This window comes from Citrus clementina, unplaced genomic scaffold (assembly GCF_000493195.1).
Source record: "Citrus clementina cultivar Clemenules unplaced genomic scaffold, Citrus_clementina_v1.0 scaffold_2, whole genome shotgun sequence".
NCBI classification, from domain to species: Eukaryota; Viridiplantae; Streptophyta; class Magnoliopsida; order Sapindales; family Rutaceae; genus Citrus; species Citrus x clementina.
In genome coordinates, this window is record NW_006262688.1 from 9,503,431 (window position 1) to 9,555,642 (window position 52,212).

Here is a 52,212-nt window from a genome sequence, read left to right on the forward strand (position 1 = left end):
AAAATTTCTGAACACAATTGCCACTCAACTAAACCCTTTTTTACCCCCTTGTGACTGTCTGAAACCAAAATTTTTCTTTTTTACATATCTCATCACGAAGAAGTGTTTCAATTTAAGATTTTGAATTTGTTAAAATCTGAAAAAGTTATTAAACCGTGCGGTTTAATATGGTAATGACCACGAAACCTATTAAACCACATAATTTAATAACATATTAATTGTATTATACTATTAAAACAAACGGTTTAATAATTTTTTCAGACTTCAATAAAATCTTAACATTCTTGAACTAGATCAGCACAATCCCATTACAATAATGAAAAAAATTGTTGTTTAATCCATTTGATCCATCAAGTTTCTTAGAACAAGAAATAAAAATGTTGAAATCCAATCTCGCCGACATGATGATGATATTGGTGCACAGTTATGTGCAACTACTATTGTCTACGTTGGATGGATATAAATTGTTATATATGCATCAGCATTCAGTGTGGGCATAGACCTTTTACTAGCTTTGCAAGTTAAAATAGATATGAAATCAAGAAAAATAAAGAGAAATATGCTGGCAAGTAGCAATCAAGGAACGTGTGCGCCGTGTGGTGTGTGAAATATATATATATATATATATAATGATTGTAACAAGAGAATAATTATTATTGCACTGACTTTGTAATGGAGATATATTAAAAAGTTTCTACACAGCGGCGGCCCTTTTTCAGCCATTTTACATGAAAAATATGATCAAGTTTGTGTAGCCACCAAGAAGCATATGTTTTTAAGCAACCATGATTTCTTTTTGACATGTCACTTTCCTCTACCAAGTGATTAAGAGGAAAAAAAAAACGAAAGACCTTTTCTCATTTATCCCTATATATATAAAAGAAAATTACCAACTAAATAATTATGTGGTAATTCACCTTCTTCCGAATTTAACACTTGGGTAAATAAGTTTAAATCTAACGTGTGTATTGATAGGGGAGTTTCTTCTTAATATTGATAAATAAATTCCATTACATTATGACAAAGTTAAGATTAGGAATTAAGACCATTTTTTTTTTATTGTTGTTATAATTATCAAATAGGTGTGATAGATTTTTTATTGTAATAATAAAAGCGACATGGTGTAATTGATCTATACTTTTTTGCCGCGAAGACTTTTGATTGTCTTGCTATTTGTTAATATCGGTTGAGTCATAAGTAATTGGCTGACATTTTTTTTTCTTTTAATTTTTGCTGTAATTGTAATATGATTTTTTTCTAAAAAAAACAGAAAGGAAGAAAAGAGTCAAAAGACAACTGGTTTTGAATCTTTTGATCTGTAACCTTTTTAGAGTACTTTTGGTAACAATTTCAAAAAGGATTCCCAAATCCCAAGCGCATATGCTTCTTCTTCTTCTTATTATTTTGTAGTTAATTCCTCGATTGGTTCGGTCGATTTTTAAATAATTATAATCGAGTTAAATCGGTCTATTTTTTTCATTTTTAATAATAAAATTTCTTTACACTTTTTTTTTTATTTTGTAGTTTTTTTTTAAAATTTCATATAAATCAGTCAGTTTTTTTTTTTTTTTCTAATTTTGTCAATCGAATCCAACTCAATCAATGGTTTTGTTCAATTTTTTTTTGGTGGATAATAATTTTTTTTTTTAACCCACCCCTATGTTTCAGAATTCAACAGAACTTGGATCTAAAATTTGACTCGAAGAGCAAGAAGCCAAGAAAAATAAAGAGGACAAGATGGCAAGGCAGAACGATATTCCGACATCCAATTAATGGAGATTTGATTGTGTGAAATAAAAGAATAGATTAGTGTCACTGCGGGTGCCAAATGATAACAATTAATTTCGCAAAGCTCATTATTATTCAATTTGAGGTATTGAGCAAGCTTTAGTATGACTAGGCCCCAATTTCAGTTGAATAAATAAATCAATTTAAATGCTTTTATTTTATTTTGAAAATTTTATTTCACCTCCTCACTAATAGCATAACCCTCAGATCTTACACAGGGTAACAAAAATACTATTATTCACATAATTGATGAAATATTATTACTCGGAATGGAAGCTAATTACACAGTTCCCATACCATAAAAATTGCGATGTACAAACAGCCGACAAATTTCTATTTGGAAAAATTGCTTACTCGCCGAAAGTAAAGTTGAAAAAGAATTTGAATGTGGAATAAAATTTAAAAAAAAAAAGAGGAACGTGGAAATAGCACAAGTTTATTGAAAATATTAAAATACCAATACAATTCACCCACCATAACCGACCCCTCCTCCCAAAAGTCTCCCACAAAATTGGGAAATAACAAAAAAAAAAAAAAGGAACAAATAAAAAGACAAAGATAATAACATATGTATCCCTAACTTCTTATAATTTCGCATTCAAGGACATAACTTCTCTGTTTGCATTAAATAATTATTTGTTTAAAATTAGCAACTCCTAGGAGTTTAAAGAGACGGTTCAAACATGTAGTTGTGTTTTCATCCTTATTTTGACAAGCCTTTCGATAAGTATAGTCGTCAGATACCTATTAAATATTTAGTAATATCAATTAACCTAAATACAATAGTAAAGAAATGAGTTACGTAGATATTATTGTGTAGGAAAATATATCATCGAGTTGACCAACAAGACATCATAAACAACATATTCTAAGGTTATTGTATTGTAATTTAATCTTATGTATAATATTGTACTAATTTATTTTTGTATCTTGAATTCTCATAAAATGAAATATTTATTTGTCTCATCGTAAATGTAGTAAATTCCGAATAATTAAATTAGTATGATTATTTTATAAACATAAACATGAACTCATCATGTTAATTTGTACATATTTTATTAAAAGAAATATCTTAATGTGGATTAAACCAAAGATAAGCTCTTACTATATATTCAATAAAATAGTAAATATTACAATCATTTATTGTAAAAACTCTAGATCCTTTTTTTAAGGCACAAATATCCAGTGGCAGATATAAAAAAATAATTTATAGATTAGATAATAGTAAAATTTTAAAATTAAGACTTTGAATATATATAAAATATTTGCTAATACATTTATAATTGTTCTCAATGCATTCTCATATTTTGAAAATACGATGCAATAAATTCATTATCAATATTATTAAATGTGTCATTTCTTACATAAACAACTAAGCTATTATTCATATATCCGGTTCCAAAGATGATTCTTCACAAATTTTGTTATATCTACTATTACTGTAAAAACTGAAAGAATTAATCTTATTTTTGGGAATGGAAAAATGTTTTGTATGATAGGTTATCATTATTTTTAATCGAAGCACATGTTTATATAATTCTTAAAGTTTAAATTTTATAAGTTCATAAATTTATCGAAAATATTTTAATAGATTTAATGAGAGCTAATTGGAAACCTAAAATCTTAAAAAAAAATTTAGCCAGCGTGGGCTATAGCACCCCAATGATCACATGCTTCATCCGCGACTGCAAATATCTTTTTCATGTTGAAATCTAGAAATGTGCCGTCTAAATCCATGGATTGAAACTTTCATGAGCAATACCATTAAAGTAAATACCCACGGCGGATAAATTTGATGTCCCCACAAAGGATGTTGATCCGCATTCATATTGGACTAATTTGTTATAAATATATATACTATACAATTATTTAAAAAATATAAATATTAAGGGGATCTCATGTTATTAACCAAAACAAGGAACATAGATCTCAGAGCCTCAGACAACAAGCCAGCAAAGTACAAGAAGAAACTTTTAGTTCCACTTTATCAGTTCACACAATCACACTCTCGTCTTCTTCTTCTTCTTCTTCTTCTTCTTCTTTCTCTCATTACTTTCCCTACAGCTTCACTTCGTCATCATCACCATCACATCCAAACACAAGCAAGCAGAGATAAAGCAGCAGCTACCCACTGACCCACATGCATTTCCCACATCAATGGCTCTTCCTGTTCATCATCACCATCATCATCATCATGTTTCGTCTCTGTTTATCTGATCCACGAATCTCAGAACCGACCATCTTTTGCAGCGCCAACAAATCAAAAACTTCAAACTTCGTCCCAGCTTTCGTCAAAGAAATGGAAATTCTCTCACAGCTCATCACCGCCAACACCCATTTCGCCACCTTCAATCTAAACAAAACGCCATACGTTCCTATCTACGCATTGGCTCAGTGCCACCTTGATCTCTCTCATACTGACTGCCTCCTCTGCTTCGCTGCCTCCCGCACCAAGCTCCCCCGCTGCCTCCCTTCCCTCTCCGCCACTATCTTTTTCGACGGCTGCTTCCTCCGTTACGACATCTACAGCTTCTACCAGGAGTCCGTTTCGCCTTCTCTTGACGACGTCAAGTGTAGTGCCGAGAACGCAACTGTTGAAAATGAAAACGAAAATGATGCTGTTGATGGGTTTGTTGAGAGTGTCGGGTATGCTGTCGGGAACGTGTCGAGAATTGCTGTTGAGAAAGGAGGAGGGTTTGGCGCTGTCAAAGTGATGGGTGTTTATGCATTGGCGCAGTGTTGGGAGAGCCTTGGAAGAGATGGATGTCGAGAGTGTTTGGATAAGGCTGGAATGAGAGTTAGAAGAAGTTGCAGGATGAGGAAAGAAGGCAGGGGCTTCAATGCTGGCTGCTATTTGAGATACTCAACCGACAAATTTTTCAATCATGATGATGAAACTGGAGATGATCGTGGTATTTATTTTTTTTATGTTTTATCAATTTTAATCAAAGTTTTTATCTTTATTGGTGTTTCTTGTATGTATTGGAGTTTCTTGTATGCAGGGGAATGAAGTTAGGGTCACTTAAATGAATCATTTCTGGATGTTCCAGTCAATTGTTCATTTACTTAGTGTCTCTGCAAAGTTTACTATGTGTATTTTGGTTGTTGGGCGCGATTGGTTCTGTTTATCTGTATCATCTTCTTGTTGATGATTCGATTATTTCATTATGTTTTATCAGGGTCTTCTCGACTAGGAGTCATGATAGCTATTGTTTTGTCAACAACTGCATTCCTCATGCTCTCTCTCTTTGCTGCTTATGCTGCCTATGCTAGATTGTCGAAGATGAAGGAAGGTACAGTTTTGAAAACCATTGCAATAAGTGTTAGCAATTATTGACTTTTTGCGTTCGCGTTCTCACGTATTAGTATTCTCTTGTGTCATCTAGACCGCAATAATCTTGGACTATATGCAACTTCTATTAAAAAATCTTGTCTGAGTTTCAAATATGAAACCTTGGAGAAGGCAACCAATTATTTCAATCCTTCAAAGAAACTAGGACAAGGAGGAGCTGGTTCTGTGTATATGGGGAGTCTTCCAAATGGGACAACTGTTGCTGTCAAGAGATTGATTTTCAATACGAGGCAATGGGTAGATGAGTTCTTTAATGAGGTAAATTTGATCAGCAGCATTGAACACAAGAACCTTGTCAAGCTTCTTGGTTGCAGCATTGAAGGCCCCGAGAGCCTCTTGGTTTATGAGTATGTTCCAAACAGGAGCCTCGATCAATTCATTTTCGGTAATTGTTTATTCCTTGCAGTATTTTAAATGCAATTCGCTTTCTGAATTTATCTTCATCAAACACTTGGATTTTTTTCTAAAGTAACATGTATCATGTACCCATCTACCAACTCACAGCATTCTTTAATTTCAATTCATATGCTTATCTATAATTTGCAATGTTGAGTGCTACTAAGTTACCGAGTTTAGTTATAATGTTAAACTATGAGTGGCTGAAGAACCTATGCAGTTATTATCTGATATTAGTATCTTCAATCCTTTATGATGACTAACAAATGTTTCTGTATGGGTTAAAAATATCATCTAATCCAAGATTTCTCAGATATCAATGAATGTGCGGCATGATAATTCTTCTGTTCTTTGCAGATAAGAACAAAACGAAACTTCTAAACTGGAATAAGCGGTTTAACATCATTCTTGGAACCGCCGAAGGGCTTGCATATCTTCATGGCGGTTCGGAGACCAGAATAATCCACAGGGACATTAAGACCAGCAACATTCTTCTCGATAAGGATTTTACTCCAAAGATTGCAGATTTTGGGCTTGCTCGGTGTTTTGCTGCTGACAGGACTCATGTTAGTACGGCAGTTGCTGGCACACTGTAAGAGAGGCTCTTATATCAGCAGTAATTGCATTTTTCCTTGTTGATTTTTACATTAGTCGGATCTCTCTTTAGACATTACATCAAAAGCTAATGTATACATAACATTGTATGATATCTTGTTGTAGAAGTATTCTCACTGCAACGCAGAACACAATATGATCTTCATATTTCATGGATTGATGTTGTCCTGCTTGGGAAGGATTTTTCTACAAGTCAAATAGCAAATTAATTCTTTTTTCGATTTTATATTTTTAACATTGCTTCATTTGGTGATGCAGTGGCTACATGGCTCCTGAGTACCTTGTTCGAGGACAGCTTACAGAGAAAGCAGATGTTTATAGCTTTGGAATACTGATTATAGAGATTGTATGTGGTAGAAGAAGCAATGCATTCTCACATGACTCTGCTTCCCCTCTACAAAGAGTAAGGCTAAATTTTCACCTATCACTTTTAAGTCATCGGAACCCCACGTCGCACAATACAGAAAAACTTTACTCTTGACTATTTTAATGTTGTTAATGCAAGATTTGTTCCATTTTCGCCCCAGGTGTGGACACTTTACAGATCAAATAAATTGGTTGAAGCTGTTGATCCTAACCTGAAAGATGATTTTCCCGCAGAGCAAGTATGTAATGTGCTTCAAATTGGTCTTTTGTGCACACAAGCCGCAGCTGCCTTAAGACCATCAATGGCACAAGCAATAATGTTGCTGACCAACAAAGTGTGTGAGATTCCAACCCCAAGTCAGCCTCCCTTTCTGAATTCAAGTGTGATGGAGCCAGGAAATTCATCAAGGTCTTGTAGCGCAAACAGTTTCATATCAAATGTAGCAAAAAGAATTGAGGTGTCTTACAGTTCTTCTGAGTCATCAAGTACTCATAGCTCAGACGCACATTCAAGGAGTAGAGAATTAACCCAGAAGTAGATTTTCAGACTGGAAATTTTATAACATCAAGAGATATCAAAATCAAAAGATTTTATTTGCAGCTATCTTCATGGTGGTCTTGCACAGGGAAGCGATCTAATTAATTGATAAATCAGCCTGAATAAAAGTGAATTTTTTTAACACTCAGCAGTGGCCTAAAAATGCAAGTATGATTTTTCACATTTAGCCGTGGTCTGAAGAACATAAATATATCTTTTCTTGTATTCGTTATTTCATAAATTAGAAGATTACACGTTTAACGGAATGCTTCCATTGTAGCCGGACTCTTCTCAGTAACACTTGCACAATGCAATTTTTATGTATGCGTCATAAATACGCTGTCATCCCACCCAACTAATCAAAAAGGCATTATTATTCTGATCTTATGAGGATTTTGTATTTGATCCAATTGACAATTGTACGAGCAGCAGTTAGTTTTCAGAAATAAATTGGGCTGTTTACAGGTAGTGGTTAACAAATAAATAGTTGATGTGTACTCGTCGACTCATACTATCCCTATATGCCGGGTCACGTGGCAATGACACACCCTTGACATTGTTCACCAAACAGTTTCTAGAATGCCAGATGGGATTTGCATGTGGCCGCAATAAATTCGGATCCATCTAATTTAGTTTTGGTCCCGCGATCAAAGAATTAGGCCCGACCTAATCCACTCTTCTGTAATTGATTGATTGGGGGCTCCATATCAACTATTATTATCATTCCAAAAGAAAAAGACAACACGACAAAAATGAAGGATACAATCTGGATTACCTTAGATCAATTATCTATAGCCAACTTACTCCCTTACTTTTAAACAAAATCCAGGCTAGCCCATTAAAAACATACAAAATCAAGGGAGAAAAATGAACAACGCGGCCAATTTTCTTTAATACTCTTGATAATATTTATGAAACTTAAATTGTCTAAACAGTCAACAACAAACCATCATATTACTCTTCAAATTGATAGAAACTTCGACCTGCCAGCATATTCTGCAGGCACATCAGGTAAACAACATATGTTCTTAAAGTAGCTCTTGCTGACTAACTAAAGATACATCATCCTACTCATCTTCGACCACAACACTAATTTCACCTTTCTCGAGCAGATCGTAAAATTCCCGCGTTCGGCGTTGGTTATTCCATTGGTGCATTTTCCACAATCCTCCAGCAAAGAGGCCGATAGATATCCCATAGACAATCTCTTTCACCACACTGGGACCCTGATAAGTAGCATGTGCAATCTTATGCGCAGCCATTTCCTTCTGCAATTTCCACACCATGTTTCAAATTCATTTCTCAATAACCAAGATAGATATAAGACAGTAAGTAATTAATTTCCAGTAACAACATTCTAACAAATTCACTTGACTCAAAGAACTTAACATGATGAAGAAATGCAAAAGAATATTTATGTCTACCACAACAGCAACATTATAAACATTAACGATTCTGTCTAACTCTGTAGAAAGTAACTAGCATATTAACTAGAGTCCATAGAAATTAAAAATCAAGAGATAGCCTTAATGCTAATTACTTCCACTCCATTTTTTACCAAGAGAGTGCTATATATTTGGGGGTTTTGAAACCCTGTGTGCAAGCCATCAAAGGGTTCCAAGGTAAAGGGCCAGAATAAGGCAGAGGTGATACGTATTTGGTACATTAATTAATTAAAGGCATATTAACCAACTAACTAAGTCATAAAAAGAACAAATTCTGAACCAAAACCAAGCCGTCATAACCTCTATCTTAGATCATTTGCTTAAATCATTTTAGTACAACGATGCACATATCACATCATCTGCAAAACCACTTCACTGTAAGTCAAAGAATATGATGAATGTGATTCAGGGAACAATTCACTTTCTACTGGGAGCTTTCTTGTCTACTTAGGAGTGGAAGCATGTAATCTCTTAGCTTCAGGTATACCTGGTGTTTTAGACAGATTTTAGGGTAGAAAAAGGTAAACATATCTAGAACAATGAATTTGTATTTGCAGGGAAAACGGGGTACTTCACTGGTTTGTTGTGTGCGGTGTATCTGAAATTCGGAAAGGTGAGAAGGGAAGAGAGAGTGGTAACAATGGTGAAAGGTTTAAACCAAGAGAGATGTCCTTCAAAACGAGCTTCACGCTTGCAAAACAGTGAAATATAGGTTAGAGGTGAAGCCAAGGTACCCCGACGCTCAAGTTAGCAAACTCAAACTTTTTATGGCAAAGAGAGCTTGCCAGTCCTCTGTAAATCAAAGTTTGAGGTTAAAGAAAACTTATTTTTGTAGAGTGTGAGTGTTGGTGAGTGAAATAATGGTTGATGTGTGGTGGGTGATGTATGGTGTGGATATGTTATTTGAGAATTTGTGGTCTAGTGGTGTGTGGCAGGAAGTAGATGGGCAAGAAGAAGTTGGCAGGTAGTGTTGATAGCCCTCCCGCAGGATCTCCCTCCCACATTTCCATTAGTGAGGGTGATAGGTCTCCCCCTAGTGCCTCTAGGAGCGGTAACTCATATTCCGAGCTTCCTCCCTCTAGGAGTAATTCTCGTATCAATCCGCGTTTTTTCGGTAAACGACCAACCCAACATCTTTGAAAAAGAGGTGAGTCATCCAAACCCACAGTTCAGGCTCATTCCTTGGATCGGCCTCCCAAGTTTCCCTCTGCTCTGATTTTAAAATCTGGTAACTTTTATTCGCTAGGCGCTAAGAAGGCTACTTTGGGGGATTTAGAGCAGATTAGGACCCGATACAATATTCCTCTCTTTGTCCGACTTAGGGTACCCCGTGTGGATGAGCGACCTGATTGTCTTTTATCTGATGAGATTGCTCTTCACATTGACGTATTTAATCTTGGACTCCGCTTGCCCCTCCAACCTTTCTATGTGAGGATGTTTAGTTACTTGGGGGTGGCCCATGGGCAGCTGTCTCTTTCAAGGTGGAGGACACTTACAGGCTTGCAGGTGTTGTGGTTGGAAATATTGGGGTGTGATTTCTATTTGGGAACTGGTGGACCTTTATCAACTCAAAAAGCTCAAAGGTCCTTCAATTGCTTACTTTTCTGCTTGGGGGGACCATGGCAATCTCGTAATAGGGAATCCCGCCTTTAAGAATGGTTACAAAAAGGAATGGTTTGTTGCTGAAGGCAAGTGGTGGATAAAGACTTTAAGTGACGATGACAACCCTGTGGAGGTTCTAAATTCCTTCAGTGAAGACTGTGAGTATCTCTCTTATATTTATTTTCCGTTCTTTAATGTAATTCTTCGCCTAAATATCTTTGCTTAATCTTGGATTCTCAATGGTTTCACAGGCGTGACATAGGCTAAAGGGTCATGTTTGGTGTAATGTTAGCCAGACAAGCGCTAAATACTATAAACACAAAAGCGGGAAGCAAAAAGCAGAAAAGCCAAATAAAGAACGCGGTGGTAACAGAGTACCCCAATCCCGCAAATAATAATAGGGTACCCCCCAACACTCAAATCATACATGAGTCACTACCGAAAGTAGGTGGAAAACCTCTATCGATCAACCCCGCTCTCCCCATCCTGCTCTCCTCCAACACATCACTACCCCTCTTTACACCTCGAAGCCTCTCCACAAACTTCACCTCTTCCCCCACCTCCTGAAATGTTAGCCAGACAAGTGCTAAATACTATAAACACAAAAGCGAGAAGCAAACAGCAAAAAAGCCATATAAAGAACGCGGTGGTAACGGGGTACCCCAGTCCCGTAGATAATAATAGGGTACCCCCCAACACTCAAATCATACATGAATCACCATCGAAAGCAGGTGGAAAACCTCTGTTGATCAGCCCCGATTTCCCCAACCTGCTCTCCTCCAACACATCACTACCCCTCTGTACACCTCGAAGCTTCTCCACAAACTTCTTCACCTCTTCCCCCACCTCCTGAATTGGGCATGACCTTTTAACCCATGTCACGCCTATGAAACCATTGAGAATCCAAGATTAAGCAAGACATTTAGGCGAAGAATTATATTAAAGAACAGAGAATAAATACAAGGGAGATATTCACAGTCTTCACTGAATGAATTTAGAACCTCCACAGAGTTGTCATTGTCACCTAAAGTCTCTATCCACCAGTTGCCTTCAGCAATAAACCACCCCTTTTTGTAACCCTTCTTCAAGGCAGGATCCTCTTTTACGAGATTGTCATGGTCACCCCAAGCAGAAAAGTAAGCAATTGAAGGACCTTTGGACTTTTTGAGTTGATAAAGGCCCATCAGTTCCCGAATAAAAATATCACGCCTCAATACTTCCAACCACAACACCTGCAAGCCTGTAAGTATCATCCACCCTGGAAGAGACAGCTGCCCAGGAACCACCCTCAAGTAACTAAACATCCTCACATAAAAAGGTTGGAGGAACAAGCGGAGTCCAAGATCAAAGACATCAATGTTAAGAGCAATCCCGTCAGATAAAAAACACTCAAGTCGCTCATCCACACGGGATACCCTAAGTGGGACGGAGAGAGGAATATTGTATCGAGTTCTAATCTGCTCTAAATCCCCTAAAGTAGCATTCCTAGCGCCTAGCGAATAAAGGTTACCGGATTTTAAAATCGGGGTAGAGGGAGACTTGAGAGGCCAATCCGAGGAATGAGTCTAAACTATGGGTTTAGATGACTCACCTCTTTTTCGAAGATGCTGGGTTGGTCATTTACCGAAAAAACGCGGGCTGATACGAAAAACACTCCCAGAGGGAGAAAGCTCGGAATATGAGTTACCGCTCCTAGAGGCACTATGGGAAGACCCATCATCCTCACTAATGGAAATGTAGGAGGGAGATCCTGCGGGAGGGCTATCAATACTACTTGTCTCAACCGCACGACGTCTCCTCGCTGCCAACTTCTTCTTGCTCATCTATTTCCTGCCACACACCATTAGGCTATAAATTTTCAAACAACATATCCACACCATACATCACCCACCACACATCAACCATCATTTCACTCACCAACACTCACATTCCACAAAAATAAGTTTTCTTCAACCTCAAACCTTGATTTACAGAAGACTGACAAGCTCTCTTTGTCATAAAATGCTTGAGTTTGCTAACTTGAGCGTCGGAGTGTGAACGTCGGGGTACCATGGCTTCACCTCTAACCTATATTTCACTATTTTGCAGGTGTGGAGCTCGTTTTGAAGGACATCTCTCTTGATTTAAACCTTTCACCATTGTTACCACTCCCTCTTCCCTTCGCACCTCCCCGAATTTCAAATACACCGCACACAACAAACTAGTGAGGTACCCCGTTTCCCCTAAAAATACAAATTCATTGTTCTAGATAAGTTTACCTTTTTCTACCCACAAAATCTATCTAAAACACTTGGTCCTCAGGACCCACCACAATTGTAAAAGATGTTACGTGAGCAAGACTAATCTTCAAAACCAAACAGTAAGCTCTTGCCACTGTCACATTAAAGACTAATCTTCAAAACCAAATAGTAAGTTCTTCCACCCTCAGATTCGCCTTAAAATCAACAAATTACGATAGTGGTTAGGATAACTAAGAAAATCCGAAATCCATGGCATATTTTTATTGGTGTGTTGAGACCATCCTTCCTATAACTTTTCCCAAAGATCAAATACATAATTTATCAAAATACTTAACCTTCACCTACATCTATGTACAAGAGAGAACTCTATTATTAAATAAGGGTGAGTTTTGGATTCCTTTTAGAAGCCATTTTCGCCCTAAGTGCTTCGGGTAGAGAGTGCTTAAACACACTTAATTTTCCATCAAAGGCTTTGTTGTGTGATTAAATAGTGCTTTCCGTACAAGTAAAATGGTTAAATAGACTTAATAAAATCTGTTTTACAATAATTATTATCTAATAGTAAAATTAGTTTTTTTAACAATAAAATTTTCAAGCATCTTAGCATCAAGTCTCTCAACCGAGGTCCTCTAGCGTCAATATGTTAACTTACCCCACTTAACCTGGCTAGGATTTAAACATTAACACACCCCTCACATTCAAGGGCACTTATCTAGTAAGCTTAGCTGATCACTTCGCTTTGTGGAAATTAACTCATTTAGTAGACTTATCCATGGCGCGCATGAGTCCAAATATTAACTCATTCATATGCCATAGGTTTTGGACACCTGACTGTGATGAAATGCAAAGAATAAAAGCATTCAAAAGCTCTGCAGGCATCAGCCCTTACCGAAAATGCATTTAAAAAAAAAAAAAAGCGAACTACAAAATCTTAATAACCAGAAGCTACATGCAGAGGTGGTGGCTCATGATGATCATTGTCATAGTTAACCCTGTACTTTTACGTTTTTTCTTAGTTCTTATTTGCAGATGTCTAATTTCAAGCAACAACAATTAGAGTGCTACTTTATGTTAATATATGCACATAGTAGCTGCCTTATATTAGTAGAAGAGAAACTTCTTATATGGTTGGCTTGCTCTTGCCAATATGCTATGTACTAGAACTATATTAATATGCCTTAATTGAGTATAAGAGAAACGTCTAGTTGGCTTGCTCTTACAATATGCTATGTACCAGAACTATATTACATTATATGCATGTGTTGTCTGCGCATTGCAATTAGATTAGTGGAATAGTGGTACATATGTAATTTATTTTGACCTTAATGAATTATCCTTCAAGAATATGGAACAGGATCTAACTTGAGAACTTCTTAAATGTACTAGACAAAAGTTTTATTATATAAAGTTTTAGGTTAGACAAAATTACAACGTTTTGAAAAAGATCATTCAATTGGTAATTCAACAAAAATTTCAACTAAAAAACAAGCCTTCATACCGTTTTTTTCAAAGTTTCTTGATGCTCTTCTACTTGAGCATTATTTTGCTTCTACTTTGGGAGCAAAAGAGGTATATTTGCCCAAAATTAATCTTTCCTTCTACTTAGGCTAGTAGGTGAAACTTTATCTTAAGTTCCATTACTTCATCCCAGATTGCAAGTTCAGCTAAAAAAATATGCGCACACATACACTCAAATGAGATCAATAAAACTTAGATTGCTAGAGGAAAATCATCAGTTTTAACCCATAGCCTCAAAGCATATCCTAGCTTATGAGTTGTCCTGCAACTTGACCATCAAGCCAGTACTAAGGACAATAGACAATTAAATGCCACCTCATAACTACAGCCTCCATAATGAGAGTGATTTTAATCCGTATAACCATATCTAACCAGAGTACCCGAAAGAAATACTGGTTCCAAAGCACATTTGTTTAAATAAACTAACCTTATCTCCTACTGTCCAGGGCTTGGACCCATTACCCAGTTAGTCTCCGAATCTTCTAACCAAGCCAACCATTCAAGGGTGTGCTATTTGTCTTTATGTCTTATATAAACTAAAATGCAAACAAATCTGACACATGACATGCAATAGGTAAAATGTAGAGCATAATTAAGTAGATTTCTTTACCCAAACACACACACACACACAAAAACAAAGTACGTCTGGTAATTTTCAAAACTAAATGACTGACTATAATTCACATCACACCACCTTTAACCGTTAACAGAACATATACTTTTTTCATCAAATAACACCAGTTCACCAATCAAAATTACTTCAAAAACCACGAAATAAATCATATAATTACAAATAATTATAAGCTAGATTCCCTTTTAAAAAATTCATTTTGTTCCACTGACTACTTACATTAATTACATGCAATCATTTTTCAAAAGAAAAAACAAATTAATTATTTCTTAAATTTGTTAAGAAACAATTAGCAAGAAGAATAAATTAAAGCGAATACATACCTATTACTGTCAGAGGGAACCAAGTTAAGAGCTTGAAGAAAATTAGAGAAAAAAACAGCGCCCGCCAAAAACGGAGGAAGATGTTTCAGAAAGCGTCACTTGTAAAAGCGAAATATTTATCCTAGAGAGAGGTTCCCAAGCGTAAACTGATTCGATAATATATGGTGCGACGAGGGACGCTAACTGGGCAACACAACCCAGATCAAGACCGTTCATGGAAATGAAATTCAGTAGATCTGTTCTTCATAAAATGCCACGTTGGACAACCTCAGAAAATTATTTACCAGTAACAGTATTATAGCAAGTAACTCGAAAGCATATAATGGGAAGATATTAATAAGTGTAGAGGTTTCGAGCGGGAATAAAGCGCATGGCGAACACGTGTCTACCATGCGTCTGAACGAACCTTCTCGCATTTTTGGGTTATTTGCTTTAAGTTGAATTTTGAAACGGTGGAAAAAAGTAAAGAACTTTAATATTTTCTAGGCTAATGAAATCGAGAAAATTAGGGATTTTTTATGGAATGATGATATAGTTATAAATATCAACAAAGTGTTGGTTTTATTGATAATGGAGTCCTAAGTAGCTTGACTGGATTTGCTCCCCAGTTCGAGTTTTAGGGAAGTCGTCTTTGTTGGGAGAACTTGTGCTTCTCGGTTCGAGCGGGGACTTCTAGTCTGGGTTGTAGTACGGACTTAAAGGTGCCTCCCACAGTTGGAGCCCTCCCCAGGATACATCTTGGTCAAAACAAAAAAAAAATGATATAGTTATAAATTTTTGTATAAATTTATTTTATATAAATTAATATTGCATTAATTTATTGATTAAATAAATATCTCTTGACCCACATGATTTATTTTCATTATTTTGTATTTTCATTCAACTAATGAATTGATGACACATCAATTTGTACAAAATAAAATGTATTAAAGATACTATGTCAGTCATACAATAAATAAATGATGATATAACATGTGTATATTTATTTTTAAAAATCATTATACATATAATAATTATATTAAATTTAACTACATATATTATACATACATTAATTGATTATAATATATCAAAATTACTTTAAAATTTCTTCTCATGCGGATAAAAAAAATATAATTACTTCTATATCCTCCAGAACACTTCAGAAAAAATTATAATTTATATATATTGGAATGCATTGGCTGTTGCTTCCCATAGTTATCAAAATAATTAATTTAAAAAATGTAATTTGTTTAAAATCCATTTTCAAAAACGTTAAAGAACAAGAGACAGAAAGATTTTTTTTTTTTAAAACAAAGAATAGTACTGTGCCAGCCGATATCAAGCAGCAATATACCATATGAGTCAAGAACCCTTACAGAAACAATGAATGAATCGTGCATTTCTTATACGCTTTTTGTATCAGAATTAACTGTACATTTGCTAGCATGTATAACAACCATATAACTTGCGCAGTGCTTACTTTGTTTTGAAACTAAGCGATGGACTATACACATAGTTTTAAGAACAAATAGAACAAAAGTTTACCTGAAAATTTTTCTAAGTTAGAGAAACGAAAAAACACTCTCAAACCCAAGAAATGAATCAACTTCTTTGGTTTTACCTGTCGACGCCAATGGCAATGGGCAACACTGCCTAGTTGATGTGTTTGGACTACACTTCTGCTTCTTCATCATAGAAATGTCAAAGGATAGCATTTTGATAGATGATGATGGCTCGGCGGTACCGGCAACCGAAGCAATTGGAGAGAGATTCAATTTTCTAAATGTTCTGCAGCAACTTCCTGAAACTATATTATGATTCTGCTTCGTGCATACCTTGTTATCATTTGCATTTTTGTCCAGTGCTCCAAATTCTATATCTGAAATTGTTGAACCATCTATCAGGACTGCATCAGAATTTGCATCTTTTTTTACGTCAGAAGTAGCAATGCAAAACTCGGACTGATTTGCCAGGAAGTGTTCATTTGTCTGGATTGCCGAATCAGACTCCATAGTCTTCGATATATTGGAGTTGAACACTGGAAAATTCTTAGATTTTTTCCGTATGTGTTCAAATATTGTAGATTCGGTTAGAGTTTTTGAAGTGCATTCTTCGTATTGAGAAGGAACCGTATCTTCAAACATGAAAAACTGGTAATTATATAGATTCTATACAAGAACCAAAGGCTAATTGCTTACTTTCGGTAAAGAAAATGCACCTGTGTCATCCAATAGATTAATGGTTCCCAGATTTCCAGCAGCTGTCAGAGAGCTGTTGAAACCATGTTCTTTCAGCTCTGCCTCTGTGGATCCTGAAGATGGATTTAGCAGAGTTGCTTGTGGAAAAATGCCTCCTTCTGTTTCTTCTGGAACATCTAACTCATCATGGAGTTGAAGGCGCTGCTCATAAAAATGCTTTCGTGTGAGAATCAAGGGCTCTGATGATGCAGAATGGGCATTATTTGATGCAGTGGAGATGGGGAAGTTTCTGGCTTTTTCACGTATGTGCTGAAATACTTTTTTTTCAGTTATGACTCTGCAATCATCATCTTCAACTCCTGCAGCAGTCTTTCCTGCAGTAACACAAAGATAGTGGTGGTATGTTGAGAGGAGAAAGATAAAGAAAATAACAAGAAAGAAATTCTGCATAAGCGTAAGTGAAAATGCTATACCTTCTCCCAGATCTTCATCAAGAAGGCTGAAACTGGGCCTGGGATGGAAAATTAAATGGTTTATTAGTAACAACAAAAATATGCAGAATATGAATTTTCAGATCTAACAGCATCTTAGGGACTGAATTTTACTATGTAGAAACATAAAAATTTGATTAACCACAAGAACAAGCACTCACATTGAACTGTCTTCCATCGTAGAACTAAGCAAATTGTCAATCTCTTGAGCTGGAGTTTGAGCAGCAGTTTCATTTTCATCTTCTATAACACATACTTCTTCAGGTGTATGAAAAAGGGGAGACTGCTTATGTCCACATTTTTTATTCACGTTTGAATTGCTCTCCTTCACCAGTACTAGTTTTTGGTGGATATCAACGCCAACTACATGAATGGCAACTCAAGTTGAAATCAACAACTCCGTGAATAAATATAGAATGTATGGGATTGCAAAAATAAGAAACTATCAGAAGCTTAACTGTATTCTTCAAAAATGAGGTCAGCTTTAACAGTCAGCTTCCCCTGCCGGGGGTTTGATGAGAGAACTGTCACACTATAGGGGCTGAAAAGGAAACCAAAAACATCAGAGTTGATGGTACACAGCAGAATAGAGATATTGGTGAACATTCTCTTCTGAACAGAAAACAACTAAAGAACTGTGCCACGGAACCAGCAAACCTGAGCTGATTCTTCTTCAAGCATTTTACCATGGAGAATACATCCACCCCATCCCAACCAAATTAATCATATCTCATTGGATTCGAGCCCTTGGCCTCTTGTTTTCACAAAAAGAGGCCAACCAACTGGGCTATACTTTGGGAATATTGTATGTCTACCTTGTTCTAATAACTTCTCTAAAAAATTATTTAGAAAAAGTTGTTGTAGAAGTTGCAATGACAATGACCAAATAGACAGTATAAAACAATGCAGCTTTGTCTTTTGATAGTAATTGTCTACTGAACAAGAAAGAATATGCCTTCAGATTAGGTTACTTTCCCTAGAAAATATTGCATCAAAAAGTTCTGGATCCAAGCAAGAAGAGTTAATGAATTTCATTGTTTCATGTATGGCCTCATGCAGTAAGGGAATGCTTCAATAATTATCAATTCATGAAGAAACTTAAGGTATAAGGTTTTATTACCTGGAGAACTCGTCAACTCTGCAGCAATAAGTAGAGATACAGTCAGCCAATATCTAAATGATAGATGAAGTACAGATAGCACTTAGAAATAAGAAAAACACAAAGGGGTCTCTGTTATGTTAATAAAATCCATTCAAGGTGTATCAGGAACTTTTCCAGCACCAAAATCGGCAATGTGGCACATAACACATCTATTTTGCAGGAACTCCTTGGTAATATGCCTTAACAATGTTCTGTATCCAGTTAACAAATATAAACAAACTAGTGCCAGTCACCTTATTTTCTCATGAAAGAGAACCATGTTATTTTCTTCAGCACCAACAATCTGCAAATAGTAATCACTATAATTAATTAACTTCAATAATGCGTTTCCATAGGATTATAATTTATAGTTGATTTTGCTTCAACAAGGCTTGGATAAAAATGTTTGTAGACAAATTCCAGAAAACATACCATATCAGCATAATGTCGTTTGGTTGATTGTACTGACTGTGATAACCTAGTCAGTGTTATTAGCAGCTTGGACTTTCCTTGTCCCTGGCATTTTATTTCTTCAATCTTCATGTCAACTTTTGGAGGTAGAGACAATAGAGACTCCTTGATATGGTTTCCAAATGGATACTTTCTACCAGTGACTATCTCTATTCTCCTCGGATCAGCTTCAGCTAGCGTTTCAAAAGATTTGATTCCCATTGAATGTAGAGCCTGAAAAGAGCATTTAAAGAGGGAAGGAATGCAAAGACAGGGCATATGATTAACCCAAGACAAACAATCTTAAGGCTTCTGTTAGCAATAAGCAAAGAAAACCTTTGCAGTCACCATCCCAATGCCAGGCAGTTGTTTCAGCAAGTATGGACTGTCATCCCATAGTCTTTGATATAGTGATTTGGCAAGAAGGGCTGAGTTCACAGCTCCTTTGTAGTTCTTTCTGAATATGAAATAATCCCTCATGCACTTAGCAATTCTGCTACCGTTGGTGGATATCGAATTCATATCCTTTGGCAAGCATATGCAGTTCATGATCTCATAGGTCAAACTTTTAAAAATAATTAAAAGGAAGAGGATGTATTGAAACTAATATCATTATGAAACCTGGGTCAGAGATAAATCATGAACAGAGGGATCGCCTGTCAAGCAATCATTTGCCAAAACAAATATCTTCTCTTCTCTGGTCTGAATTCGCTTTTTCCGCTTCCCTTTATCACCATTGATGTGGAAGCGGAGCCGGCCATCTTTGTCAATATTTATGATATTTAAAAGCTTCTTCTCGTTGCGCCTAAGTTGTATCCCTTCATCATCAGTAAATTAACAATGCATCATTCCTTTAGTTGACCTTTGACATAGCAGTACAAAACAACCCTATTTCATATATGCACATACAAGCAATTTCCTCCGCATGGCATACAGTGTGTAGTGCATCTTCTAAACCACAGTTTACTGGGGTCTGCATAATGTATTTCATTGTATCGAATTTCAAGTAGTACTTGGTCATCAGCCTTCCAGGCTCTAAAGACACAAAAAAAGATAAATTGGAAGTTAATGATACCTCTTTTCTGCCATAAAAAAAAAGCGAGAGTGTGTGCTTCATGTGTTTTTACTACCTTGTGGTTTCAAGAGAAAACCATCTTCATCTGTCCAGATCATTTGATGGCATGATAACTCGTCAACTTTCTGAACACAAACTTCTGATATGCCATAGCATCAATGAGCAGTGAGGAAATAAAATTAAAATTAATATTCTACTAGTGTATGATTAAAGTACCTTGCATATGCTTTTCTATACGGTCTCTAGAAATCACTTTTCTAACTGAATAATTCTGAGGGTTCTGATCATGCAACCAAAAGAACCAGATATTAATTAGACAGAAACAGTATAAGGTGAGCCTTTTTCAAACCCAATAGGTGCCCATAAAATACATGCCTTTTTCATTCTCACGTACAAGTAAGAGCACTTCATCCATTCAATTGCCTGTGTAATATCAGAAACGGTCATTTGAACTATTTCTGCAGTCAAGTGCTCTGTCACACACGAAAGCAACCTAAAGTAACAAGAAAATGTAGACAGCCTAATTAGAAGACATGCATAATCTTCCACAAAATATGCACAGAAATCCAGAGCACCAAAATCAATGATTGAATTGAGAGATCAAATGCATACTGTGATTCCACCATTTCACATCCATTCAAGAGATTCTCATACAGATGAACCTGGGCATGCATAAAAGGGTGAACTCAGGAATAAAAAAAGGACCCACTGGATGACAGAAAAGCAATATACAAAAGCATTGTAGAAAGGGTGAGAAAGAGAAAGAGAGTCAATAATTACAGTTTCTCTTCTTGTCATTATTATGACCGTCCCTGTATCATTGAATGGTGGCCGACCTGCCCTTCCACACATCTGCGCTAAAGCTTGCAAACTTTAGATATAGTGTACTGTAAGTTCGCATGGCATAAGGTGCAGGCATGCATGATTGCAGTTCAAATGAGAATCAGTTTAATCTTTCTTTGATCTCTTTTCTTTTTGGTGTAATGGCTATTACTTTCCATTTCAACCCTTTGCACATGTTAGACTAATCTTTCCTTTCAGAAATGTCATTTCTCGTCAGCACAGTATCAGTAATTATTTAACATCAATTCTATTTGAGATCTTCTAAAAACAAGTATATTAACAAAAGTTGTCATCACCTGCAGAATTGTGGATCTGTCATGTTCCATGTAAAGACCTTTTTCCTTGTTGCTGAGGAAAATCCAAATGTTGGTAAATGAAATAAAGATTTTCTTTTATGGTCTTATGTTCTAGTTTTACAAGAGTTGGAAGAAGTAAAAAGTTTTACATACAAGTACTGCGTCGATTTTATTACTACTGTATGAGCTGGTAGGTTGATTCCATGGGCTAGAGTATTTGTGGTGCACAGAACTTGAACATCACCCTTAAGAAAAAGTCCTTCAATGAGGTTACGATCCTTCAGGCAAAGCCCTCCATTGTGATAACCAACTGCAAACATAAAGATGCTAAATCACACCACTTTACATCAATTCAAGGAAGGGGGGCAAAAAAACCAGAATTTCAATTTAGTGAAAAATATATAGTAAAACAAGATCACTGTGTACCACCATAAAGGATATAAGATTGCATTTGTTTGTCACTGCATGATAAAGAAGCTTCCCTTAGTCTTTCTTGTTGTTCACGATCTTTTATAAATGGATTTGAATAACCATAGGTCATTGCTGTCTGAGAGAGTTGCTGTGCAGCTTCTTGTGCTCCTTTTCTAGTTGAACAAAAAACCAGAGCAGATTTCCCTCTTGAATATTGCATTAAAATATCTGTAAATAAGATCCATTAATCCACACTATTTAAAGAGAGTTTACTAGAGAAGCCTTAATCAGCAGACATTCATAAACAAACAACAAAGATTTAATAAGAATTACACCAATAGCCCTGCTTACCAAAGATGTAGTTTTGAAGACGCTGGACAATGAAACAGATATATAATATCAGAAAAATGAGAAACTACTCAATCTATTAACAATGAGAGCTTTGCTTCTTACAACCTAGAAAAATTCTCACTATTAAAGAAAAATTAATTAATTATTAAGAATCAAGAGCTTGCCTTTTCAAATAGAAAATCATTTTTTGCTGGGGCATAGCCTGCAAGAATAGTATTTTCGTTGGTAACAGTAATAAAGAGAATGAAAGGTGCATAAACTTGAGAGAATGTGTCCTGTCCGTTCATTATTAGGAATCAAGCCTTCCTAAAGTATGCATCTTCTTGTTATAATTACGAAATAAAAAAGAATCATTTAATTTGTGGAATCAAAAACTTAAAATCTACACTGTACTATTCATAGGAAACGGACTGGCAGAGGCAATAAGAAAACATTGATCAAAATGTTAAGAAGGTAACAACTAATTTTGAGAATGGAATGTGAAGTAATACATGCTTACCAAACACTTTAGTAGTCAACTTTACAGGCCTCATTTCCTCTCCAAACCTGGGGAAACATTAAAACGGATGAATGAAATAAATGCACTCTCTCATTGAAGCAGAGAAAGTAATACGATCATTTTCTGGTGTGTGCGCGCGTGTATATATATATAGATGCACCTTTTAATTCCTTGGACAGGGACATTAAGCCATTCCGCTGCACTTGTTGGCATGAAATTGAGTATAAAAAGTTTTAACTGTATTGTCACTATAACCAAATTAACCAACTAAAATCAGCAAAAGCATCAAATGTAAACTTTACCAATGTCCTCAACGTTTGGAATTGTCGCTGACACAGCCAGAAAGCGGACAGAAGCTAGAGAACTTGACTTCATCTCAGGGTTGCAAGCAAGCATTTTTATTCTACTAATTATTGCCTCCAGAGCTGCTCCACGTGGATCATTCAATAAGTGAACTTCATCAATAAGAAGAAGAGCAATGTCACTGAAAAAGCTCAGACCACCATCCTTAATGCGATATCGAGTCACTGCATCAAATTTCTGCAAAAGAAAAGATATCCATTTGGCAGACTCTAACAGCATAATTAAAATATAAGCTATATAAAGAAACAGTAGAAGAATGCAATCAGTATATCAACGAATTTGATGCAAGGACACTCACGTAAAGATGCATACCGCACATGTCCACAGCCATTAGAACAAGAATTACTAATAAAAGAATCAGATTCGAGTTAAAAGTGCAACAAGGATAAGAGAAATGTGTGCCAAGGTAGTGTAAGATGATTTTAAAGGACTTGACAAAACATAATCTGAGACAGGATTGAAACGAAAGTGACTTTCTCTAGTTGAGGTGAGTATATTTTTGTGTATGCAAGTATTTGTCTGAGAGCATTTATGTTTTGTTTTCCTCTATTCAATACAGTTAATACTCACCTCAGGAGTAGTTAGGATAATGTCTGCCTCTTGTATATTCCTTGTGCTATAGTATTCATTGTCACCAGTCAACTCCAGGCAATTTATACCCCATGATCCAAACTTCTGGTTCCAGTCACGGAGCTTCTCCTGTATTAAAGCCTTGGATGGAGCTATGTAGACCTTCACAGAAAACCAAAACAAGCAGAAGCAATAAATAACTATTGCTTAATGGATATATATATATATATATATATTCTTCACACCCTAGTATAATAAATGCAATTGCGTGAACAATTTAATTTAAAATGGCAGCTGTAAGATATGAATTAGGCATGAGTGCCCAAAGTAGTGTGTAACTAACCATGCTTTAAAGAGCAGCAAGAGAAAAGAAGATAACAAAATATCAAAGTAAATATGTGCTTCAGCATTTCAATCTAAAATAAGGAAGGAGCACCAGTACAGGTCTCTGTGACTGTTTATAATTAGAATTGGAGAGGGGAAAAAAAAATTTGCTTCTGATTCTACTATTTTGCAATAACATAACATTTAACTTTACTTACTGTTTTAAGTGTTCCCTTTATGTGAACAAACCTCCCCTCAGATATGAACCTCGAGAGAAGCCTCAAAATGCACAGCTCAAAGAGCACAGTTTTGCCACTTCCAGTTGGGGCTGATATGACCATGTTGACTTCAGATCCAAAACAAACAGGAAAACATTCACTCTGCAGTGAATTAAAGTATCTGCAAGTATCAGAATTGAAAACATAGTGAATTGAGACTTGAAAGTACGACTGCCAGTTAATTGCTCTTTGAAATTTCTGACATCACAAATAAGGAAAACAAAATACAGTAACAAGTAAATCTCAGGAGTCAAACAAATATGAGACCAATAACAGTTAAATAGAAGTTAAATTGATTCACTACCAGAACAATCAGCAGATGAAAAAATTTAGATAAACAACATTATGAAATCTAATTAACAGTAACAATACCTGAAACCAAAAGCTGAACGAAAAGGTGCAGGTAAATCTAGTACAGATTTCAGTGCGTATGAATCCATCATAATGAACTTTTTTTTCTCAAACTGAAGGAAGAAAAAGAAAATGCATAAAATTACTATCAAATTGAGCAACAAAACTATTTACACATTTAAAGAGACAAATAGACCCAGTATAAAATGCCGAAAGCGTGCAGTGGCTGTAATCAGTGAGAAATCTTCTAAACTTCAATCACTGTTAGATCATCAGATGCAAAATTTTTCTAGATCCGAAAAACTTCAACTCTGTAATTTAACTGAAAAAGAATCTACAAATAATCTACAAATAACTCTTTTACTCCACGCTACTAAACTATGAACAAGTGAATTTCATAAATATCTAGTTCCATTCATATTATTCCTCAAAATTTCCTAGCATCAAAACAGAAATAGATTGAAAAAAAATTCCTTCAAAAATCTTATGGATTCGCAAGAATCGATAAATATTTTTTCAGAAAGAAATCCAGAGCTCTTCGAGTTCATTCGGAATCAAACAAAATCAGTTTATATAGGCAGCAATTTGAAAAATAAATAAATAAAATAAGAAATGGTAAGAATTATAGGTCGACTCCATAATCATAATTTGAATCCTTAGATTCTATGAATCACTTGATTTCTTCACAATAGCATCAATGTTTTTTTTTTCAAATGCAATTGAGATCCTTCTGGAAACACTATTGATATGCTAAATAAAAATCTAAATAACAAAGCTGAATTTAATCAAGTTACTGATTGCAATTAGTAAATAGATGATGCAACGAGCGAGACCTGAGAGCAACGAGCGAGACCTGAGAGCAACGAGCGAGACCTGAGAGCAACGAGTGGAAGATTGAACTTCGAAATTCCCGATCTGAGATTGAAGCTGTGAAATGAAAATCGGGCTCAATTTATAGTCGAAGAAGTGCTTTTTGGCGGGAGAGCGAACCGGATCCAACCGAACCCGATCGGGCCGGGACAACCTAGGCTCTATGGACCTATGGTATTATTTGAATGCTGCTATTTACCCCGAATTTGCTCCCCGAATCTGCGCCCCGAAATCAAAACGCACCGTTTGGTAATGAATCACGTGTTTCTTCAGTTGCTTTATGTAAAGGAAAAAGCTGGGGAAGGAAAAAGTTGTTCATTCACGTGTTTCTTCAGTCAACGTGCCGTGGTATGCTTATTTCATTTCATTTGTTGTGTCCAGCCGTGGTCCACTTATTTGCTTTACTTTGCTATTTCCTTCCTTCTTTGCTATTTCCTTTGCTTTCGGGAAAATATGAAAGAGAAAGAGTAGTTCATTGCTTTACAAAGTGAAAAACTCTACATTACAAAACTCATAAGCATTTATTGTTTCTTCATTAATTTATTAAGTTGTTTCATTTTAATTTATGAATGTTGAGTTATTTCATTTTAATTTATAAATCTTGAGATGTTTTATTTTAATTTGTGAGTTCAACCATGAGTATTTGTATTTAAATACTCTTAACCGTGAGCATTTGTATGTAAATTATTGTATTTTATTTGTTTCAGTTTGTTGAGCCGTGATAACTAATTAATAATAATTAATTTGCTGAATCGTTAATTAATAATATCTATTTATATTTTAAATTTGTTTGTAAACTTAATGAATTAGGGATAAGTAATTAATAATAATTAATTTACTGAATCGTTAATTAATAATATCTATTTATATTTTTATTTGTTTGTAAACTTAATGAATTAGGGATAAGTAATTAATAATAATTAATTTGCTGAATCGTTAATTAATAATATCTATTTTTATTTTTATTTGTTAGTAAACTTAATGAATTAGGGATAAGTAATTAATAATAATTAATTTTTATTTTTATTTGTTTCTAAACTTAATGAATTAGGGATAAGTGATTAATAATAATCAATTTTTTCCCTTCTAATTCTAAACATAATGAATTAGGGGTAAGTAATTAATAAGAATCAATTTTTATTTTTATTTGTTTCTAAACTTAATGAATTTGGTATAATTTATTAAATTTGCAGCAATAATGGACGAGGTTGATGAATTGGAGGTTGATGAAGTGGAGGTTGATGAAGTAGAGGAATTTCAAGATTTACAGGAGGCTAATTTTGAAGGAAATAATGAAAATTTGGTGGAAGAGCCTACGGTTGGGATGTGTTTTAATAGTTCGGATGAAATGTTTGAATATTACAAAGTTTATGGCCAACAAGAGGGATTTCCAGCGATGCGAAGATCTTGTAAAAAAGGGGATGACGAGAATATGAGATATGTGACATTTAGTTGCGGGCGAAACGACAAGTCCAAAGGCAAATCCAATCAGGTTTTGCGGCTTCAACATAATTAGAAAATTGGATGCAATGCTAAAATTGGAGGACGTTTTGTTAGTGGAAAATGGATAATTGGGAATTTTTTCCTTGAACACAACCATGCTATAAGTCCAAGCAAGAGTAGGTATTATCGATGCAACCGTACCATTAGTCCTTATGTAAAAAAATAACTGGAAATAAATGAAGAAATGGGAATTAGAATGGCTCAAAGTTTCAAGTCTATTGTCGTTGAGGCCGGTGGCTATGAAAATGTCGCATTCTTAGAAAAATATGCTAGAAATTATGTTGATAAAGCAAGGCGATTAAGGCTTGGAGAAGGGGATGCAGCTGCAATTCAGAAATATTTTCAGAAAATGCAAGCAGAAAATGATGGATTTTTCTTCAGTCTTGACTTGGATGAGGAGGGTCGGTTAAACAATGTATTTTGGGCAGATCCAAGAAGTAGGGCAGCCTACAAAGACTTTGGAGATTTTGTTACATTCGACACCACGTACCTTACGAATAAATATGACATGCCATTTGCTCCTTTTGTTGGGGTTAATCATCATGGTCAGTCTATTTTGTTAAGATATGGGTTGATTTCGCATGAGGACACGGAGACGTTTACGTGGTTATTTCACACATGGCTATCATGTATGTTCGGCTCTCCTCCCCTTGGAATCATCACAGACCAAGACAGAGCGATGCAAAATGCAATTGAGATTGTTTTTCCAAATACTAGGCATCGATGGTGTTTGTGGCATATTTTAAAAAAGGTGCCTGAGAAGTTGGGAAGGTATGCAGAATATCATGCCATTAGATTTTCATTGCATGCTGTTGTTTATGATTTACAGACTCCTATTGAATTTGAGGAAGCTTTGCATGACATGTTAGATAAATATGATATTGCTGATAATCAGTAGTTAAATGATTTATATGAAGAAAGATATCGTTGGGTTCCATGTTTTGTGAAACAACTTTTTGAGCTGGCATGTCAACTACTCAACGTAGTGAGAGTATAAATGCTTTTTTTGATGGGTATGTTAACTCAAAAACAACTTTGAAGCAATTTGTGGAGAAATACGAGAAAGCAATGGAAAGTAAAATTGAAAAAGAGTGGCAAGAAGATGCTAGGTGCTTCAGCCAACGGATGCCATGTCGTACCAATTTCGCAATGGAAAAACAAGTTGAGGAAGTATACACTATTTCCAAGTTTCAAGAATTTCAACAGCAGCTGATGGATAAGATGTACTGTGAGGTTTTCAGTTGTGAGGGATCAGAATATGAAGTCGTCAAAAATGATGGAAAGAGTAAAGAGAAGACTTTTCAGGTTATTTTTGAAAGGGACGACGGTGAAATTCGTTGTGCGTGTGCAATGTTTGAATGTAGAGGGATTGTTTGTAGACACGCCATTGCAGTGATGATACGTACCCGTATAACATTTCTTCCTGAGAAGTATATTATACGGAGATGGAGGAAAGATGTGCGGAGATGCTACAGTTGAGTGAAAGTCAGTTATGATGTGAAAAGCTCGAGCATTTAACATCAGCGATATAAAGAAGAGTATGCTGCTTTTTATGATGTTGCTTTAAAACATGAAGAAAGTCATAAAAATGTTTTGACTTGGATAGAAAAGGCAATGAAGGATGTATCGTTGACTGTTCGCTGTCAAAGCGAAGATGTAACTGCTGCTGGTGGTGAAATGCAAGTTACGCAACCCAAGAGGGGGGTGAATTGGATTTTTAAAAAATATGTAATATAATTCGCACAACAAATTAATCTAACACCTTAATGGAATAGAAAATAATAAATTCAAACAAGCATAAAAATAAAATAGTAAGGGAAGAGAAAAACAAACACACGGATTTTTACGTGGTTCGGCAATCCCCGCCTACGTCTATGCCTCCAAGTCAACCAAGCTCGAGGATTTCACTATCCAAGCCTCCCAAGGCTTCAAGTTCTTACAATTAACTTCCAATGTGTCAATGAACCTTTACAATCAAGAGATTATCTCCCCAATCTCTTTACCCCACACTTATACACTCACAATTTGATAAGTAATGAAAATTACAACAAAAACTCTCTTTAAGAGTGGATATGCAAATAACAGCTCAACAATCATTCAATCAATGATGATTTGCGTTTTAGAAGCTCAATATATGTTGTATGATCTTATATTTACTTGCATTAGTTCATAGAATGAAGTTTGAGTTGAGTTTTTATAGTTAAAGTCCGAAAACTAGCAGTTATAGCCAAATTTCCGCGCCCAAGCGGTTAGCCGCTTGATTTATCCGGCTAGCTGCTCAGGAACAGTGATTTTATTGTTATTTTTTAAATTTGCTACAGTCACAATGTTCATTAAAATTATATTTTGGCCCAAAACTTTCTATAATTATATTATGACCTAAAACGTCATAAAACTTTGCAAATAGGTCCAATTTTAGAATTTCCTAAGAATAATTGACTTTCCAAAACTTTCTGAAATTATGATATGGCCCCAAAGATATTATTATTTTGCAAAAAGGTCTTTTTCAACATAATACTCATATTTTTTAAAGTTCTCAAAACCTTTCACTTTAGTCCAAAATAGTCATAAATTATTGTATGGCCCAAAACATTTCAAATGTTTGTAAAAACGTCCAACTCTGAAATTTAATAATAATACTTATTAAAATCAAAGATTTCAAAACTTTACATTTAAGTGCAAATTACTCAAAACCACAAGGTACTTTATCTTATAAAAATAAAACCTTTTAGTTTATAAAAAGTAATTAATTAAATTAATCTCTTGAGCTTCTCAAATGCTAAATCATGCATCAATTAAATCATACCGGCTTTACAAGAATTTATCGCACTAATTTATTCGTTGAGCTCTAAACTTTATTATTGATTTCGCCGTTTGTCCATTGAGTGTCTTGAGCTTGATTTCACTTGATTCACTTGCATAAATATTACCCTTAAAAAACTAGTGAAAATGTGAAATACAATATCTATTAAATCACTTAATACATATGTTTGTAATCATCCAAATTACATTATGAGTAACCCTTTAGGCTAACAGGTGGGTCGGGAAGTTGTATGGAAATCATATAGGATCCAGTAGTATCTTATCGTAAAAGTCGGCCACCTTCTCAAAGAAAGCAAAAGTAATTTAAAAAGCCAAAACATAAGTTGAACAATACTTCATTGAGTACAACTGCAGAGGTAATTCTATTGCATTTATTTTTAATTAATTCAATACAAATTAATTTCATATAAATTGAATAAAATTTAAATGTTTCTTGCTTACTTTCATAGCACTCGGAGGCACACGATTCATCTTCTCAGGCGGCTACTGCAATCCCAACACAATCAGGCAATATGGCTATGGTAAAATTTTTTTTTTATATACATGTTGTTAGTGTTGTTTTATTGTCATTTGTTTATTAATTTAATGGACATTTTTTTTAACAGCCACTCACACAACATGTTTTTTTCCCCCCTTACTATCAGCCTTGGATAAATTATGGAGGAGTTCCTCATGTAAACTTCCAACAATTTCTACAACAAGATTTCGAGGATACCAATCGGACGGAATTTTCAGCAAATGATCCCAACACATGATTAAAACTAGCTTGTGTTTTGATGTATTATTTTGCCCCACAGAAGGCTGAAATTTTAATTGGTGCCAAAACTAAGGACGGCTGTATGATTTTGATCACATTTTGTTTATATTTTTACTTACAGTTGTGCTGGACAAAGACTCATTTATTCTACACCATTTTAAATTGACCATTTTTCTTCTTTTGCTCTATTTCAGTATTAGTTGAAAAGACCATGAAAGCATGAATAAATGAAGCCAAAATGTGATTTTTTTTTTTTTTTTTGCTTTCTTGAATATCACGATTTCAAGTATGAAGATTTTGCCATGCAAGAACGTTATGTTCAAATTCCGCATGTACATTATGTCAATAAATTTTTTAGCTAGTTCCAAAATAAACAAGTGAAAACACGAAGGAAATTTCTTGGAAATTCACAAAACTAGAAATCGTCATGGGATAAAGAAACAATTGACATCAACTAATCAATTAATCAATTGCAAATTAATACATAGTACAAAATAATACAACTTAAAAATAACACTTGAATAGATAACATATCACAACAATTACAAGTATTTTAATGTAATCATATTTTGGTGTCTGTCTCCTTCGAAGTTCGTCATCATACAATAATTTGAATTTAACGGACAAACACTCAATAATCTCTAATGCTAACTTTCTAACCTCCTCCACTAACAAATCAATTTTCTCTTCGCTTGGTTTACGATCTTCAGCCCATTGAAAATTATTGCATCTTTTACAAAGCCAAAATTTACGATTTGGATTCTTTGTTGTATGTGACATTAATAACTCCATGTAATTACCGCATCTGTTACATAGTTGCTGTGAGTTTCGAATTTCACTTGTGCTAATTGACATTGTGGTTAATTGATTTCCGAAACTACGAAACAGAAAAAAAAATCGAAAATAAATCAGAACATACAACAATTCCAGTACCAGTTACACACAAACAAAACAGAAACTAAATTCCCAGGGTGTCAAAGTGTCCAATTCCCAGGGTTGGAGGAAAATAAAACAGAAATATGAGAAAAGCTCTCTCGAGATTGGTTGCTCATGTTGCTAAACAAGCATGGTATCTGTTGCCCATAATGATTGATGTACTAAAGCAATATTCGTCCATTCAAATATAACTACATCAAGTTCCTACAATAATAATAAACTATCATCAAATTTTCAATTCCTTGCTTCCACCATTTATTTAGCATTTTAATCAAACTCAAAAAAGCCAATCAATTCAAGAATACATCCAAATATTCTATCAAATGTAATATAAACTTGTAGGCACTATGTGCATGTTCTCCTTCAGTCTTCCAAATCAAAGCTAACTTCAAGTTATGACAAATGCTAATATACATCCAGCTATATGTATCTTCCTTATTTTAATCAGATTTAATCGAGATTCAAAGCTAATCAATCAAGCTAATTAATATCTCCTAAAAATTTAACAATTTACCAAATGAATAGAGAGCCAAGGTTCAACAATAACTGAAGAAACAAGTAGGTAACTGCAGCAGAGCATTCAAAACCACATCCTGCAAAATAAACTCAAAACTCAATACTCAAACAAGAAAATAAAAACACGCTACAATACTCAAACAAGCAGCCTTTTAACATATGCATGAACAAAATCAATTCTTTGACGGAACCTACAACAGAAAAACTAAAGATCCTGCAGCTAAATTCCTTCAAGGAAAAAAGATTTCAAAGCTAGTTCAAAAACATATCAATCTAAACATTTTTAACTAGTAAAAAATTATTAAAAAATAGAAGAAGCAAGAGTAAGTCAAACAAAAAATCTGTCCAATTTAATTTTTGTAATTTAGAAATCTTATAGCAATCACACCCACAGTATCTGACTTGATAACTAATTCAATTAACCAAAAATAATTAAATAAATAAAGCTACCGCTACCACAAGAAGCCAGCATAAAAACCACCTATCATATGATGATACATGCATCAAACACAATAACGAAAATTGAATGAGAGCAAGAGAACGGACCATCAAACAAGAGTTGAGGGAAGGGGGGAAAAAAAGAGATTGAATTAAGACGCAAGTGGCGTGGTTGAGTGGATTTGAAACCAAAAATGGAATGAAATCATTTAAGTGCAGATCTGAATGACTTAACAAACGAATCTGCCTGAAGAAAAAAGAGAAAGAAAGATAGTGAATTTAACAGAGAAAAGAAAGAGAAATGACCTGCTTTACAAAGACAGAAGCACACGCAACACCTTACCAACGGTGTTAAAAACCAAGGAAAGAATTTGCCTGAAGAAAATCGGAGCCTGAAGAGAGCCGTGGTCTGAAGAAAATCGAAGCCGTGGTCCCGTTCATGTTTAGCTTTTCGGGGCTAAGTGGAAAAGGGAAGGTCTGAAGAAAATTGGAGCCGTGGTGCTGTCCGTGGTGCTGTTCGTGTTTTGCTGTTCGTGTTTACCTTGCTTTACGGGGCTAACTAGAAAAGGGAAAGTGAAAGCAAGGAAGTGGAAAGTGAAAGCAAAATGACGTGTGGAGGGGGAAAACCAAATGGTGCGTTTTGATTTTGGGGCACAGATTCGGGGAGTAAATTCGGGATAAATAGCTTTTTCCTTTAGATAATTAGAACCGCTTCGATTCAATCCTTAATTCAAGTTTTTTTTTTATCTCAAAGGGAATATAAATTTAAAAAAGAAAAGGTGGTGAATTAGCACAACTATTTATTTTTTTAATTTATTCAAGTATAATATCAAAAATAATTTTATTTATTACCTCTCTCTTCGCTACTTGTATCAAACAAAGCAAATCTATTTAATCATACAAATAATGATTATTAGATCAGACAATATGATTATTGTATCTGCTCAAAAAAAAATTATTATTATCATATCTATAATGTTGTATGTATCCAATCGTTAAATTGTTGCATAAATTATTGTCACCATGATGCATCTCCAATTACATTTACATGCTGCAGTATGTAGACAATGTTATATTTTAAATTTCGACTTACATGACCACGGGAAATTTACAAAAATAGCTAAAAAAATTAGGCATTTTTCAACTTTAACCCCTCAAACTTTTTTCTATCATAACTAGCCAAACACTCTATTTTTGGACTATATTACCCTCATCATTTTCATCAAATTTACAAAGGCATGCCACTTTCCCTTATCAATTCCAGCACTTCCACCACTTTTCCCTTTTCAACTTAACAAATTTCATCACTCAACAAACTCCATTACTCTCAATAAATTAGCAAATTTCATCAAACAAGTATTACATAATTGAAGATATAATTATCAATTGGAGAGCTTCTTAAGGTTAGTTTATACTCTTACCATAACCTAAACTTTTAATCTATTGATTTTATCATTTGAGTTCGAAATTGATGTGAGTTTTTATTGCAAATGTTGTTATTTTTCATTAACAAAACAATGTGACTTGTTAAAGTAGTTAGTTTGAGTTGAGAAATGAAAATCAATCATTGAAACCCCTGAAAAATCGAGTAAAACAGAAGCCCAGAACAAGTGAGACAGGCACCTGTCTCACATAAATCTACTGGTTTTATGTGAGACAGGCACCTGTCTCACTTGCCTGTCTCACCAAAATATGTGCGACAGGCAAGTGGGATAGGCGTGTGAGACAGGCGCCTGTCTCACTTGTTACCACTGGTTTTATGTGAGACAGGCAAGTGGGACAGGCGCCTGTCTCACATAAATTTGCTGGTTTTATGTGAGACATGCACCTGTCCCACTGCCTGTCTCACTAAATTTAAGTTATTTTCCGAAAGTAATAACTTGGGCTACATGTGTCCGTTTTAGGCGTATAATATATCATTTCGAAGCTTACGATGAGACGAAGTAAATCAAAAATTGTATACTTCATATCATCCACATAAATGTACTGCATATTCATTTTTACTAGGTTTTGTAGCGTGAAATCTTATCTCTTTTGTTTTTTTTTTAGGTTTAATGGATTCCATTGTACTTCAATTATGTTATGACGGTTGGTGGGAGACATTAGCAGATGGCCGTACGGAGTACGTGAATGCGAAGAATACAGCATTTTTAGTTCGGAAAGATTGTACGTTTGAGCAATTTATGGCAAGGGTGTATGAAGTTTTACAGATAAATCCTATTGAATATAGTTTGTCGATGAAGACAACTTTGAGATCTAGTAACACAATGTATCGTGCATGTTCACTACCTATGGATATATTTAATGATGAAATGGTTAATGTTGTGCTGCACATGGCCTCTGATGTGGTCAATTATGGATGCATCCCTATATTTATCACCACACATCCTCGAGTTCCGGCCGAAAATCCTGAGCCACTTGTGGAAAGTGAAAGTTCGTTTAGAGCAAACGAGTCTGTCCCTGATATTGAGGAAGAGGTGTTACCACAATAAATGTCGTTCCAACAACATTACTCACCAGTCAACGAAAACAATGACACTATTGATGATAATGGCATTACGATAGCGGATGTTGAAGATAATGTGTTACCATTAGGGACATCGTTAGGGCAACATTACTCTCCATTTCAAAATAATGAGTTCCGCAGTTATGATGATCCTGGTTATAACACCAACAACACAGAAGCTGATAATGTGCAAGGCATGAACTCCAATACTGAAGTTGATGATAGGGACACTGGTCATTCCGATATTCCTATCAATAATGAGGATGAGCATCAGTATGATATTCCTGTTAACAATAGAGAGAATCGACCTATTCCTCCGATGGCCCGTTCGAGGAGGAGGACAACAGTTGATCCCCTGGTGAGTCTTGCTCCAGTTTTGCCTTCAAACTTGGTTGCTCCAGACTTAGTTAGAAGCTGTAATTCTGCCGACATTGGTGTGGGAAAGTTGTTCGTTGAGAAGAATGAGTTAATACTGGAATTGCGCAAAGTGGTCTTGCGGGAAAAGTTTGATTTCAAGATTGCACGGTCCACAACGACACGCTTTGAGGCTCATTGTTCTTCGGAATCATGTAATCGGCGTCTTCGCGCAACAAGAGGTTCGGATGAGCATAATGTTCCTTGGGTAGTGAGAAGAGTTGACAATGTTCATACGTGCTCTAATGAGGTTTTGCCTAGTGGCCTCCGCCAAGTTAGGAGTCGGGTTGTTGGCCATCTTATTGCGGATAAATTTATTCAGGATAAACGGATATACATGCCGAATGACATTAGAACAGACATGCAACAAGAATACGGGGTCCAGTTAACATATCAGCAAGCATATCGGGCTAAAGAAGTCGGTCTTGAAATAGTACGAGGGAACCCTGCAGAGTCATACAACTTACTTCCCAAATACTCTCACGTTTTAACCAAAGCGAATGAGGGCACAGTGACACACCTCCAGCGGGATGGAGATGATAATTTCTTATACTACTTTGTTGCGCTTGGATCTTCCATTAAGGGCTTCACACAGTACATAAGGCCTGTGATCACTGTAGATGGCACTCATTTGAAGGGGCTATATCGTGGAAGCATGTTTGTAGCAACATGTTTGGATGGTAATAATCAACTGTATCCGTTAGCTATTGGGGTCATGGATTTAGAAAACAATGATGCTTGGGAATGGTTTATGACGAAGTTACACGGAGTGATTGGCGATAGGCCAGAGTTAGTATTTATCTCTGATTGATGCACTGCCATCAAGTGAGCCGTTTTAAAAGCATTTCACACTGCTAGTCATGGAGTTTGTTTTTACCATGTCAAAGGCAACATTAAGTCTAAATTCAGGATGTCCAAAGCTATTTGGGATCAATTCGAGCCAGCTTTTATTAATGCAGCAAAGGCATATGGACACGAAGAATTTAAAAGACAACTTGAAGGGTTGTGGATGCTCCACTCGGCCGCGGCTGATTACTTAGAGAATAATGTGGGCACGTGTAATTGCGCAAGGTCCGAATTTGAAGGTAGGAGATACAGCATACTTACCACCAACATTGCAGAAAGCGTGAATTCTTTAATGAGGGAACCGCGAAAATTTCCTGTTACTCATCTTGTTGATCACTTTAGAAAAACATTACAGCAATGGTTTTATGATAGGAAAATTGTCGCTGAATCGATGAGCACTCGTCTAACGACGTGGGCAGATGAGATAGTCGGCGAAAGGAGAATTTTGGCCGAAAGAATGACTGTTCGGCCAGTGTCTCAGCATCGATTTCATGTTTTGGGTGGTGGTATGAAGGAAGGGATAGTTGACATTCATGAAAGAACTTGCTCCTGTAGAGTATTCCAACTCGATCAGCTTGTTTGTGCGCATGCAATTGCTGCTTGTCTGATCGTCCGTGTGGATTACATAAGTCTTTGCTCTGATTATTACTCTAAAGATTCATTGGTCATGGCATATGCAGAACCAGTAGAACCGGTTGGGGACATGACAGATTGGGACATTCCAGAAGAAATCCAGGAAATCAGAGTTAACCCACCGATCGAAGCACCACCACCTGGTCGTCGTCCAGAGTTAAGAATTCCTTCTATCGGTGAGGATGTTAACCGAAGAACTGTGAGATGTGGTCGATGCAACCAACCAGGTCATAACCGCAAGAGATGTAAAAATCCCATTGTGTCAAATCCAAACTGACTGTGTCGTTGTAACTAATTATGGATTATGAACTCTTATTATAATTTATATTACAATTATATGTAATGAGGTATATTATGTTATGTTCATTTGCATAATGAGTACTAAAGTTGATCAATAATTACTTATAGCTAAATATATGAATATATCAAAAGTTTATATCTATTAGAAAAACAATCTACATCCATACATCAAGTCTTAATACAATACAACGACTTACAAGGCAATATCGCCCGTGAATATATCTACAGCAATTTTCTTCCTGAAGTAATGCCCGTGGCTACTATCAAAATCAAGTTTTAGCCCGAACATCAAATACATTGTAAACATCAACATAAATACACCGCAATCACCACTTCCAGGTGATTGTTGGGGCACATCCTTAACGATTCTTACTTTCCAAGGGTTGGCACTCTGCAGCTCAGATCGAAGGTTGTAGAATCCAACATCTTGAAGCCATTGAGGGAAGACGACCTGAAGAGGTTTGAATTTACGCAAATATGTTTTGTCATCGCGAAAGGTAACCAACGAGTCGTAAATCCGCATCCTCCTCGCGCGAAGGTCCGCTCGAGCTAGTACCCAATGATCGCCGCCCAAATTCACAGGGATGAATATCTACATAAATAAATTGGTAAATTAGTATATTTTATACACAATTACCATAAGATTGAGTGACAATTCTTACCATATCGACATCCGTAAACGGTTTGGACATGAGATCTTCCCGCCCATCCATATAGCTGCTCAAGTTGTTGCCATATTGTAATGAATTGACATCACAACTACCATTGTTCCATAATTGCTTTAGGAACACCTATTACACGATGAGTAGAAAATTAATAACATTTCGAGATATTTAAAACATCGAAATTATAATTAATGATTATAAAATTTGAAAACATGCCCAAAAGTATGTATCTGTATGCGTGACGCGTTGTGGTAGTGCATTTGGAAACCGCCGTTGCTTCTCGCTGATCAAGCGGTAATACGTGTGAATATGCTGTGAAGGGATTATACCAAGTAAATTTATATCAATATCCATGCCAGCAGAAATATTATTGTGTATTGTAATGTACTGACCATTAAACACGCTTACCTCGTCACCAAGCCACCCCATCGAAGCATTGCCCATGAGTATTTCAAAGAAATTTCGAGACTGTTGGACGGGCCGATCCACGGAAATGTTGCCGGCAAACCACTGATCAAACTCCTCACATAGTCTTGAGTCTTCTAGTCCCCTAAGCGGATTCATATCCACACTCGATCTTTCATCAATTTCATAGTCCGTAATGTTGAGTGCGGGTAGAGCCCTGACATTCCTAACTCTCTTGAAAGGAGGAATGAAGTAAGGACTGCCAAATATATACGACGGTCGGTACGGACGCCCAAACTTACTAACGCTAGGAGGTGCCTCCGTGAATAGCTGTACACTGTCATCACATATGTCCCCATGTAGACTGTACAAGGACATAGGGGTGTGCTCGTCGTCATTACCAACATCAGTATGCGTACCATAGCCAGCATCAACGTTCGGACCATAGCAATCTGGGGCCTGTTGTTTCGAGGAGATGAACATATTAACATAAGTTCGGGTTTGAAATCATAATAACATAACGCAAACATACGAAACTTGCTCACCGAGGGTGCGGGGCCAAACGGAGAATCACCGTACGCGCCTTTTGAAGCACCCGCGCCAAACGAAGCCATAAACCCCATGACCGCTGCTCTATATTGTTGTGCTTCTCTGCGTTCCGCCATAAGTTCTGACCTCAGTTCGTTAATGGAACTGTGTCCAGTCTGAAGTTCCGACCTCAACTCATGAATGGAATACTTTATTTTATCCAGTCGTCCAACGAAATAATCATTGCGGAACTTAGTCCTTGCCTACAATTTACGCAAATAAGAAAGTAATGACAAAATGTCGGATAGGTATATGTGCATTGTAAATGTTCAGGACGACAGAAGTTACCTCTGGCTCATTTCTGTCATCTGAATCATGTGCGGATTCATAATGGTCGTCGGCAGCACCGGCATCCTCAACAGGACTCTGCTCCAGTCCTATTGGGCTCGTGGGGTCAGGATCCACCTCGTTTGGCCTTGTACTGGATGGCGCATTGATTGAAGGCTGGTGCTGCACCAAGTAAAACAGAAAACAGTAAATACCTAAAAAACAAACATATAAATGACTTTGCATCCGGTATTCAATGATACTATAGATGATACCCACATTACAGACCCAACTTGGCAAATATGGCACGTAATCCTCGACACTCTTCCAATAATTTGTGGCTCTCTCCTTTGCATCCGGTTTCAGGGTTTGGAAAATGGTGCCATCCTGTCGTAAAGATTACCAAATTTCCAATTAGTATAACCATATATTATGTAATACTTATATACAGACATACATATAAATGACTTACAAGACGCTCGTTCAGGTATGAATACACTTCGCCGAAGTTAATATTTAAAGAAGCCACAGGTTTCCATCGCACGATCCGAGCACCCTTCCTCTTAATTTTCTCCACCCACTCTAATGGTAGTCCTTCGATCGCTTCAAAAATCCATGCCTTCAACAAGGAAAGATATGAAGTAAAAAAACGTGTCATTAAATATTTATTATAACAAAACTAAGTTATAAAAAAAAACTTCTTCACTCACATGCACTGCCGACGTAAAGCCGTAAAAGTTGTATTTCTCAATTCTATGCAATGGATTTTCTGCGCTTGCCTTCTTAAATTTTTTGGCTTTGCCGTTCAATACATTATCAATGCTTTTATATATTGTTTCCCATGACAAACGACCCCACGGAATACTTCAAAAATGATTTATGTCATCTACCTCATTAAGTAAATTGAAATTGATTTGACAATGATCCTTTCTTCCGTGTAGCACTCTATCAGCAAAGTAAAACATGGCAATTTTTAGCGCATCGGTGTCATTCATAGTCTTGAAGCGTAAGTTCATAAATATTTCCTCGAACTGGCCAAGATTTATATCGCGAATCCTGCCTCCAAAGTACTTATTAAGTAACCTATGATTTGTTTTATGCTTCGTCAGGAATACTTTTTCGCCATAGCAAAGTCCCGTTACTAGGCACCACTCTCCAATCGATAGCCGTATCAAATGGTCGCCAACTTGAAACCATAACTCATCTTTGTCATTTCCATCGCCATGTGACACTTGCCGAAGCAATATATTGTGCACAATCACGCCACTGAACGGATAGCTCCGGCACTGTAGGAAATGCCCAAATATATCGTCTTTGAATAGCTTCAACTGTTGCCTTGTTAATTTTTCCCGAATGGCATTAACAACGACATCTAATTTGCACATACTCGTGATACGCCCAGGGAAGTGATCAACATAAGGTATCTTCATCATTCCCGGTTCTTTAATCGGTCCGGGTGGGTTATGCAATGCTAATTTTGATTTGCCCATTTATCTGGTACAAGTTAAAAGTATCACACATTAAAAAATTATGAACAAAAGAAAAAAAAATTAAGGCAGCACTGCGCACTGCCTCTTGGTGCGACAGGCTCGCGCGAGGGAAGCCAATCGCGCGAGATATTTGCGTGCCCGGAACTTGTGCGCTGTTACCTTCCCTCTGTCGAGCATAGCGCAACTCGCTCGCGCGAGGCCGCGCCCTCGCGCGCGAGATGGGCGCAACGTGCGCATCTCGCGTGCGACGCAGCGCCTGTCGCACACGAGATGCGCGCGGCGTGCGCACCTCGCGCGCGCGAGATGGGCGTGCCGCGCGCATCTCGCGTGCGACATGCCCATCTCGCGCGCGCGAGGTGCGCGTGTCGCGCCCATCTTGCGTGCGACGCAGCGCGAGTTGGCTTCCCCCCTTTCTCTTCTCTTCCCTTTCCCACATGCATCTCACCCACCACCGCCATTAAAACACCACCAACAACAACAACATCCCAAACAACAACAACAACCCAAACAACAACAACATCCCAAACAACAACAACAACAACAAGAAAAACGGCAATAACAACTCACCTAGGGTTTTCAATTTTTTTCTTTGATTTTGGAGATCTCCGAAGATTTTCAACGTGATTTAGCTTCTTTCAAGTGCCAACAACTTCCTCCGCTGCCGATGTACGCTGCCGCCGACAATCTATAGAACTTCCGGTGATGAGATTTTGGTGAGAGGGGAAGGAATTTGCTAGAGGGAAACGTGAGAATGAGGAGGGTAATTTCGTCCAAAATGTGGTGATTTGGCTAATGTTGAATGAAAAAAATTTGAGGGGTTAAAGTTGAAAAATGCCTTCTTTTTTTGGCTTGTTTTGTAAATTTCCCCATGACCACGGCTGTACTGTATCATCACGAAAACACAAGCTATGACATGCTTAATTGAGCTCTTCCCCAGGGAAATTATGGTTATGCTTAGAATTGTTTCATAAACATTTATAAAATATTTTTTAAAACTTAAATTAATTTCTTTTTTTAATAGTGCGAAAGACATCCAAATATTTCATCAGCATAAAAAATTATATTTTTTAAACTTTTGTTAATTTGAAAATTCTATTTTACTTTCTTGTTTCTTCACTTATAATCAGAAAATTGAATAACCTTACTCCTCTTCCCATATAAATCCTATCAGTTTCCTTCTCATTGAAGAATTATTTTCCTTTATATAACATAACAAACTTTGAAATATTACTTAAATCTGATAGAACTAATATCAATAAAATGTTCATTAATTTCAGTAATATAACTTTACCAAATTAAAAATATTACTCTGATAAATAATTAAATTCGTTCAAATTTCAGAGATGTACAAATTTTGAGAATTTAAATCGCTACATACAAATTCGTCGTGTCATATGAATGTTAATCATAGCATACAAGAAAATTATTACTACATGTGACAAATCCTGAAAAAAAAAATATTGCTGGATCAATCGGATAATTAATTTGTATACAAGTCGCCAATTCTTTCCATTCTCTAGAATTAATTTCTTACATACTAAAAGAAATTCTAAAATACACACACATATGTATGTATGTATGTATGTATGTATATAAAAGAAATTGTTCGATGAAACACAAAATAAAAAATACTTTGGATTATTTTTTGGTTTGACCAAAATGTTTATAACCAGTTTCTCCAACTCAGGCGACTTTGCCTCCAGCAGGCTTGCGATCGCAGATTGGTCATACACCCCTCAAGAAAATTTGAGACAAGTTTTGGGCTCCTAAGCTTGGAAAATGGAGAAAGCAAATCTTTGTAATTCTAAAGATGCACATCAGGAGAAAAGAAGCTAAACAACATATCAAAACATAATCACAATATGTAAATAAATCATACAAATTCAAAACTGGGAAATAAGAGTATCAGCTAATTGTTCATTGAATAGCAAAGAACTGTCTTTTAAAAAAATCCTTTTGTATGGAGAATAATGATTAAGTGCTCAGCTGAGTTCATGCTATGCTAGGCGTTGAATTCATAGTCAGAATGTGAGCGTGCTCAGTACTCAAATTCTTGCTATTGATTCATATTGCGCAGTACTACAGTAAAAAAATAAATCAAGTACTGAATCCTTGCCCGAATATATACCATATATATGCAAACATTGTTCACAATTAAAATATGGGTATTTATCAAACATATTATCTATGCCATTTCAAAATTTAAGTACACAAGTATAGTAATTAGGAAACCTAAAGTAAGCTTCTGAGCATGACCTAGTTGTTCAAATGCCGTCTTTTAACAATTAGTCGCGATGCTTTTCAATTCCCATTACCGCAATGATAATAACGGACCGTAAAACTAAGATTAGCTTCCACTAGAGATAACACATCAATAAATTAACTTGTGTCTTCCTCCTTTATTCCAAACAATAGGACCCAACACTTCCACCATTTATCACTGGCTCTTTCAGATGCGGACGCTTAACAATGATCTTGTTAAGCTCACAGCAGTACTGCAATTTCAGGGACTACCTGAGTAAAATATGAGCGATGATGTCATCAGTTAATAAGGCGAAGCCAATAAACAAAACCTTGAGTTGGCAGAAAAGCAACGAAAGTTGTAACGATTAATTTTTCAATTTTAGAACCAGTGTATTGTGCTCGGATTTTGTACACGATGGAGGCAAATTCAGCAAGGCGCTTGATATCGCAGCAGCCGAAGTTGAGGCAAAGAACTGCCTTCCAAACGAGACGCCACCGTTTCGGTTAAAAACGAGAGGATGTCTTGGATGATTGGATCAGGTAACTCGCATTTGCATGTCTGTTAGAAGATAAAACATTTGCACGTCTTCTGATAGAGAAGCTGCTGCTTCATAATATAATAAAATAATAAAATAAATCATTAATATAAAATCCTACCGCGAAAACTGGTAGGATTTAACGAATGATTAGGATTTTATCATTTCGGTCCTCAATGATTGTACAAATTAAGGAACTTGCTGTCACATCATGACACTTGCATACAGCGAACATATGGATGTTACAAATAAGATAATTGCATATTTAATTGGTGCATGTTTTCTAATAGCTTATTTACTAGCGGAAATTATTTATTTAATTTTATAATTTTATAATTTTTATTATTGTTTGGTTGTATTTTGAATATAATTTTTTGGTATTAAATAACTCATTTTATCTCTTATTAGTAAAATCTCAAATTTTAAAATTTTAGGAGTAGAGATTGCATAATTTTTTTTAAAGAGTTGAATTATCCAAAATATTCTTTATTATCGTTTATTTATTTCATAATCTCATTTCATTCATTTCATAATATAACTTTAAAAAAAAACTTATCTTTTACAGTAATATTATAATTTTTACTAAATGCTCTCATTGACAATTAAACAACTAAAATATTTTTAGTAAAAACTCTACTTCTAAAGATATACTAGTAAAAATTTTATTTGGATAAGCTTTAACTAGTTGAAAAGTTATATACTAAAGAGAGCTTAAATGCCTGTAAGTTGTTAACTTCTTAAATAGTTAATTTTTTTTATTAATTAGTTCATGTAACAATTAATTTTTTATTTTTTATTAATTAATTCATCTATCAATTAAAGTTCGAATTCAGAACTTTGAGGTCTGAGGACACTCTTATTCACTTGAGATAGATCTTGGCTTCAAAAATTTAAATGTGTTATGTAGGACTTGAACCTAACACTTCATATTTTTACCATTAAACTTGGTTATTTTTAGTGATATGCCCAAAAGGCCAATCAAATGGTATTTTCTTTTAGAGAATTATTGTATTTGATTAGCATTTTGATATTTATAAAATGGCAAAATCATCACCATTCAAAAATTAATTTAATGAATATAGTCCAAGAAATAAAATAGTTAAGGAGCACATTCTCGAGTTTGTCAAGAATATGAAACGTGTATCCTTTGTACTATATTTCTAAAATAGTTCTAAGTGGTGGATTTATGATTAGATGTAAAAAATTCCTACAAACACTAATATGTGTTATGACTCGTTTATGGTAGGTGATACTAAAATAGATGGTGAGTTATATATCATTGACATGAGATGTCAAGTCAAACACATAAGTACTTGTTGCAAGAACAAGTTTATTAAACTTGGATGGTTGTAAAATACTGTTAGATGTCACTCATGACTTGTAGAAATCTTAGGATCATTATTGCTAATGGATATTAGCAATGCATCTTAAGATCATTAGAAAAGTTTTAATTGCTGACTAAAGAGTTCAATATCTTTTAATGAATAAACAGTTATCATTAATATAGTTCTATTACCTTATAACAAAAAACCTAAAAGAACACCCATCCTATTAGAAATGAAAAATGAGTTAATATAAAATGAAAAGTTTAATTTCCCAATTTTAAGAAAATCCATTTCTATGTTAATATTCTATAAAGCCCATTTTTATATTATTGTATATAATGTGTTTAAGAATTTTATTTAAAGTTTAGGGTTTCGTAAAGGACAATTAATATTAATAATAATAATAATAATAATAATAATAATAACTATTATTATTATTATTATTATTATTATTATTATTATTATTATTATTATTATTATTATTATTATTATTATTATTATTATTATTATACAAGATTTCCTACAAGCAGTTGGATTCGTGGGATCGATTTCAAACTTTTAATTTGCACGCATTAGAATATTATTGATTAAACAAGTGCAAATTAAAGTTAATTTGGGTAAATTTATTGACCAATCAAATTACAATTTATGTCTTAAATGTTGTATGCGTGTCATTTATTAAGTGGTTGATAAATTTTGGTAAATCTTAATTTATGTTTAATTTCTTTCTATTTTAGTTAACTATTACCTTAGTTAGTTTAAACTCTTGACATACTAAGACAAAATAAATTATTAAATGAATCTTATCTTGATATATATACGAACATATGAAAATTTGAAAATAGTTTAATTGTATTGGACTAAATGCCGATACGTTGTTAATTTTTTTAACGGCTGAATTATAATTTGGTTGAAGGCATGATTATTTGAGGCAAAATGTTATTAACCGATGTTTTTTGGTTGGGTGAAGAGGAGGGTGCACGGTCCATGGAAAGGAATTCGTTTGGAGCTGAGTATGACGATTGTCATATTTAATTAGCATGCATATAATATACATATATATATATATATGGTCATGAAATCACATGGACAGATTATCAACTAAAGAACATTAGAATTGTTTCGAAAATAATAATAATAATATTTTATTATTGAATCAAAATTGATGATGAACAAAAGAGATTCGTTCTACCGATCAAAATTGATCGATCTAATAAATTAAACCTATATATTATATGTCAATTAACCAACAAGAAGTTGAACATTTATTATATCAAGTACCAAAAGAGATGATGGACGCATGCATGACGCTAACAAAGGCTTCATTCATTCAGTTAATGATGGGAAGGCAGTGGTGGCAGTGAAGGTAGCCAATGATGGGGGATCGCCCACGGGAATGGACATGGCCATCGGTGTGGTGCTGGAAGAGGAGGGGGTACCCAGCCTGGAGATGGTAACGGAGGCAGTCCCCTGAAACGAGGCCAGAACAATCCGAAGAACTCTTGTTTTGCAGCAGCATTAGCTTCAGCATGGCTTGTTAAAACTCTAGCTGATGCTTGTGTTATAGAAATTGTAAGAACAACAATCAATGTTGCAAATAATAATCTCTTCATTGTGTGATGATCATATTCAAGAAAGAGCTTGCTTGACAAGTCTCAAGTTTGATATTGTACTCTGTATGAGAGCTGGTGGGATTATATATATACACATTATAATATCAGATCAAATTCTTGGTACATGGATAGGGATGATGCTTCAAAAATTTTAAGTTATCAATATAACCGAAGTTAGCTAGTTAGTTTAATTTCAAAACTCTCTAACCAGGTGTGTGGGGGGCAATTCAAAAAAAAAATTGGTATAACTAAGATAATTCTTTTATCGAGAAATTTAAAATTTTATATTGATATCCTCAATTAGAGCTTACAAAAATTAAGAGTGAGAATTATCACAACTAAATTTTCAAAATGCTGTATAGATCTTTTTTTCTTGAGTTTATCCGAACAAGTATTATTTTCTTTCTCTCTCTCTCTTTTTTTAGCCTTAAATTTTGAACTAATTGTTAAATTTGTTTTAAATTAAAAAAATATTAAACTTTTTTTTTGGCACCCCGTTTCTTTTTTAATTACCATCACTTTGCTTATCATGCATGATGACGTTAAGGTCTGTTTCCTTAAAAGATGTTCAAAGTCCTCAAATTACAAACAGAGAGATACCAGTCAATTAACCAAATAATTATTCTTTGCCTTCGGTTTTCAATCATTATGTAATAATTATGGATTCGGATGAAATTTCAGAGAATTTGATCTTGAGAAGGAGTTTATGATATCCTAATGAGTGTGGCTGAGATAGGCGGGGAAAAAAAATGAGAGAGAGAGACATGTAATGATAGTTCTGGCATTTTGATTGGCTTATAGCATAAAAGTAATAGTTCTTCTTATATTTGATAAAAAGCGGTTTCTCATTGTATAGCAAGTACTCCACTCAATTTTTTTTCCTGTTTTTACGCATGAAATGGTATGGCTTATGTTGTGTTTTGGTTAAATAAGAAGAAAAATGTAATTATAAAAAGTCATAATGTTTGGTGGGGTCTTTTGGTCCAATCTAATTATAAAAAGTCACAATACTTGATGGTGGGGTATTGAAAATCACAATGTTTGGTAGTGGGGTGTTGGTATTAAAAAGTCTATATAAGGATAAGGGAGATGAATTTCAATTATAATCTAATTCTTTATAATTCTTGTCATTGTCAATTTCCTACAACACCAGAAAAATTTGTCAGATATAAAGTGTTCATATTTTCCTAGTAAATTTTTCACTTTTGTTTGGTGCAGATTCACATTAAAGGTTTGTCATATCCTGAAAGCAACTTGCCAGTAAACCCATAAGTAATCTCTACCGAGAAAGAGCAATTAATGCTTTAAGGAAAACATATTCGATACATGTTTTAAGTCTCTATCTACTACTATTATTATTATTATTTTAACAATCTTAAAGTGTTAATTATGGAGATCAAAACCACTATTGCCACCATCAAATTGATGAATCAAGATTTGGTGAAACTAGATCGATTTGATGGGATTAACTTCACCCGTTGGTAAGACAAATTAAAGTTCCTGTTGAATGCTCTGAAAATTTTCTATGGTTTAGATCCAAATTTAAAGGCCATTCCAAATCTACAGAAACAGATAGTGAAGATTTGAAGGCAAAGCGCAAGAAATGACAAGAAGATGAACTTATATGTCGGGACATATTCTGAATGCCTTATTAGAAAAACTGTATGATCTCTACACCAACACTTCTTCTGCAAAGGAAATATGAAATGCCTTAAAATACAAATACAAAGCAGAAGAGGAAGGTATAAAGAAATTCTTAATTTCTAAGTACTTTGATTTTAAGTTTATTGATAACAAACATGTGTTGCGTCAAGTACATGAATTGCAAGTTGTTGTCAACAAATTGAGGGCTATCAAAATTGATCTTCCAAAACCAATTCAAGTTGGAGCAATTATTGCTAAATTGCCTTCATCTTGGAAGGGTTATAGGAAGAGGGTTATTCACAATAGCGAAGAGTTTTCTCTTGAACAAATTCAAAAACATCTTCGTATTGAGGAAGAGTTGAGATCAAGGGATAAGACCGAAGAGTCTTATGAAGGCACATCCAAGGTCAATACTGTGAGCAAGCCCAAAAGTTCCAACAAAAGTAACCAGAAAAAATGGAATTCTCTAGGTCCTAAAAAGGATAACAAGAAATTCAAAGACCCAAAGGAGCATGCTTTGTTTGTGGCAAATCAGGACATTTTACTCGTGATTGTAATTTTTGAAACCAAATAAAGAGGCAAAAGCAAATGCTATAGAGGAAGAGATTGTCGTTGTTATGAGCGAGATCAATGCTATCCATGGTAAGGTTCAAGGCTGGTGGTATGATACATGTCCCACAGTTCATGTTTCCTAAGATAAGTCTATTTTTAAGACTTATGAAAATGTCAATGATGGACATGAGATTCAGATGGGAAATGAAAGTCGATCCAAAATGCTTGGCAAAGGGAATGTGGAACTTATGTTCACTTCTGGAAATAAGATTATTTTGGTCAATGTTTTCCCGATATGAATAGAAACCTTGTCAGTGGGGATCTTTTGAGCAAACGTGAAACTAAATATGTGTATGAGTCGGGCAAATTAATTTTTTCTAAAAATGGTGTATTTATTGGGAAAGGGTGCTCAGTGATGGAATGGTGAAATTATGTACCATTCACAATAATGGTAATAAAAATAATTCTTTGGCTTATATGGTTGATTCTATTTCTTTATGGCATGATAGATTAGCACATACAGGAATTAGTACTATTAAAAGAATGGTTAAATGTGATATGCTATCATATGATATAAATAATTTTGAGAAGTGTGAAACATGCATAAAAGCCAAAATGACCAAGAAACCATTTCATAGTGTTAAAATATCATCTAAACTTTTAGACCTAATACATTCTAATATTTGTGAATTAAATAGTATATTAACTAGAGGTGGTAAAATATATTTTATAACATTTATTGATGATTGCTCTAGATATACCTATGTTTATTTATTGAGACATAAAGATGAATGTTTTAATGTTTTTAAGACTTATGAGGCAGAAGTTGAAACCAATTAGGAAGGAAGATTAAAATCTTAAGAAGTGATAGAGGTGGAGAATATTTTCCAAATGAATTAAAGCATTTTATGAAGAAAATGGTATAATACATCAATGTTTTTCACCCCATACACCTCAACAAAACGGATTAGCAGAAAGAAAAAATAGAACTTTTCAAAAGATGATTAACTCTATGTTATTAAATGCTAAATTGCCATTTAGTTTATGGGGAGAAGTAATTCTTGCTGCATGTCATATCCTTAATAGAATTCCTTTAAAGAAATCTATGATTTCTCCATATGAGATATGGAAAGTAAGAAAACCCAATAGTTGATGCTTTAAAGTGTGGGGGTGTCTTGCATATTGTAAGAACACAGATCCAAAGAGAACAAAATTGGGTCCAAGAGCTATTAAATGTGCATTTGTTGGATACGCCTAGAGCTGGCAAAATTTGACACGACCCGATTACCCGACACGAACACGACATAAATAAATGGGTATGAGTCGTCAAATTTAACACGATTATTAAATGGGTCGGGTCCGAGTCAACACGATTTTTTTCCGTGTCGGGTTTGGGTTAAAATTCTTGACCCATTTACCCGATCAATGACCCGATTATATTTTCTATTTTAAAATAATTTACATATTCTTATAATTAAAACTCAAATATTAGAGATGATTTTCTTTTTTTTTATTCTTTAAAATGGTGAATATAAACACAATGTTTTATTTATAAAATTTTACATACATTTAGAGCTTCAATAGTGTAAATGTGTAAAAATTGATAGACATGTATATTTTATAATATTGATATATAATATTATATATATATATATAATTAAAACCTCAATAGTGTACATGTGTAATATATTGGTAGATATGTATATTTTATAATATCAATAAATTATGTGTGTATGTATCATACGCCATTAATAGCAAGGCATACAGACTCTTAAATTTAGAGTCTAATGTCACAATTGAATCTAGAGATGTAGAGTTCTTTGAGAATTTATTAACTTCTGAAAAACAATCTCAAACTCCAAGTAATGAAAAATTTCAAGAGGAGACAATTCATAAGGTTGTGCAACAACCAAATGAATCTCGTAAAAGCCAAAGAGTAAAGAAACAAAAAAAAGTTAGGATTTGATGAAATTGATTCTCAATTAATTTCCTTTTACTTAGTAGAAGGAAATGGAGGGGTTTGATCAAAAAATACATATTGTTCTTCAAATTGAAGATAGTCCCAAAAGTTCCAAAGAAGCAATGGTTTTCTAAAGATTCTGCATTTTGGAAAGAGACAATAAACAATGAGATAGATTCAATTATGTCAAACCACACTTGGGAAATTATTGACTTACCACTTGGTTCTAAACCAATAGGTTATAAGTGGATATTCAAAAGGAAATACCATACTGATGGTACCATTCAAACTTTTAAGGTTAGATTAGTAGCCAAGGGTTTTAGACAAAAAGAATGAATTGATTATTTTGACACAGATGCACTTACGACTAGAAAAACTTCTATCAGAATACTATTTACTCTAACTTCAATCCATAACCTTTATATTCATCAAATTGATGTCAAAACTGCAATCTTAAATAGTAAGCTCGATGAGGAGATTTACATGGAACAACCCAAAGGGTTTGTTCTACCTGAAAATGAACATAAAGTGTACAAACTTGTCAAATCACTGTACGGATTGAAACAAACATCTAAAGAATGGCATCAAAAGTTTGATTATGCTATTCTTTCTAATGGTTCTGTTAACAACAATGCTGATAAGTGTTTATATGTTAAGATTTGTAATGATTTTATTGCTACAATTTGTCTTTATATTGATGACATGTTAATTTTGAGCAACAATATGAAATGTGTGTTAGAAAAGAAGAGGTTTCTGTTTTCCACATTTAAAATGAAGAATCTTGGACAAGTTGATACCATTTTGGGTATAAAGGTAAAGCAAAACAAAAAGGTATTTGCTTTATGTTAATCTCATTACATTGAAAAGGTGTTGAAGAAGTTTAGTCATTTAAATGTCAAATAAACTAACACTTCTTTTGATCCAAACATCAAGTTTATTTCAAATTGTGAAAGAGCGGTGGCTCAAATTGAGTATGCAAGCATTATTAAAAGTCTTATATATGTTGTGCAGTGTACTAGACCTGATATCACATTTACGGTTAGTAAACTTAATAGATTTACTTGCAATCCAAGTGTTGAACATTTGAAGGCCATTAGTAGAGTTCTGGGTTATTTGAAGAAAACCAAAGAACTTGGTCTTCAATATTCAAAATTCCATGCTATTTTAGAAGTATGTACAGATGCTAGCTGGATATCGAGTGTAGGAGATAGCATATCTACTACAAGTTGGGTATTTACTATTGAAGGTGGTGCAATTTCTTAGGGATCCAAGAAACAAACTTGCATCTCACACTCAACCAGGAAATTTGAGTTTATTGCTTTGGCAGCAACAGTGAAAGAAGCTGAGTGGATAAGGGATCTTCTTTTTGAAATCTCATTTAGTTCAAAGAATTTATCTGTTATATCTATACATTGTGATAGTCAAACCACTTTAGCTTAAGCATACAGTGGAGTATGTGATGGAAAGTCAAGACACATTAGTCTTAGACGTGCATACGTAAGACAATTAATTCAAAGTGGCATTATTACCATTATAGATGTGAAATCAAGTGAAAACTTGGTTGATCCATTTGCCAAACCTCTTATAAGAGAATTGATAAAATCAACATCTAGAGGGATGGGGCTGCAACACTTTAACTAAAAGGTCCACCAATGATGGCAACCCAATCTAACACTAGGAAATGAGTAGTTCTAGATTCAATGGGTACAAACAAGTCATTGATAAGTGAATACGTAATTTGGCACTAAATAATTAAAAAAAAAACCCTATCGATGATGCATAGTGCCGATTGTTATAGATTGACAGTTGAGTTTTTAAACTCTTAATGAAGTTCAGTCTATATATGACAAGTATCTTAAATACAACAAAGATACTGGAAGAACTTCCCCTATGTAAACTTTGAAGTGTGCCGCTTCACATTACCGTTAGGGTTGCTCTTAAGAAAGT

At 35.0% G+C, this 52,212-nt stretch overlaps 4 protein-coding genes across 4 annotated transcripts; 2 read left to right on the top strand and 2 right to left on the bottom strand.

Moving 5' to 3' along the window:
- The first annotated feature begins 3,760 nt into the window (after nt 1-3,760).
- On the top strand, nt 3,761-7,419 carry LOC18050884 (cysteine-rich receptor-like protein kinase 42). The gene is made up of 6 exons (XM_006446491.2): nt 3,761-4,700; nt 4,968-5,081; nt 5,175-5,525; nt 5,894-6,128; nt 6,410-6,554; nt 6,679-7,419. The coding sequence occupies exons 1-6, from the start codon at nt 3,929-3,931 to the stop codon at nt 7,054-7,056; spliced, it is 1,995 nt and encodes a 664-aa protein (XP_006446554.1). The 5' UTR covers nt 3,761-3,928; the 3' UTR covers nt 7,057-7,419.
- A 500-nt stretch (nt 7,420-7,919) lies between these two features.
- On the bottom strand, nt 7,920-15,123 carry LOC18050885 (putative cytochrome c oxidase subunit 5C-4). The gene is made up of 2 exons (XM_006446492.2): nt 14,815-15,123; nt 7,920-8,323 (listed from the first exon to the last, which is right to left on the bottom strand). Exon 2 carries the CDS (start codon nt 8,315-8,317, stop codon nt 8,123-8,125), a length of 195 nt encoding a protein of 64 aa, XP_006446555.2. The 5' UTR covers nt 8,318-8,323; nt 14,815-15,123; the 3' UTR covers nt 7,920-8,122.
- Nucleotides 15,124-16,263: 1,140 nt separating this feature from the next.
- On the bottom strand, nt 16,264-25,413 carry LOC18050886 (DExH-box ATP-dependent RNA helicase DExH17). Its single transcript, XM_024191302.1, has 26 exons — nt 25,268-25,413; nt 24,456-24,547; nt 24,024-24,204; nt 23,482-23,643; nt 22,851-23,088; nt 22,709-22,745; nt 22,549-22,595; nt 21,714-21,926; nt 21,441-21,597; nt 21,288-21,339; nt 20,929-21,000; nt 20,761-20,810; nt 20,524-20,641; nt 20,365-20,428; nt 20,204-20,287; nt 19,983-20,108; nt 19,695-19,891; nt 19,410-19,598; nt 19,056-19,307; nt 18,878-18,927; nt 18,603-18,620; nt 17,941-18,023; nt 17,644-17,845; nt 17,465-17,502; nt 17,012-17,365; nt 16,264-16,927 (listed from the first exon to the last, which is right to left on the bottom strand). Exons 2-26 carry the CDS (start codon nt 24,524-24,526, stop codon nt 16,356-16,358), a joined length of 3,627 nt encoding a protein of 1,208 aa, XP_024047070.1. The 5' UTR covers nt 24,527-24,547; nt 25,268-25,413; the 3' UTR covers nt 16,264-16,355.
- Nucleotides 25,414-36,243: 10,830 nt separating this feature from the next.
- On the top strand, nt 36,244-36,953 carry LOC112100867. Its single transcript, XM_024190731.1, has 2 exons — nt 36,244-36,282; nt 36,399-36,953. Exons 1-2 carry the CDS (start codon nt 36,244-36,246, stop codon nt 36,951-36,953), a joined length of 594 nt encoding a protein of 197 aa, XP_024046499.1.
- Nucleotides 36,954-52,212: the final 15,259 nt, after the last annotated feature.

Bases quoted from the DNA above. Each gene is read 5' to 3' on its own strand.
- LOC18050884 (XM_006446491.2), top strand. From the start codon at position 3,929: ATGCATTTCCCACATCAATGGCTCTTCCTGTTCATCATCACCATCATC. The intron at 4,701-4,967 runs GTATTTATTTTT...ATGTTTTATCAG, and splicing joins TGAAACTGGAGATGATCGTG to GGTCTTCTCGACTAGGAGTC. The intron at 5,082-5,174 runs GTACAGTTTTGA...TGTGTCATCTAG, and splicing joins ATTGTCGAAGATGAAGGAAG to ACCGCAATAATCTTGGACTA.
- LOC18050885 (XM_006446492.2), bottom strand. From the start codon at position 8,317: ATGGCTGCGCATAAGATTGCACATGCTACTTATCAGGGTCCCAGTGTG.
- LOC18050886 (XM_024191302.1), bottom strand. From the start codon at position 24,526: ATGATGGATTCATACGCACTGAAATCTGTACTAGATTTACCTGCACCT. The intron at 23,644-24,023 runs GTAAGTAAAGTT...TTTTCTGTGAAG, and splicing joins TAAAGGGAACACTTAAAACA to GTCTACATAGCTCCATCCAA. The intron at 17,503-17,643 runs GTGAGTGCTTGT...TTTCCATCCCAG, and splicing joins ACGATGGAAGACAGTTCAAT to GCCCAGTTTCAGCCTTCTTG.
- LOC112100867 (XM_024190731.1), top strand. From the start codon at position 36,244: ATGTGGGCACGTGTAATTGCGCAAGGTCCGAATTTGAAG. The intron at 36,283-36,398 runs GTAGGAGATACA...AAAACATTACAG, and splicing joins CGCAAGGTCCGAATTTGAAG to CAATGGTTTTATGATAGGAA.